Here is a 72089-nt window from a genome sequence, read left to right on the forward strand (position 1 = left end):
GATGGGAAAGGCCTATCACTCCACTCACACCTCCTTTTCCAGGGGCGTGAGTGTATTAATACATTGCGCACTGGACTACCAAGAATTGAGCACTGAAATTGATAGCGAGGGGAGATATGTCATTTTACACTGCCGTTTGTTTTCACTGGAATGTATACTTGGCTTTGTGTACATCCTGCCTCTATATAGTCATCGGGTCCCGAGGGCGATCTTGGATTTTCAGCTGGGTCGTCCGGAGGTGCCGATTTATATCATGGGAGACTTTAATTGTTTCCTCGATCCACAGCTGGACAAGCATCCCCGGTCCAGGCGGGGCGAGGTTTGTACCGCACGGCCCTGATGGAAATTGGTGGAGGAGGTGGGATAGATAGACTTATGGAGGAGTAGGAATCCTGGAAAATGCCAGTTCTCGTGTTTTCATATATATGTCCCTTTCCCATTTTGATTTATGTTTATGCTCTGAAACAGCAGCACGACCGGTTTCAGATATCACCTATGCTCTGAGGGGAATCTCGGACCATTCCCCTCTGATAATAGATTTGAAGGTGTGCCCCCTGTCCACTCTGAACAGAGCCCCATGGAAACTTAATGCCTTCTGGCTTAATTTAATAACATCAACACCTCAGTTTATACAAGACAATGCTAACTTTTGGGAAAAGCAGGTGGGTGACCAGGATGTAGGAATGAGATGGGAGATGTTCAAGGCCTACCTTAGAGGGCTATTCATAAGAGAAATAAATGTGTTCAAAAAGAAATCAAGTGCACAAAGCAAGGGAGTGGAACGCCTGGTTGACGACCTAGAGACCCAGTTTATAGCCGATCCTAATGAGGAATGTAGAGAGGCATGGCTGTTAGCGCAGGAGGCGTTGAATAGGCTCACCTCCTCTACGGTGGAGCGGAAGTGCTTCTTCAGCAAGCTTGCCTTCTACGAGGAAGGGGAACATACTGGTCGCCTCCTCGCAAAAATTTACCGAGCTCAACAAGCATCGCCATCCATTGATGCCCTGAGGGCTCCTGATGGCAAGACTACCAACTCGCCAGATAACATTATGGCGATCCATAAATCATTTTACTTAGACTTATACCGCTCCCGACAAGTCTATACCGAAATCACCCTGCTGGACTACCTCGAAGGTATAGAATTGCCCGTATTGTCAGAAACAGACTATCAACTGCTCGACGCCCCTTTGGCGGAGCTTCAATCAGCGACCGCTATGTTCCCTAACTCCAAGGCACCAGGAGAAGATGGCATACCTATAGAGGTGTATAGGAACTATGGGGAATACTTGCTACCTAGGTTATTGGAAGTATTTAACAAAGCAAAAATGTCAGGATGTCTCCCCCTATCTACAGTATGTCCAAAGCCATAATAATGCTACTCTTGAAACCCGGCAAAGACCCTTTAGACCCAGGCTCCTATAGGCCAATATCCCTGTTACAGGCAGACGTGAAAATACTGGCTAAATTACTAGCCCTTAGACTGAACAAAGCCATTTCATCCATAATTCACTCGGACCAGGCAGGGTTCATGCCCCAAAAATCTACGGCTATTAACGTACACCGACTGTTTCTTAATATACAATCTATGGCTGATAACATGGGGGATAGAGCACTACTATCTCTTGATGCCCATAAGGCCTTTGATAGTATAGAGTGGTCCTACTTATGGGCCGTAATGCAAGTTTGGGCTTGGGACACACTATATAGAATGGGTCCAACTTTTGTATAGCTCCCCGAAGGCAGCCATCCGGGAATCTGGGAGGGTGTATGACTATTTCCCTCTTTTTAGGGGGACAAGACAGGGCTGCCCTCTATCACCCCTATTGTTTGCCCTGGCTATTGAACCACTGGCTTCCTCTATACGAGCAAATGCAAACATTAGAGGTTTACAGTACGGAGAGTGCCAAGAAAAATGCATGTTATATGTAGATGACACCATGCTCTTGCTGGGCGACACGAATGCATCCCTACGAGAAGCTATGACGGTAATTCACAGGTTTGGCCACTATTCGGGATTGGTAATCAACTGGACTAATTCCGCGTTGATGCCGCTGGATAATATTCCCAGTTCACGAGAATCAGCCTTGATGGACATTCCTGTGACCAAGGAATTTAGATATTTGGGAGTTCAGATTACACCCAGTCCCCTAGACTATATCAGACTGAATCTGTCTCCCCTACTGAATCGCTGCAGAGACTGAGTGAAGGCATGGGCTAGACTGAAGATGTCCCCAATGGGTAGAATAAATTTGATCAAAATGATCTTGATGCCACAGATACTGTATATACTACACAAAACTCCCATGGTTGTTCCCCTAAAACAGTTCAGAGTCATCAACTCTATCTTCAGGTCACTTATCTGGCTAAACTCCACCGCTAGAATTAAACTAGAACAGCTGCAATGTCCAAAGGAGGCGGGGGGGGCTCCCTCTCCCAAAACCATGGATATACTATATGGCTTCCCAACTCCAACACATAGCTAGGGCCCTGAGACCCCCGGATACGCAAATACTTAATCTGATAGATCCGGTAACACACCTTCTAAAGGCAGAAACAGGTGGGGAGGTAGAGGAGGGCTTAGAGGCGCTGAGATTTGCCAAGTCAAATAAACTCATCCCTACTTACAATTTGATGCAAAAGGTGTGGAATAAGGTCAGAGCAATACAGCAGGTAGAGGGCTTTACTAGATATAGTCCCATTTGGGGGAACAAGTGATACTTGGAACTGGAGAAATTACAATATAGCAAAAGGTGTGCAGCAAGATGGCATGAACTACCTGACTCAAATATTCAGGGATGGGAAACTGCGTTCATTTACTGAACTACAGTCTGAATTCAACTTAATGGTCGCCATGCGATTCTATTATCTCCAGCTCCATCACGCAGTAGGGGCCCAAACAAATATATATATCAACACGGATAGTATGAGAAAGTTTGATAAAATTTGGTCACATTGGTTGAACGTTCCAGGGTTGGCTCCAGTTGATCTCATTATGGACCGGCTGTTGCTGTAAAGAACGAGGTATAGAGAGTGCACAGTATCAGGTTGTTACTGCACACTGTGTGATAAAGACTGTCCGGTACTACTACACGGTATACATGTCTGTGAGGTGCAAAACACGTTTTCTTTGCTTTATCTTACAGACTTCTGAATATAAATTCAATGGTAGAAAAAGAGATTGTATGACCGTACTGCTTGTAAACATTTTGTAAGCATTTTGTATGTAATCAATAAAACCCTTTTTGAGTAAAAAAAAAAGTCTGTGGATTCTATTCTGAACTTCGCTAGTACCTGCGGAATCAGCTGGAACGGGGGAAAAGCATAGGACAGGGAGAAGTCCCATCTCTGTGCCAATGCATCCAACCCCAAAGCTTGATCCTTTCTTTGCAGCGAAAAGAAGGCAGACGCCTTTGCGTTCCCTTAGTTCGCAAATAAGTCTATCTAGGGCAGTCCCCAACTCCCGGTAATCATCAGATATATTTCTTGGTTCAATGACCATTCGGACTCCCTTGCTTTGTTCCTGCCGAGCAAGTCTTTTTTTTTTTTTTTTTAATTTCTATTTCTTTATTCAAGATTTTCTTAGATCCAACAAAGTTAAAAAAAAAAAAAAAACATACTTCAAACTCATAGGGGTCTATTCTCTATTAAATTGTTTCTCACTCAATATTTTTACCGGATATCTAAGTTTCTATGTATCATTTTCTCTTGCATCCCACCAAGGTTTCCAGATCGAGTTGTATTTCCAGAGTGCGCTCTGCCTTATGTACACCGTTCTTTCTTTAAGAATAACGGTATTCATGATGTTAACCCATTCCTCACTGGAGGGGGTGTCACCGATTGCCACCTCCGGGCGATCAAATTCCTTGCTTGGAATAAGCATCTTGAGGCCGCTATCTGCCTGCTTCCTAATTTCCCCCCTCCCCCACCAAGCCCAGCAAGCAACATTTTGCCTCCCTCTCGATGGAGGTACCAAACACCCGGTCAATATATTCTATCACCCCCGTCCAGTAACGGAACAATTTTGGACATCTCCAGAACATATGGAGCATGTCTGCCTCTAAGTCCCCACATCTAGGGCAATTTGAGTCAGAGCGGCAGCTAAACTGGAAAAGTTTTAAAGGGGTATGGTAAGTTCTATAAAGCAGAAACAGATGTGACATCCTTTGAGAGGGAGACAAAGAAACCGATAGAGCCACTTCCAAGATTCTGCTCCACTAGGATACAGTGATATTTCCCACTTCTTTTTCCCATTTTTCCCTATATAAAGGGGGCTCCACCTCACTCAGTTTCTTCTTATTAATGTGTAGATATAGTTTTGATATTAGACCTTTCCTTGTCTCGCTGTTAACCAAATCTTTGAGTACTGGAATTGCACTCCACTCCATAGTCCTTTCTCTAAATTGTTCCTTCAGAGCACGCCTGATTTGTAGATAACTAAAGAAATATTTATTTGAAAGGGCATATTGATCTCTCAAGTCCTGAAAGGGATCCATTTATATATAGTTGGGAGACAAACTTTATTCCACGTCTCTTCCAGTCCCTTACTGTCTCAATCTTCTGCATTTCCCCCAATTTGCCATTTTCCCATAGTGGTGTATATTCAGTAAGGCCTTCATACTTCAAAGTTGTTTTTGCTGTATCCCATACTTTCATCATAAGGTTTAGGGTAGGTATTTTTGAGACGAAAGAGCCAGCCTCCAGAGCCTCAATTATCGAGTCATGTGGAGTGTTTTGTAAAAGCCTCTTTCTCCTTAGCTCTTGATCTACTAAATTACATCCTCCGATGTGCTGGAGTTGCGATGCTAGGAAGTAGCTAAATGGGTGTGGGAGGGCTACCCCTCCCTCCTGTTGCTGGAGTTGAAGGGTACTTAACTGAATTCTAGCGGTTCTGCCCTTCCAGATCAATGCCCTAAACAAACTGTCAATGTTTTGGAACCATTTTTTATACAACCATATCGGGGAATTATGTACCACATAAAGGAGTTGCGGCATCCAGATCATTTTGACTAAATTGCATCGTCCTGCCGCTGAAATTGTCAGACTTTTCCAGATTTTTATTTTATCTCTGAATTTAGTCAGTAATGGGACAATGTTATCTAAAACATAACTCCGAGGGTCTCTAGATATGGTTATACCTAGGTATTTAAATTTGTTCACTACTGGGATCTGGGCTACTTCTTCTGGCAAGGGGTCACGCAGCGGGTCAACCAGTAGCAAGGAAGATTTTGCCCAGTTTATTTTTAACCCTGAAATTAGTCCAAAATTATTAATAATCTTCATTGCTTCCCTGGGAGAGTCCTGCATAGCCCCCAAAACAACAGCAAATCATCTGCATACAATGCAAGTTTGTCTTCCCAGTCACCAACCCCAAACTCCCTCATCCATCTTGAAGTTCTAAGAGCGACGGCCAGGGGCTCTATTGCAATGGCAAAGAGGAGGGGGGACATGGGGCAACCCTGTCTCATCCCCCTCCCCAAGCCAAATCTTTCAGACAGTTCATTGTTTACCTTGACTCTGGCCCCAGGGGCACCATATAGCATTTTAACCCACCCAATAAATCTCGGCCCAAGCTGAGCTGCTTCCATGACCCTCCATAGGTACTGCCACTCCAAACAATCAAAGGTTGTTCTTCCGGGTATAAAACCCGATTGGTCAGGGTGGATAAGTTTTGCAATAACTTTATTCAGCTGCGCTGCCAAAGTTTTTGCAAAGATTTTTATATCTGTATTTAAAAGCACAATGGGCCTATATGAAGCCACATCAAGTGGATCCTTACCCTCTTTGTATATAGTTATAATTGTAGGAGTCCATCATTGATGGAGGTAGAGCGTCCTCTGCCATTGAGATATTCAATACCCTCAGCAGCTCAGGTAGCAAAACCCTCCCATACTGCCGATATATTTAAACCGGCAGACTATCTGGGTCCGGTGTTTTCTGATTTGCTATCTCACTGGTGACCAATTGAAGCTCTTCCAGCGTGATGGAGCGATCCAATTCAGCTCTGTCCCCATCAGTAAGGGACGGAGGACTCAAGTTATTGAAAAAACTCTCCAATGCATCCTTCATCCCCTCTTGAGGGACAAAACTGAGCACCAGTATAGTATCCGGACATAAAAAAGTATCCACCTTTTCAGACATGTTTTTCAACATTTCAAGTAGGCGCTCACTTATGTCAGGTTGCGATAGAGGTGGTCGCCTCCGTGGCACTTTAGCTGGCAGAACAATGTCTGCAGGAGCAGAGGAGGGCCCAGGGATAGCCTCTGCCACTGCAGATTGCTCATCTGGGTTGGTTTCCTACAGATTCGAGGAGCTTTGGATTTGTGACAAATCATCTGTGCCTTCTTCCAAACTAATCTGGGCTTGGGCCTCCGGTTGTGCCTCCAGTTGGTCATCCATAACATCTTGTTCCTCCCAACTAGCTTCTGTCCTGTTTTTTAAAAAAAAAGAGTGTAACTTAACTAGGCATAATCCAAGTTAAGAGGTTTGCAGATACATAGATGATATAGATGAAAACTTACTCCCTCATCTCCACAATGGGTTGCAGAAAATCTAAGTCCTTGGCAAACATATAGGGTACTCTAGGCGCTGCCCCCGAGCCCTTCCTTGCTTCTTTGAGATGGCGTATATATTTGTGGTAAGCATCACGCATGCTGCGCCACCTTGTCTGTAAGTAATGCACTGAAAAACAAAAAAATAAAATTAATTTTATTTATGCCTGCTTTTAGGTACCTAGCAACAGGAAATTCGTTTGGAAGTTTGCACTTTGAATTTAAGGTTGGGAAATCAACTATTAGTGGCATTGTTAATCAAACCTGCCTAGTCATATGGGAAGAACTTAAGTATTTGGTTATGAAGAAGCCAAACAAACACGAATGGTTGCAGGTAGCGGAGCTATTCTGGCAGCGTTGCAACTTCCCCAACTGTCTGGGAGCCATTGATGGGAAGCACATCCGCATCCTCAAGCCTCCAGCTAGTGGGAGCCAATATTTTAATTATAAGAAATATTTTTTGTTGGTATTATTGGCAGTGGCAGACGCAAATTATAATTTTATTTATATTGATGTGGGTTCTCATGGCAGCAGCTCGGATTCTAGTGTATTTTCACATTCCTCATTTGGCCGCATGCTGCGTGAGAATACACTAGACTTGCCCAGTCATTCTCCCCTGCCCAGAACAACAGATCCTTCCCTCCCACATGTATTTGTAGGAGATGAAGCGTTTGCACTTGCAGAGCACATGCTCAGGCCTTTTTCTAGTCGCTCTCTGACAACAGAAAAAAGAGTGTTCAATTATAGACGCACTAGGGCACGACGAGTAGTTGAATGTGCATTTGGTATACTATGCAATAAGTGGAGATTCATGCATACATCAATAAAGCTCAGTATTGACCATGCTATCAGTGCTGTTAAAGCAGCCTGTGCACTGCACAACTATGTGCATGAACGTGACGGATATCTATTTGGGGATTCCCTGAGCCATAACATGGAGGCGGCACAGTGGAATGTTACTAGGGGCACCACTAGTGGTACACATATTCGTGGTGAATTCCAAAACTTCTTTATGTCGCCAGCTGGAGAGGTGCCTTGGCAGATGAATTCTATCTAATCATAAAAAGTGTGGATTGGTTTGCATTATATTATTAGGGCCTTGACAAAGTGAAAAGTGTGCTGTAACAAATAATGCTTTTTTTCTTAATTTTTGTTTAAATAAAAATAATGTTGTTCACATTTGCATTGTATATTCTTTTGCTAGCCTAAGCGAATCTTAGCTTATGAACTAATTTAGGGACCCCTCCGTCGCTGTCTGACGCCGTTATGTGCACAGTGTTGAGGGCATGTGGCTTGGTATGGATTTGTGGGCAAACACACGCTGTTGTTTTTTCTAATATTAGAATAAAAATGGACAACATAACTAAACAATAGGACAGCATCTACAGGTAGTGAAAGGGAATAAAAAAAAAAAAAAAAAAAAAAAAAAAAAAAAACTTACATTTGGCAGCCTGAACTTGGGATGAGCACATGCTCCACTCTGGCAAGATGATTCTGGCAATTTCCAGCCATGCACGTTTTTTAGCAACGTTGTCCTTCTATTTAGGACGCCAGGCGTCTTAAATCATCGGTTTCTCCCTCACAAGTCTGATCAGCTCCTCACAATCCACGGATTCCTTGGCCTTTGATGCAACTTTTCTACCCCTTTTTGCCATGCTTGCTCAGCACACCAAAACAGACAGGGGAGGAACTGGAAGAGGGGGAGGTGTAGGAGGAGGGGAGATCATTTATGTTCACACCGCAACACAGCTGCGTGCCCATAGAAGATAATGGGCTTGTAATTCGCACCGCAATGACCAGAAAATGCACACTTTTTTGTTCAATGCGCAGTGCGAATGCAACGCACATATGTGAACCAGTCTCATTCAAATGAACCTAGTTTAAAATGTCCTGCGAATTGGATGCGTTGTAAGCCGCATCTAATTCGCATAGGTGTGAACCCGGGCTTAATGATGGTTCTAATTCCCCCAAGTTTGCCACGTTCTGAGGTAATGTTGTTTGCCCCTACACTTCCTCCAACCCTTCTACTGGTGGGTTTCCTGTAGACATATTCAGTCCTGTTACAGGAGTTGCATTTCCCTGACCCTGGTTTCTCCTGTGAGGGTTAACCCCTGACTGTAATTTTGACAACATGCTGGAGTGTGCAGGCTGTTGATTGCTTTTTGGAGGAGTCTGTCCGTGTGAAAATTCCTTTAATTTAGCAGCAGCGCCTTGACTCACTTTAGTGGTACGTTGTGATGGCATAATCATTTATTAGCATATATGTTAAAAAGGTAGGATATTAAGAACTATCTCCCACAGTTCAGAACTCAAGAGAGATATTACATGATCCAACCCCTGCTGTCCAGATGTGGGTCATAATAAATATAAATACTAAAGAATAAACGTAAGTCAAAATGGGTATTTCTCACCAAAGTCCAGCATCCCCTGTTCTAATGTTCTGAGCTGAGGTTCCGTTTGTGACCAGTTTCATCGGTCCAGCACATCAAGAGTGTTGCCAGTGATGGTCCCAGGTGGTCAGAGTGAAGAGAGTTCGGCAGGAGTCTCTCACACTACCGCCGTCACATCCAAGCTGAAATTCCGTTTCTTTTCTCTATGTGTCAGCTGAGTTCAGCATGTCGAGTCTCTGATGGGAAGTACACTCTGAGGCTGACACTCCCCCCGTGTCTAGGCAACGCTGCCGACAACAAATCGGCGTCCCAGAGACAAGGACAAGCCGGGATCCGAATATCGCCGAAGGCTCCTTCACGCAGCCGTCCGCCCGGCGCTGACAGGTCAGCAGCTCCCAGGGACATCCAGAGGGGTCTCCATGAGATGTATAAGGGATGGAGCTGGAGTGAGAACAGGCGAGGGGAGGGAGAGTGATGGCGTTCTCACATCTCATGCCACACCAACATCCGCATCCGGTCACGCCCCCATGCCGAACATGCTTACAAACTTAGTCATGTCTTGCCGAGTAGTCTGCTAGCACATTCTGCGTGCCCTTCATGTGAATTGCCGCTAGCGAAGCCAGATTGGATTCCGCCCAAGATAGGATCTGATGCGCCAGCTCCATAAGCCCTCTGCTCCTTGTTCCCCAGTTTTGTCAGATAGGACAGCTGTCATGTTGTCTTACAGAACTTGCACATGATGACCTCCTGAGGACCGCTGGAAGACCAGAAGACTCCAGTTTGAAGATCTCCTGGCCTCTGCCTTGGACTATTTGCCTTGGGCTGTATGTTCTCAGAGGTGGGCTCTACATCCCCATGCGCTTGAATCTGTTAAACGTTTGGTTACTGGAAAGAAACAAGGAAGACCCCTTGAGAGGTTCCTTTGATCCCCCCACCACCATAGGGACCATTTCGCTCTTGCCCCTAACTTAATCCTTTTCTCTAGCGACTCCTGATGCAACCACTTCTGAAGTATATGCCACTGAAAGCGGCGAGCATGTAGTCTGGCCCACTGCAACGCTGGCATTGCTGCTGTAAACAGGCCCAGTACTGATATGGCCCTTCGTACAGATACTTCCATGTTGGACTGGACTTTAAGGCTAACTTTAAGGCTAACTGAACCTTCTGTATTTTTTATGTTAGGAGAAAAATCCTTTGTAGTGTCAAATCTATCTCGTACCTTAGGAATCTTACTTACTGGGTCAGTATCAGATTTGATTTCTGATGGTTCAGTAGCCAGCACAAATTGTTCAGGTGCTTCTGGGATATTTGCAGGTTGGTCACTACTTTCTCCTTAGTCTCTGCAAAGAGTAGCAAGTCATCGAGGTAGAGTACTATGGTGATCCCTTTCAACCTCAGGGGTTCCAAGGCCTCCGCCAAGACTTTTGTAAACACTGTGGACGAGGAAGAAAGGCAGAGCCCTGAACTGGAGATGAGAAATTTCCCCTCTCAGGTTGACTGCCAGACATAGAAACCAGGCGTAGAAATCTGAGACGATTCTGCAATTGGTATGTGCAGATACATATACCTCAAATCAACTGACGCCATAAACCAATTGGGAACGAGTAGATTCCTTACTGAAAAGATAGTGTCCATCCGGAATCTTTTGTATCTTATTGACCTGTTCAAGATTTTCAAATTTAAGATTAGGCGGAATTTCCCCAAAGATTTCTTGACCAAAAATATCTGGGAAGATATCCCTCTCCCTCCTGCTCCTTGGGAACCTGGATGATATCAGCATCATCTCCCTCAAAAAGGGATGTCATAGCCAGAGCCTTTTCTTTATCTTTTTGGAGATTCGTTATATACAAACAATGAGGGGGAATCTGAGAGAACTCTAGGTCGTAACCTTGTCTGATGAGGTTTAATACAAAAGTACTCGTCGTTGCTTCTTTCCAGACTGGAAAGAAAGCCTGTAGCTTTCCACCCATCAGAAGGCAATCATTGCTTTTTTGTAACTCTCTCTGGGGGTCTGAAGAGCACTCCCCCCGCCTCTCCCCCTCTGGGAATTCCAAGGCCTCATGGCTCTGCTCTCTCTCTTTTCAGGGCTGATGAAAAGGACGAAAATCTTTCCTTGGTGGAATTCCTTTTTTCTTTGGTGGAAAGGCCAAAGAGTGAGTCCCCTGTAAAGGGGATCCGGCAGAGTTTCACCTTCGAAGCAGAGTCCCCCGACCAGGTCTTAAACCATAAGCCCCATCTTGCCGAATTGATAAGGGCGGAGGATCTTGCCAACATTCTGATGGACTCTGCTGAGGCGTAATCCATGTACTTAACTGCCTTCAGGAGCGTAGGGAAGGAATTTTTTCTGGAAGTGCTTGCTTCTACATGCCCCTTCAGCTGTTCTACCCAGCATTCAAGGTTTCTCGCCACTACAGTAGATGCCATAGCCGGCTTCAAATTACAGGGAGGAATCCCATCTCTTCTTAGGAGGGAATCTGTCCTCTTGTCCATTGCATCCTTAAAGAGGTTGTAAAACCTCCTGTAATGCTGCAGCACCCCCCGAGCCCCCATTTTACTTACCTGTACCCCCTCTATTTCACGCCGGGGATGAGCACACCAGCAAAAACCAGTGTCTCCCTGATTGGATGGATTGATAGCAGCGGGAGCCAATGGCTATGCTGCTATTAAACCCAATGACACGGGCGCCGGGGCTGAGTCCTGCTTTCTGTGTGAATAGACGCAGAAACAGGACACGGGAGCACACCCACACGGGTGTCCACGAAGGAGAGCTCTTCTCCGACGGGCACTCGAGAAGAGGAGGTGCGCCGTTGAGGGACCCCAGGACAGGAGGATTGGGCCACTCTGCAAAGCCAAATGCACAGCGGAGGGAAGTATGACATGTTTTTTTTTTTTTTTTTTTAAAACCCCTGAACCTTTACAACCCCTTTAAAGACCTCCATGCCCTCAAAAGCTAGATCAGTACGCCTTGAGGCCTGGGAGAAGGCCACATAAATTTTTGTTTTTTATTCCAAACAAGACTCATCTTTTTTCAAAAGGAAATCTCCCTTCTCCTGGTCCTTCCACTCCTTTTCACTGTCTCAGTACCTTACAGATTGGGAACACTATGTTTAGTCCCATCTAGCTCTTGATACATTTTATCGTGTAACGGTAATGGAGTCTTCTCTTCCTGTATATCCAGGGTGGTGTAAACTGCCTTTAATAGGTCCTCCACTTCCTCCAACGTAAGCTTGTAGCGAGAGGCCTGTCTTCCTCCTCTTCTGAATTCCATGTTGGGGGGGGGAAATACTGTCTCTGCTCCTCTGACTCACTTTCCACCTATTTTGAAGTAGAGGGCAGAGGATTGGAATGGGAGCTCTGGCTTTGAGCGGACCCCTGACCCTGCTTCTTCAAAAAGGAAATGTACTTTCCTTAAAGTTTCTGCAAGTTCCTTCCTTACAGAGAAGAGTTCCTTGCATTCTTGTTTGGACTCTTCTTTCACATGTCCTGCAATGCAAGACCTGCAGAGTGCTTTGGACCAGGAGTCTTAGTAGGTTTTAGCAAAAGAGGGGAACTTTCACCCTGAAGGGGCTCTTTCTGATTTGGCAGTGGCATTCTGAAAGACAAAAAAACCCTGCCTCACTAGGGTTAAGCCCTGTGCTACCACCACCGTACACCCTGAAGAGCGAAAGAAAGAGAAGGGAGAGACCCATGAGGAGAACCCAGCCTCACATGGCGCTCCCAATTCCTGCTGAACTGTAAAAGGGAATAATTATTCTTTAACATTCAGCTGCAGGCTTCCCTGAAAGAAGGCAAGACAATTGCAAAAAATACTGAGTGTAAAGATAAGAGGTACCACTGTACATCTCCTACCTGGGCCTGGCTGAGGTTCTGGGTGCCTGCATCTGCCATCCCTGCTAATGGCTTTATTGCAGCAGCTCTGATTCCTGAGCCTTTTAAAGTTTGAATCCTTCCGGCGTTCCCACACTCGAGGGGCGGAAGGAAGCCCCAGCCAGAAGACCCGCCTCTTCCTCTTGCGTTCCAGCGGCCGGAACTACTTGTCGTCACACGCCCCACCAGAAGTTACGCCCAGAAGCAAGGTCACCCACTGACTGGGACTCAGAGCCAACATGCTGAGAGCTTTAGCTTCTCTGCATGCACGCCAAGCACACCCACAGCCTCCGAGCACTTGGAGCAGGATCTTCCGACCGGCCATTACTCCCATGAGCTGGAGGAGAACGAGGACACCAGAGCAACCCCCTCCCATGCTGGGGGGGTGCTGGGCTGGTCACAGAGGACGGAGAAGCCAGAAGGTACTGCCCCTCCTCACCCACGGAGAGAATGCAACCCCCCCCCATCATCTGAGAGGAAAAACTGGTGCAGTAGCTTTACCAGGATGCAACTAGGAGCCAAAGTTTACATTACCAGTGCCTCACGCAACCAGAAAGTGGAAAAGCAGTAAATTGTAGGTAAAAGCAAAGAACAAAAAAAAAAAAAAAGGAAGAAAGCACATCTTACGCAATAAACACTTTATTGAAACATAAAAACACAGTAGTAATGCACTTACATATCACCACAAGATAGAGTGCCAGCATGCTGGGGGAAGGAGGAGCAATCACTGGAGCCAGCAGATAATGCAATATGTCACAGTTCTCTCCTCCATCTCCAGCTTGCTGAAATCTTTGCAGTCTGTGTATTGTGGTAACCCAAGCAACATGTTTCAGGAGCTGCATGCTGGCCATTTAAAAGCGATCTTTCCTGTGGTGACATGAGCACATTAATACGGTTACATACTTCCCAGATCCATTTCTCCTACATCTAAAAGTACTTATGGTGTCGTATGTTCTTTTCTGAGACAATTCTGCAAAAGATTCTTGGCACCTGATACGCGATATTGTTGCAAGTTGTGCCATTTTTTACACAAAGGTACAGTTGTGCTCATAAGTTTACATACCCTGATAGAATTTATGATTCCTTTGCCATTTTTCAGAGCATATGAATGGATAACACAAAACATTTTCCATTCATGGTTAGCGTTTGGCTGAATCCATTTATTATCAATCAACTGTGTTTACTTTTTTAAAATCATAATGACAACAGAAACTGCCCAAATGACTCTGATCAAAAGTTTACATACCCTGGTGATTTTGGCCTTATAACATGCACACAAGTTGACACAAAGGGGTTTGAATGGCTATTAAAAAGGTAACCATCCTCACCTGTGACCTGTTTGCTTGTAGAGTGTGTGTGTGTGTGTGTGTGTGTGTGTGTGTGTGTGTGTGTGTGTGTAATATATATAGTCAATGAGTTTCCGGACTCCTGAAAGACCCTTGCACCTTTCATCCAGTGCTGCACTGACATTTCTGGATTCTGAGTCATGGGGGAAAGCAAAAGAATTGTCAAAGGATCTGCGGAAAAAGGTAGTTGAGCTGTATAAAAAAAAAACAGGAAAGGGATATAAAAAAAGATATCCAAGGAATTGAGAATGCCAATCAGCAGTGTTCAAACTCTAATCAAGAAATGGAAAATGGGGGGTTCTGTTGAAACCAAACCACGGTCAGGTAGACCAACTAAAATTTCAGCCATAACTGCCAGGAAAATTGTTTGGGATGCAAAGAAAAACCCACAAATAACTTCAGGTAAAATACAGGACTCTCTGAAAACATGCGGTATGGCTGTTTCAAGATGCACAATGAGGCACTTGAAGAAAGATGGGCTGCATGGTCCCCAGAAGAAAGCCATTACTACGCAAATGCCACAAAGTATCCTGCTTACAATACGCCAAACAGCACAGAGACTAGCCTCAAACCTTCTGGCACAAAGTCATTTGGAGTGATGAGACCAAAATGGAGCTTTTTGGCCACAATCATAAATACTATATTTGGGGAGGAGTCAACAAGGCCTATGATGAAAAGGTACACCATTCCTACTGTGAAACACAAGAGGTGAAAACGCTGATGTTTTGAAGATGTGTGAGCTACAAAAGGCACAGGAAATTTGGTCAAAATCGATGGCAAGATGAATGAAGTATGTTATCACAAAATACTGGAGGAACATTTGCATTCATCAGCCAGGAAGCTGCGCATGGGATATACTTGGACATTCCAACAAGAACAAGACAATTATCCAAAACACAAGGCCAAGTCAACCTGTCATTGGCTACAACAGAAAAGTGACGGTTCTGGAGTGGCCACCTCAGTCTCCTGACCTCAATATTATTGAGCCACTCTGGAGAGATCTCAAAATGTGCAGTTCATGCAAGACAGCCCAAGAATTTACAGGAACTGGGAGGCTTTTTGCCAAGAGGAATGGGCAGCTTTACCATCTGAGAAGATAAAGATCCTCATCCACAAAAGACTTCAAGCTGTCATTGATGTTAAAAGGGGGCAATACACAGTAATAAGAACTGGGGTATGTAAACTTTTGATCAGGGTCATTTGGGTAGTTTCTGTTGTCATTATGATTTAAAAAGAGTAAACACAGTTGATTGATAATAAATGGCTTCAGACAAACACTAAACATGAGTGAAAGAAAAGTTTTCGCGTTATTCATATTATGGCCAAGAAATCATAAATTCTGCCAGGGTATGTAAACTTATGAGCACAACTGTATTTACAACACAATTTATGAATTTTACGGTGTTCGTCTGTTGTTGGTGCGGCGATCGCCCCTGCTGTGTCCATGTATTCTGATGGGGCTGGGGGGGGACTCCTTCCTGCCCCATCAGAATACACAGATTAGCGCTCGCAGCCATTAGCTGCAGATCAGATGTTTTTCCAGCATGTCTCTTGCACATAAGCCAGTCCTTAGACCAGCTTCTGTCAGACAGAGAGCTGTACACACCATGAAGAAAAGATGTCCGGTTCCTACTGAACTAGCCAATTTTATTTTAGTGTGTACCTAGCTAACTTTAAGCCTCATCGTAGCCCCTTTCAGTCTGCTTGCATAACATTGACTCAAACAGCTACTTATAGCCCTTATTGGAAGGCTGCATGGAAACACAGGGGCACAATTGACACCTTTAGAGCAGGATCACACAACGTGCAAAATCTGCATCATGGATGCAGTTTTCTGTACGGAAACAAGAAAAAAAGAAAATCAACATTGGTTTGAACAGGGCACATAACTGATGAGCATGAAAACTGATGTCAACGTGCATATAAAGTGACTGAAACGCGCAGGAAAACTGATGTGAAACTCATGTCTCTGCAAGTGAAATCTGCGCAGTTTTCCTATCAGTTCTTCGTGCACGTATGGTGTGAACGAGCCCTAAAGCAGTATTAAACCGAAAAGTATTATATTGCAGCTTACAAATTCCTAGATTCAACAGCTGCATTAGTTCTTTTTAGGCTCTCTTTTCTCACTCTTGTTTTCATCTGGTTAGGAAATCTGTTTTTCAAAAGAAGCTCTCTTCCAGATGTATCAGTTTACAGGGATGAGACCAACCACTTAAAAGGATAAGTTCACCCTTTTACAAAAAAAATGCACATTTTTTGCAGGTACAAAAAAAAAAAAAAAATCTGCATTATTTTTATGTTGTAGGAGCCTGTAAAGCATTGCACCAGTGATCAGCAGATCTCCAATGCCATGCAGGACTTCTGCAGACCTGTCAGTGTACCTGCTTGCTTATACCTCATACAGGCAGGGTGCTGCACTGTGACAGGAAGAATCAGTGCCCTACCACAGTGCTCACAGCACCATGGCAGCTCATTGAGAACTACAAGCCGACAACCGCTAAGGCGGGACTTGTACTTTTCAATTCACAGAACACTTTGAATGAGTGACACAGCTGGATGGGCAGAGCCCAGTGACAGCAGGCGCAGGGAGAAGATCCCAGCTAACTGTCGGAGCTGGCGATTGGGGGCTGATCCTTTCGTTATGAAAGATAAACTTGTCCTTTAACACTGGCAGAGATACCTACAAATGATCAGATTTTTTTATGCATATAAAACTTTTATCCCAAAAAATAAACAAAAACACAATGCACAATGGATAGTACAATTCTTATAGGCGGATTTTCCTTTACTGTAGTAGTATTTCCTTCCACACAGCAGTGCTCTCAGTACTGTAGGGTTTATATATATATATATATATATATATATATATATATACACATACACACACACACACACACACATATATATACACACACACACACACAGATGTTGTCTATTGATAGTTAATGTTGGTCTTCAAGACCCAATGGCTGGTTTAGATGTTGCAGCCTGTGGTCCGTGGCTGGATTCCCGAGTCGTTACTTGGATGTCCCTGCGGTCTACCTGTCGTGATGCTGTATTGCAGCCATCTCCTTGGAGAGCCAAGTAACGACTCCGGCATCCAGCCATGGACCACAGGCTGAAACACCTAAACCAGCCATTGGGTCTTGAAGACCAAGTTACTGAGAGCGCTGCAATGTGGAAGGAAATACTACTACAGTGAAGGAGAATCCGCCTATAAGAATGTACTATCCATCATGCGATATACCTTCCATCCAGTCGTCTCTCTCGATATAGACATGTCAAAAACATACAGACCAGTTTTGGCTGTTCAAGGCTATGATGAACAGGAAACCCCCTCAAAACACGTTAGCCATTTATTTATTTTATCCCATGTATGGGCCTCAATTTCTACTATTTTATCAAATGAGAACACTTATTTATTTATTCATGAATACGTATTTTTCTTTGTATATACTAATTTGTTTAGAATAAACATTTTTCTCGATTCATGAATAAGGCCACGCGCCTTTCTTCGCACATACCTGATGGCAGTGTGCCAATGTGACCAGCTTTTGGATAAGAGTGTTTATTTTATTTCCTCAATTACAAACATGCAGCTTGTTAGAACCCTAGAGATTGCACCCTTTCAAAAATTTGAGAAGTGTCTTCTAACACACCGCATGCTTGATTTCCCACATGATCCTAAAAGCTAGGATAGCCATTGCACGTTGTTGGAACCAGTCGATAGTCACATGTGACTATGTCAAACACCAATTAAACTGGCTCATCTAACAATAAGATAACCTGCAACCTCCATAACAGCCAGGATAAATTTGATAAAATCCTGGATACAATGCTTGTCTATGGATGCTTTAGGTCTAGGATGGACGTGGCCCTGACTGCCCTCAGCTCCCCCCCACAGCTCTCTTTTTTTTTTTAAATCACTTTCTGTATTGACCAGATTTTGAGAAGCCTAGTTATATGGTTCCCGCTTAAATATATTACAGTGCCCGTCTTTTATGATGGTTCACTTAATCTCACCTGGATGAGAAAACCGTCCCGTGTAGGGATATCCCTCATTATCAGTCATATCAATGTGCAATTTGACCCTGCTTGTATCATATCTTTGATGTGTTCTCTCACTTCATGTGCCTTAATAGTATGTTGTTTACATGTCATTCTGTACTGACAAGAAAACCAAATAGACAGATTGAAATAATACAAAAGCAAACAAATTGCAGCTTACTAATTCTTATATGTGATGGCTGCATTCATTTTTTAATTTCAGTTTTCTTCTGTTGATCGGACCAGCAAGTCTGCTGTTTTTCACAAGCTCTCTAGCAGTATGCATCAGTTTACAAGCATGAGAAAAAACAACATTTAACACTGGCAGGGATATATGAAGTGATCATATTTTATTAAATTCATGTAAAACTTATCCCAAAAAGGAAAGAAAACAAATTTGTTGTGACTGATTAAAGTGTGAGCTGGAGTTTGGCTTAAATATGTTTAGTGTATTTTACCACTTTAATACCGGGCACTTTCACTTCCTTCCCGCCCAGGCCAATTTTCAGCTATCAACACTGTTGCACTTTGCATGACAATAGCGTGATCCTGCAACACAGTACCTAAATGAAGGTTCTATAAGTTTGAGACCAAGCTTTTTTTTTGGTGGTATTGACTCAGCACCAGGTTTTTAATTTTTGCTAAATAGATGAAAAAAAGACTGCCAATTAAAAAAAAAAAAAAATATTGTTATAGAATTTTGCAAATAAGTCATTTTTCCCCTTCATGGATGGGCACTGATAAACTGCACTAATGATCAGTGTCCCAATTATCATTGTAAACAATGTACTCATTGTACCCTGTGAGATCAGCTTCTTTCCTAATACGCTGTCTCTGCGTCAGCAAAAAAAGAGCCTATAACCGTCACGCCTGGGATTGGCCATTTGCCCCGATCTGTGATCAGCTGTGCCCAACCCAAAGCACACAGGGGTCACAGAACATGCCCGATTCACGCCCCAGAGGGCACATGGAAGGACATGCATGGACGTCCTCCCAGAACAGGAGGCCTGCACTGTAATGATCTTTGGGCTATAGCACAGGCAGAAAGTGATTAGACACTACTCTTTCCCCAGAATGACAATGCTGCTGTGACTCCTATGCTCATTCATCCAGCATTGTTCCTCTCTAATACAGGAGGGGTGTTCCTGACCAGATGAAAACAGAGCCAAAAGAAAGGAAAACTGATGCAGCCACCACAGCTTAATGATTGGTGAGCTGCAATATAATACATTTTCTGCTTGGGCATAATATGGTTTTAAAAGACAATTTTGTCAAAGAGGTATGTGGAGTTGATGCTTTTCTCAGTCCCTATCTACAGTTACAAAGTAGACAGGATGAATGTAAAACAATGCAGTCAGTTACACTAGCCTTGGTCTGGTGATTACTACTTCTGAATCACAAATAAAGAAAACCAGATAGATTATATTTGTAAAGTTTCTTATGATCCTTGGATATGGTACAAGAGATTAAAAATCACATTATCCTCTTAGGGACCATATATATATATTTTTAATAAAGGGCACACAACAGAACTAGCTACTTTTACAAAAAGTAAGATGACGTGCATCTGTATTTAGTAAGACAGACAATGTAACCGAAACAAGGATACCATGTCTTCTATCAAAAAAAAAAAAAAAATCTGAATTAAAAAAAGGATAAGTTCACTTTTGGGAACATGTAACATGCTCCCAATTCTGCAGCCACTGCCTCTGTGTGGCAGCAGTTTGGGGAGGAGAAGTTCCCCATACTGTCACTGGTTGAAAACAGCACATCTGCATTAGAAGGGGGAAAGAAAACTGTAGTCAGTTGCAACTGTTTTTGCAGATCAAGCAGGGGGGAAAAAAAAAAAAAAAAAAAAAAAAAAAAAAAAAATGGAATTACTCAATTCTGAGGAAAATATTATGGAATCACCATGTACTTTGCAGTTCAAAAACAAAACATCTGCATCAGATTATATCCTGAAAAATGTCATCACCAAAGATCCTTTCAATTGATGGAATAAAAAGTGTCCAAAACCTCAATATAAACGTGTGCATTTATTGAAGAATTAATGACTGTCATCTCCCCCATAACTACCTGACATGCAACCCCATATCAATGATTGTGGAAATGTGCATGTTGTTTTCTTCAGGCAGTCGTCCTCATACATTTCATTGGAACGGCACCAAACACAAGTTCCAGCATCATCACCCTGCCCAATGCAGATTTGGAATTCATCCCTGAATACCCTGAATATCCAGTCATCCACAGTCCATGATTGCTCTTCTTTAGCCCACTGTAACCTTGTTTTTTTCTGTTTAGGTGTTAATGATGGATTTTCGTTTGGCTTCTCTGTATGTAAATCCCATTTCCTTTAGGCAATATCTTACAGTTCGGTCACAGACATTGACTCCAGTCTCTGACCATTTGTTTTGCATTTTCTGGTTTTAAAAGGCATATTGCTTTAAGTTTTCTAACTTGACGCTTTGAATTCTACCTTGATCAACCAGTAAGCTTCCCATCAACAACCTTCCCATTTGATTTGTACTAATGAAAACCATCATTAACCCCTACACAGGAAAAAAAAAAAAAAAAAAAAAAAAAAAGAGGTTACAGTGGGCTAAAGAAAAGCAATCATGGACTGTGGATGACTGGTTGAAAACGATATTCAGTGATGAATCAGGAATCTGCATTAGGCAGTGTGATAATGCTGGAATTTTTGGTGCAGTTCCACTGAAATGTATGAAGACAACTACCTGAAGAAAACATGCAAATTTCCACAATCATTGATGTTATGGGGAAGATGACAGTCATTAAATCTTCAATAAATGCAAAAGTTTATATTGAGATTTTGGACACTTTCCTCATTTCATCAATTGAAGGAATCTTTTCTGATGACATTTTTCAGGATATATTCTGATGCAGATGTTGGTTTTAGAACTGCAAAGTAAATAGCAATTCCATAAGAATTTCTTCAGAATTTAGTGATTCCATATTTTTTTCTCTCTGCTTGATCTGCAACAACCGACCAGTTTTTTTTTTTTTTTTTTTTTTTAACTGTTTCTTTAAGCCAGAAGGTTGTAAACTTAAATTAAAATAGTTTTGAGGCAGGTCTGTAATTCGTTTTTCTTACATAATTAAACTATTACATAAACATTTTCCATGAGTGGCGATGTTACACTTTTTGCCAGGGGTTGTAGTTCTCACGAAACTCAGTGAACCTATCCTTTTAAAGATGGCATTGAAAATTTTGACATCCACCTACTAAAAATACCACTCTTCATGGCAATCAAATACAGAATATACAGCAAATAAAAATCCTGGCAACTTGAAACTTTAGATCCTAGTATAAAAAGTTTTATTTCATACAGTTTATAATGTTAAAATATTTTTGTGAAAATAAATAGGCATGCAATAACGGTGTTTTCAGCTGTGAAACTAAAAAAATTATGTCAGAAGAAACCAAAAATTATGGCATTATATTGGAAATGTTTCCACTAGGAAGTGGGGTGGGGGGGCCATATCCAGCAGCAGGGTTCTCCCAAAATCAGGTGAACTGAACCCAAAGAGGACAGCAATTCATTACGCAGTCAAACACAAAAGCCACTGACTGCATTGGTTTTATGAAATGCTGGATCCCCAAGTCCAGTTTCCACAAGGTCAGTTCTCACGATCAGTTTTTTTTGACAAACTGGGACAGTTCACCCTGAGACATTTACTAAAGTTGGTCAGTCTAAAAGGGTCAGTGTTATGGTATTACAGGGAAGGGGGAAAAACCCTATTGCACACCCCTAGAAGTTATAAATAATGCATGCACTGTCACAACAGCACAGGTTGGGCTGCTTCATACATTTTTTTTTGCTTTTTTTTTTAAACTGTACCACTTTCGCATTATTAGGATTTAATAAACTACAGAACCCAGTTTACTCTTGACCAAGGATATATGCTAAACCAAATTAAAATTTTGTACAGAAACTACATAAGCCATTGCATTCAATTTACCAACTGTTTGGCCACTGTACACTAATAAGGACTTTATTTTACTTACAATAAAGAAATGTAGAGCTACCCTTGAGGCATAAACATCAATTTCAATTAATTATTTTTGCTTCTACTAAACAAAGTCATAGTATTTTCAACAATGGGTGTTTAAGACCCATTTACCTAGACCCCCCCACACCTAAGAGGAGGAAAAAAAAAAAAAAAAAAAAAAAAAAAAAAATCACACATCCAAAACATTTGCAGCGGTGCTAGTTTTCCTAACACTTTATGTGAAACTTTGGTTGACTAAAATCATTAGTAAAAAAAAAACATACTTCTAGCATTCATGTGGAATACTGCATACAGCTTCTGTAGATGGGTAAGGCATCTGTTAGCAATGACTGTCAAATTAGGTACTGCAAACATCTGTAAGATTCTTGCAAATAGAGCTAGTCTAAATTTAAAACTGAATAGGGTCCAAACATCGGTATCATCGATTTTATAACGTAAAGTTTTTAAATGGAATTGGAACAAGATGGAGAAAAAAAAAAAGTGGAATAAAATTACCATTTTCCAAAACTCCGTATCTCATCTACATGTTTGGTGCATGCATATACGTGACACCAAATTTGACTTTGATTAAAAATGTATTCACATCTCAAAAGAGGTTTCAACTATAAAGAAAAGCTCCTCCACTGAATGCTGTGCAAATGCTTTACCTTTACACAAGCATAAGATTTTCAGGTCATATTCATCATACCAGTTACAGAAAACCTAAAACTAATATCCATACTTTGAAAATAATTTATGGGAAAGCTTGGTTAAAAGGCATAACAATTTCCTACTGTTACAATGACATGAAGCTTAGTGTAGCTGTTAAAGCTATTATCATTTCCATAAGAAAATTATCTAACGTGCTACAATAGTTCATAATACAGCACTGTCTGATTTATACATTTTGTATAACAGTAAGTGTGTAAACAGGTTACGGTCTCACTCTTGAACATGATGAACAGATTTCATATGCCGCTTTACTCGACGCTTTTCCTGAAAGCTCTTTCCACAGAGTGGACAGTTGTGAGGACGTTCACCTGTGTGAACTCGCTTATGCTTAGAAAAGTTGGAAGAATTATTAAACCTTTTATAACATATGTCACACTGAAAAGGCTTTTCACCGGTGTGGATGCGTTGATGGCTAGACAGGGCCGATGACTGTGTGAAACCCTTACCACAAACTTGGCACACAAAAGGTCGTTCCCCTGTGTGGACCCGCAAATGTTCCTTTAAATCTGTAGCCCTTTTAAACCGTTTATCACATACAAAACAAATGTATGGTTTGGGATCCATTTCCAAAAACTGTAAGTCATCTTGGTCATCGAGAGAGTCATCAATCTGGGAATCCCAACACTGCATGGATCTTTCAAAAAACATTTCATCGGATTCTGCTAGGTCTGCAACACTGCAAATACCAGCTTTTAAATTATGAGCGTTTCTTACATTCGGTGTAGGGTCCTCAACACAAGCCATTTCCTCTTCTAGAGAGTGAGAATACTCTAATTTTACATCTGCTGGATTGATGAGACCTTGATTCTGGCACTGAAATAAACTTTTGGCAGGAACAACATTATCCTCATAATTATCATCATCTTCAGTAGTGCTATCATCTGATATTTCCACGTATATCTCATGCTCTTTTGAACCATGTTGCACTTTTTCAACTTTAAATGAAGTAGTGTTATATCCATAGTCCATAGCCTTTGTCAGTTTTGGCTGGATGCATTTTTCCAAATTATCTTTACATGCATTTCCTTTGGCTTCAGCATCATTATTGGAGACGGAGCTGTCTGAATCTAAAACTACATCATCCTCAATAAGCACCACCTCTTTTGTCTTGGTTTCTGTCATTTTGGAAAATGCTGCATCTTTGTCTTTCATGGCGCTAGACATTCCTGCACATGACAACTGCAAAACATCCACACCTAATACTTTGTTTCCATTCACTTCAATGGGGTCTTTTTCTAGTATGACCTTGCAGTCGTCGTCATCCAGCATCATTTTGGGTAATGTTCTTGGATGGTGGTTATTACTCAAGCTGTTGCTGCACAGGATGGCGCCAATGCCCTTTGGAAAGGCCATACCATTTTTACTTTGAAGTGGCTGCTTTTCGGGAGACAAGCCATTTTCTACTTTAACCTTTGCAAGGATGTCCTTCATGGAATGGGTACGCTGGTGCTTTTTAAAATTGGAAGAATTGTTAAAGGTTTTGCCACATACATTACAGTGAAATGGCCGTTCCCCAGTGTGTATGCGCATATGCCCAGTTAACACTGAAGACTGAGTAAAACACTTCTGACATATTCTACAACGGTAAGGTCTTTCCCCAGTGTGGACACGCTCATGGTCTTTTAAATCAGAAGTACGCTTAAACGCTTTATCACAGTACGTACAAGCATAGGGCTTTTCGTTCAGGAGTAGACCACCTGCTTGCATTTGTTGAGCTAAATCTAGTGTTTCGCCATGAAGACGCCTATGTTTTATAAAATTAGAAGCATCTTTAAAGAGTCTTCCACATACTTCGCACTTGTATGGCTTTTCCATTGTATGAGTACGTTTATGAGCCAATAAGGAGGAAGATTGTGTAAAGGCTTTGGCACATAACTCACACTTATAAGGTCGTTCACCTGTGTGGGCATTATAATGATCTTTCAGGTTGGAAGAACTCTGAAACTTCTGACCGCACAGCTGGCATTCAAAGCGACTGCTGCCATTATGGAGCTGTTCGTGGAACATCAGCTCTGAAACATAAGGAAATGTTTCAGAACAAATACTACATTTTAGTTCCATGCTAGACACCGGCTGCTCCTGATAATATTCAAGGTCATTAATCTCTTCTTTGACTGTTAATGTTGGGTTATCTGACCCTTCTAACTTTTGCAAGCTTCCGATTTTCATTGCCATTCCATCATGAAGGCTTTGTACAGAAGTACTCATCACCATTTGGCAATTGAATGGTGAAGACTTTGAGCAAACTTCAGTATTTGTAGAACACGACTTCACCTTCACACCGTCCTCACTCTCCAATCTGTTGAACAGTTCTACCTGTGTAGTAGAGTGATTATTCATAGTGCTCCCGCTTGGAAATTGGTCTCTCTCCAACATGAAACACCCTAAAATAGAAGTAAAAAAAAAAAATATAACATTAACCACTTGCCACCCAGGCCAATTCTGACATTTCTCTCCTACATGTAAAAATCATAATTTTTTGCTGGAAAATTACATAGAACCCCCAAACATTATATATGTTTTCTTAGCAAAGACCCTAGAAAATACAATGGCGGTTGTTGCAACTTTTTATCTCGCACAGTATTCGTGCAGCAATTTTTCATACGTTTTTTTTTTTTTTTTCCCAAAAAATAACACACAAAACAAAACAAACACTAAAGTTAGCCAAATGTTTTTGCATATTGTGAAAGATGAAGTTACGCCGAGTAAATAGATAGCTAACATGTCACACTTCAAAAAATAGCACACGGTTGCGGGATGGCGCCAAAGTTCGGTACTTAAAAATCCCCATAGGCGACGCTTGAAATTTTTTTTACTGGTTACATGCTTTGCGTTACAGAGGAGGTCTAGGGACAAAATTATTGCTCTCGCTCCAACGTTCGTGTCGATACCTAACATGCATGGTTGGAACACCATTTTCATATGTGGGCGGGACTTACATATGCATTCGCTTCTGCGTGCGAGCACACGGGGGACAGGGACGCTTTAAAAAAAATTTTTTTTTTTTTGTTTGACACTTTTTTGAAAAAAAAAAAAAAATGTGATCACTTTTATTACTATTAATCTGCCCAACAACCAATTGGCCAAAGAAAAAGAAAAAAAAAAAAAAAAAATGCAAATCGCAGCAAAATCACGTTTGCAAAAATCAAAAACGTACAGCAAAAAGCACTGCAGAAACAGATCAAAAGCAAACAGCATAGGTGTGTACCGAGCCTTATGCTGGCCACATAGATCAATTTTCAGACGAGAATATTCATACGAAAAAAATCTTTGTATAGTCGCTGAATTAAAAAATGTTTGAAATTTTCACTTGCTTTTAACATTGTTTTTAAAATGAATGTAATTTCTGAACAAAAACCACACACATTGTCTGAAAATTCCTGACCAAGAAGTTTTCTATCATTTCTAAATTTTCCCGTCACTGTGGTTGAAAACTAACGTCGATTTGACCAAACTAACAATTAGAAAAAAATCGAACGAACATTTAAAAAAATTTTTTTTTTTTTAACAAAAAAAAAAAAAAAAAAAAAAAAAAAAAAAAAAAAAAAGGGGGAAAGATAAAAATGTTCAAAAATAAAAATAAAAACTGCGCTGCAGAGCAAAAAAGGTCAAAGGTAAAAGCTGCACACAAAATACACCAATATCTGTGTACCATGAAAAATAAAAAATAAATAAAGTGCGCTAATTATATGAAAATACACACATAGATGTGAATACATGTGGGTAGTAGTAAAAACCACAATCTACTGAGAGCAAGTAAATGACTCCATGAGTGGTAAAAATATATAAGTGCAAAACATAAAAACTCAAATAAAAAGAAGAAACAAAAAATGTGTACATGTGAAATACAATGATATTAATAGCGTGAAAATCTGAAAATCAAACAAACTCAGTCCATGGGTTCAAATATAAAAAGTTCATCAGTGAAAAAAAGCTTCCATCCACTATACAGCTCAGCAGCAACTAATCCCCCTATGAGTGGATTGACAAAGGAGAGAGATGTGCAGGATAGTGCACATCCACTGGCGGTGACTCCAATAAGTGAGAAAGTGATAAAGGTGGACTCTTACCCTCCGTGTTGGACCCCCTCCTTGGCAGGGTCTATCAGGCATGCAGATTTTTGCCCTCTGCAGGGACCATGTAATGAGAAGATCTCCCCAGCAGCTGTTAGGAATGTTGTCTCCGATCCGGGCTGGTCCAAGTGAAACGCCTGGAGAGGGGACTTGGACCAGCCCGGATCGGAGACAACATTCCTAACAGCTGCTGGGGAGATCTTCTCATTACATGGTCCCTGCAGAGGGCAAAAATCTGCATGCCTGATAGACCCTGCCAAGGAGGGGGTCCAACACGCAGGGTAAGAGTCCACCTTTATCACTTTCTCACTTATTGGAGTCACCGCCAGTGGATTTGCACCATCCTGCACATCTCTCTCCTTTGTCAATCCACTCATAGGGGGATTAGTTGCTGCTGAGCTGTATAGTGGATGGAAGCTTTTTTTCACTGATGAACTTTTTATATTTGAACCCATGGACTGAGTTTGTTTGATTTTCAGATTTTCACGCTATTAATATCATTGTATTTCACATGTACACATTTTTCGTTTCTTCTTTTTATTTGAGTTTTTATGTTTTGCACTATTTTTTTACCACTCATGGAGTCATTTACTTGCTCTCAGTAGATTGTGGTTTTTACTACTACCCACATGTATTCACATCTATGTGTGTATTTTCATATAATTAGCGCACTTTATTTATTTTTTATTTTTAAAGATAAAAATGTACCCTCTGATGTTTTTCAGTTGCTAAGCTGCATTTCCTTGCATCATTTTGCAGCCAAATACTTCAGCCCCTCCATATTATGGAAACTGTGTTGATTGCAATTTTTACTATAGGGTTACATTTTAAAGCCCAATCTTTTTTTCTGAAATTAAAGCGACAGAAAAGTTTATTTTTTTAAATAGACGTTATACTTGCCTGTTGCGCAGTCCCTTTCCTCCTTTTCTGGGGTCCCCTACTGGCACTCCTGGCTCCTCCTCCCTTTTGAGTGCTCCCATAGCAATCAGCTTGCTATGGGGGCACTCTTGCAGGCTTGATCCTAAGCAAGGCTGTGTGCATCTATAAACACATACAACAACGCCTTAGGCTTCCGCCTCCGAGTCCTGTGAGGAGAGCGAAAGAGAAATGCTGCTGCTCTCAGGCACAGTGCTGGATCGAGACACAACTCCGGTAAGTATTTGGATGGGGGAGAAGAGCTGAGCATGGAAGGTTTTTGTACTTCATGCACAGAATGCATCAAGTTAAAAAAAAAACAAAAACCTTATGCCTTTACAAGCACTTGGAGCGGTCTCCTAGAGAGAGAGAGAGGAAAAAAAAAAAAAAAAAGGGAAGAAGAAAGTTCCCTTTGTATGACATGCAAATAATTCTGACAGTCCTTCTTTCCCATTTCAAGCTGACCATGCGAGGCATGAGAATTCATCCACCCCAGTGTGGTCAGTCTGCATCTCTGCATTCTACTTGGGATCACATATTGCCTGTATACCAATGGTTAAACTTTTGCCGACACACCCCTTGCACGGCCCCTCAGTGAAATTCTGCACTTTACACTGGACTGTCTGTGCTGCATTAAAGCTGCTGCAGCAACATGCCTCCCATCATCACAAGGGGGCTGATTTACGAAGCATTTGCGCCATGAGTTGCGGTGCACGCCGATGCGCAAAGGACATTTTCGTATTTACAAAACAATTGCACCATTTACTATTCTCTTCCCAGCGCACGGGAGGAGGCGATCGGTACGCCACTATAGACATGACGCACGGCATCTTTAACTTAAAATGTAAACAAGCTGGAAGTGCCAATATTTTGGGGGTGATGTGAGGAAGTATAGTAATAACTGCCCAAGTAACAAATATGCCCAAAATACAATGAGAAAGTAACTTTTTCTGAACAAGCCTGCTGCGCCGGCAAATCCATTTGAACTGCGGGAGGTCAATTTATGCACCGCGCATGCACAAACAGCATTTGCGCTTGTTCAAATGCGTTGGTTCACTGCGCCGGCAAAATCTTAGTAAATGTCAAGCAACGTAAATGCATTTGCATAGGTTGAAAGGGCACACCTCTAAATTTTTTTTTTTTTAAACGCTGGTTCACTTCGCGGCTATAATGAAATGTCGGTCCGGCAATACTCATAAAAGTTCATTGATAAAAACAGCATTAAGAAAAAAAAAAAAAAAAAAATATATGTCGTGGGGTCCCCCTAAAAATCCATACTGGACCCTTATCCGAGCACGCAACCTGGCAGGCCGCAGGAAAAGAAGGGGGTGGGGACGAGAGAGCGCACCCCCCCTGAACCGTACCACGCCACATGCCCTCAACATTGGGAGGGTGCTTTGGGGTCCCCCCCCAAAGCACCTTGTCCCCATGTTGATGACAAGGGCCTCATCCCCACAACCCTTGCCCGGTGGTTGTGGGGGTCTACGGGCAGGGGCTTATCGGAATCTGGAAGCCCCCTTTCACAAGGGAAACCCCAGATCCCACCCCCCCTGTGGGAAATGGTAAAGGGGTACAAAAAGTACCCCTACCATTTCAGAAAAAAAAAAAAAAAGGGTCAAAAATGACAAGAGACAGTTTTTGACAATTCTTTTATTTAAAGGCGAAGAAGATGGAAAGAAGGGTCTTCTTCCTCCGATCCTCTGCTTCTTGCTCCGGTGTTCTCGTCCGGCATCTTCTTCCCCGCTTCGTTCTTGGGCCGCTCCGCATCCATGGGAAGCTCCCGCTGTGTGACGCTTCTCTTCTTCTGACACTTCTTATATAAAACAGAGGGCAGGGCCACCCGGTGACCCCGCCCCTTCTGAAGCACGGTTCCGTTATATAAATGTCAGAAGAAAAGAAGCGCCACACAGCTGGAGCCTCCCATGGATGCGGAGCATCCCAAGAACGAAGCAGGGAAGACACCGGACGAGAACACTGGAGCAAGAAGCAGAGGATCGGAGGAAGAAGATGGAGGAAGAGAGGGAAGGAAGAGAAGAAGGAGACCCGAAGAAGATGGAAAGAAGAAGGCTTTAAAATAAAGGAATTGTCAAAAACGGTCTCTTGTCATTTTAACATTTGACACTTTTTTTAATGAAATTGTAGGGGTACTTTTGTACCCCATTACTATTTCACACGGGGGGGGGGCGGTATTCTGGGGGGTCCCCTTATTAAAGGGGGCTTCCAGATTCCAATAAGCACCCCACCCTCAGACCCCTACAACCACCGGGCAAGGGTTGTGGGGATGAGGCCCTTGTCCTCATCAACATGGGGACAAGGTGCTTTGGGGAGACCCCAAAGCACCCTCCCAATGTTGAGGACATGTGGCCTGGTACGGTTCGGGGGGGGGGGGCGTGCTCTCTCGTCCCCCCTCTTTTCCTGTGGCCTGCCAGGTCGCATGCTCGGATAAGGGTCCGGTATGGATTTTTGGGGGGACACCCACGCCATTTTTTTTTTTTTTTTTTTTTTAATTTTGGCGCAGGGTTCCCCTTAAAATCCATACCAGACCTGAAGGGCCTGGTATGGAATTTCGGGGGAACCCCCACGCATTTTTTTTTTCCTTAATTTTGTTTTTTCTTAATGCTGTTTTTATCAATGAACTTTTATGTGTATTGCCGGACCAACATTTCATTATAGCCGCGAGTAGTTTTAAATAACTTTTATTCCTTAAGGGCCAGTTCACACCACATGCAGTCCAGTGCATTTTTTGTCTGCAACAAAAACGCATGGAAAGTAGGTTATATGGTTTTCAATGGCATAGTTCACACCAGTGCTTGCAGTTCCAGTGCGTTTCCAGTTCCCAAAAAAAAAAAAAAAGTAGAACATGCTGCATTTTTTATGCACTGGACTGTACTGGAACGCTGTAAAATGCATCAAAAACGCACACTGCAACACACTTGTCCTTATTTAAGGTTAAGAAAAAAGAGGGGGGGGGGAGCACTGGACTGCATCAAAAACGTGCATGCAGAAAAGCACCTGGAACGCATCCGGACTGCCTTAGGGCCAGTGCATCCCAGTGAATCCCTTAGGGCAGTGCACACCATAGAAACGCAGTCCGGACACGTTCCAGGTGCTTTTTTGCATGCGCGTTTTTGATGCAGTCCAGTGCTTTTTTTCCCCCCTTTTTTCTTAACCTTAAATAAGGACAAGTGTGTTGCAGTGCGTTTTCGGTGCATTTTTTATGCGTTTTATAGCTTTCCAGTACAGTCCAGTGCAGAAAAAAAAATGCAGCATGTTCTACTTTTTGTGGAACTGGAACGCACTGGAACTGCAAGCACTGGTGTGAACTATGCCATCGAAAACCATATAACCAACATTCCATGCATTTTTGATGCATACAATATGCACTGGACTGCATTGGTGTGAACTGGCCCTTAAGCAGTTTGGCATATTTAAAGGCATTTCTCCTTGTTTCGTTTTTGGGGTTGTCCAATTGGTGACATTGAAATATGTCCCTTAGGGTGGGACCTGGGCCCCCATACCCATTTTACGGCCAATAACTAGAAGATAAGCCAGCCAAGTGGGGACTAGTAAAATTACCAAGTAAGTTCCCTTAGACTGCAATGGTATTTGTTGTATAACTTTTGCACATGTTAGGCTCTTTAGTTGTCCCCCTGGACTGGGGTGTGTTTTGTCCCATCTGTAATTTTGGTGCATGCTGGATGATGTGCTTAATTTTGGACAGGGGGGGTGGCTTATTTTGTGCTAGCTGCATTTGGGTTGTTCTGGGCATGCTCAGGGACTTTTTTTTTTTTTTTTTTTTTTTGTGCTTTTTGTGTGTGAACAGCACTTGGATGTTTCTGGGCATGCTCAGAGTGAGTTTTTTGGGTTAGTAATTTAAAGGACATCCTTAACAGGTGTGCCCACTTTGAAGTTCTCTCTACATTGGGTGAACTTGCATTTTGTGCGTTTCATGGTCTGTGCATGTGTTTGCAATTGCCTCAGTAGCACACAAATTATTGCTTGCCATACACTATACGAAAAATCGGCCGAAAAAACGTTCATATAGACACTTCGTTCGTTTTTCGGCAAGTTAATGGGCACAAATCGATAATAGTTTGTGACGTTTTTGTGGAAAAAAAAAACCAACAGCAAGTTTGGAAAATTTCTGCTGAACCTACGATAAATTGAACGGTCTGCACTAGGTATATGTAAAAAAAAAAAAAAAAAAAAAAGGAAGAACAAAAAATGATTTATCGGTCATTACATGATGGCACGATCGTTTGCGTTAGTTTTTGGAAAATGTGTTCGGCCAGCATAAGTTGTATAAAGCTTGCAGATAGCATTCTTTACTTTGCCCTGAAAAGAGGTGTGTGTGTGTGTGTGTGTGTGTGTGTGTGTCAGAGTACTTTTTGGGTGTCCTTATCAAGTTTCGAACACATGTATTTTCTCTTTGTATTTTGTTTGTTATGTTGTTGCAAAACAGATGTTTTTATGCAATTTATTTTGTTACTTTGGTTTGTTGTATTTTTTTGGGTGGTAGTTATTTTACCATTTTTATGTTGGCAATGTTTGTTGTTTTTACGTTGTTCACTTCGATTTAACTGTCTGTGCTGCATTATTTTTAAAATTCTTTCTCAAGATGTGCCTGATGTTGTTTTAATCCTTAATAGATGTCCATTTGTGGGTGCACTCCTTTTAACTCCTGGTAATTTACACTGCAAAAGGGTCAAACCTCAAACATTCTGTTAGTGTCTCAAATTAAACATACATGTGTGTATTTTGCCTTCCTTGCTTCTTTTCCAAGTCCTGTTTTTTTTTTTTTGACCAATAAAATTGTTTCAAATTTTTTATGTTTTATGTGTGTTCTTTTCATGCAACAGATTTCCCAACTGCAGCTTAACTAGGCTGATTGGCATGTCTTAGACAAATCCCTTTATTTTTTTTTTTAGTTTTAAGTTACTTTCCTGGTGCCTTCATGCTGCCATGGATAGTGACCAGGAAAGTAACATTTCAGAGTGGTAAGTATTCAATTTTCTTTTTGAGCAGTGGTTTTCAGCCTCAGTCCCCCCCCCCCCAAATCTAAAATAGCTGTCCAAAACACAAAGCCATTGACTTTGATTTAAAGCACCTGTGCAAGATGAAGGAAGGAAAACCTGCAAGCATGGACTGTTGGCGGGTACTTGAGGACAGGGTTGAGAAGCACTGATTTAGAGCACTGAACTAAAATCAATCTCAAGACAATCCTATTTTAATTGTGGACTTTGAGGGAAATCAATAATTTTTTTTTTTTTTTTTTTAGGTTGGGCTTTGTGTCCCTTTTCTTAAAATTGGCTTTGCTTCCTGTCACATAGCCAAACAGGAAGTGAGAGTAAAACCCTAACAATATTTTTCTTTGGGGACACAGGTCAATCTAACTAGTGTCCCCATTATGCAAAATTGCACTTCAGCACTTTGTTGTGTACACCCCAAATTGTTAGGTATTTTGGGGTTTATTAAAGGCAAATCCTTTCTGCAATACAAGTGTAGTTGATGCAAATCATAGGGGGAAGCACTGGTTATTTTATCATCCAATCATGTAGAGGCAAAGATGCTGTTTTTTTTTTTTTTCTTTTCCTTGCATGTCCCCCTCAGATCTCCAGCAACTGCACTTGTAGTGCAAAGTGGATTTACCTTTTAGTAAATAAACCCCAAGATACATAATAATTTGGGATGTACAAGGCAAAATGCTAGATTGGCCTGTGTGTCCCCAAGGACGTACATTGGTAGGGTTTTACACTCACTTCCTGCTTGGCTATGTGACAGGAGGTGAATAATTTTGAATGAGAAATTGCCAAAATTTGGGAGTTGTCTTCACCCTATCATGGGTGTAGACATCTGACAAAACTTCTAATCCCTCTGCAGTCCATCCCCAACCAAAAATAGGAAAGGATTTTAATTAGTTTAACTTTGCAAAGACACATTCCTAAGTTCAATTGTGATGCATGTTAATGGCCCATTTAGACCTTTAATAGAAAGTCATCAGTTGCCTTTGACTCTAAACATTCATTTTTTGGCCAGTCCTAGAAATCTGCATCTGTTTTTCTATTAACCACTTGGTGTCTGTGTTATAGCCAAATGGCCACAGCGTGGACCTGAATTTCTGGGAGGCTGTCATAGGACGGGCTCCCCGTGGGCTCCCTGCAGGGCACGCACTTGGGTGATCACAGATCGAAGTAAGGGCCAACCCCGGCCCCTTACCACGCAATTAGCTGTCAGCCAATGACAGCTGATCACATGATGTAAACTAAAGCTCAGTAATGGTTTATATTTTCTCCTCATGCTGACAGCATGAGGATAAAAATAAAAGCTGATCACCGGCTTAAGTGCAAGGGACACTGGTCCCGAAGAGGCAATTCGGCCTCATCTGTGCCCACCAGTACCACCTGCCAGTGCCACCTATCAATGCCCACCAGTGGTCGCAAGCAGTGCTGCCTATCAGTGTAACCAATCAGTGCCCATTTAATATCAAAATATACAAAATTATTTATAAAAATCTGTCTTTTTTTTTAACACAAAAAAAAAAAAAAAAAAACACACAGAGGTGATCAAATACCACCAAAAGAATGCTCTATTTGTGGGAAAATAAAAAAACATTTGGCTAAGTAAGACCGCGCAATTGTCATTCAAAGTGCCTCAGCGCTGAAAATTGATCTGGACAGCAGGGGGGTTTAAGTGCCCAGCAAGCAAGTGGTTAATTTCCATGCAAAATATGGATTTCTGTAATAAAGATGTGTGCCCGCTGTGTATACATGTGCGCATGGGCGTAAACAAGTCGCACACATATGAACATTACTCATTGTAAGTCATGGGGTACAACTTGTGACACAACATTTCAGTCCCAAGTGGCCTTAAGCTCTCTTTCCACTACTGCGAGTTGTGCGACTTGACACATGTGAAGTCGCAGGACAAGTCAAAACACATGTATTTCAATGTTCCCCCGTTCTAATTGGTGCAAATCCAAAAAAAGTTCTTGCACTACCTTGCACTACTTTGTTCCAACTTCAGTGCGACTTTTTCTCCGATGTTTTAAACCAGTCGCATGACATGGCATTAAGGCTCGGTTTCCACTATTGCAAGCCCAAAGTCGCGTGTTTTCTGCCGCGAGTTTCCTGCAACTTTTTGCCGAAACATGAAGCAATGCCTGTGTATTTTTGAGGTTATGGACCTCAAGTCGCATCAAAGTGGGACCAAAGTAGTGCAGGGACTACTTTGAAGTTGCTGCGACTTGAAGTCGCACACATATAAACGGTACTCGTAAATCATGGGGTAGAACTTGTGATGCAACTTTTCAGTCCCAAGTGGCATGACAAGTCGCAATAGTGGAAAACAAGCCGAAAAAGCACATTGTAAATCACGCAACTTTGGGGTGGAAACAGAGCATTAGGCTAAAGCAGTAATAGGAAGATGCACCGTTAAGGCCCGTACACACGATCTGACTTTTTGACAACAAACATGCAAATTAGCTGTTTTGAAGCAACATCCGACCGTGTGTACGCTCCATCGGACAAACTTTTTCTATCGGACTTTTGTTGGCTGTGCGAACGCACAAACTTTCCGGCAACAAAAGTCCGATCGTGTGTACACAAAACCAGACTTTTGTACAAACTACAGTACGCAGCCGCGAGAATGTTTCCAGCGCGAACCCATCGCGCTGGTTCTCGGCAATAGGGTAACTGTACATATCGTACTGGCTGCACTAAGAAAAACACATTTTCCTATTGCGGCGAGTGAGAGGGAATTCCCCTCTGGGGGCATACCAGGCCCTTAGGTCTGGTATGGATTTTAAGGGGAACCCCCTATGCCGAAAAAACGGCATGGGGGCACCCCCAAAATCCATACCAGACCCTTATCCAAGCACACAGCCCGGCCAGGAAAAGGGGAGGGGACGAGCGAGCCCCCCATGTTGATGAGGACAAGGGCCTCTTCCTGACAACCCTGGCCGTTGGTTGTCGGGGTCTGCGGGCGGGGGCTTATCGGAATCCGGGAGCTCCCTTTAATAAGGGGGCCCCCAGATCCCAGCCCCCCACCCTATGTGAATGAGTATGGGGTACATCATACCCCTACCCATTGACCTAGGGAAAAAAGTGTCAATAAAAACACTATTCAGGTTTTTAAAGTAATTTATTAAAGTAATTTATTAGGCAGCTCCGGGGGTCTTCTTCCGACTTCGGGGGGTCTTTTCGGCCTCTTCTCCCGGTGTCTGGTTCTTCTGCCGGCTTGCCGATATAGTCTGCCGCTCTTTTGCTAGCAGTGGCTCGGACTTCTGCGTCGTCTTCTCCCGATGTTGACATGATGCGCTCTCCCGCTGTAATGCTTTGAGGAGCGCTCCGCAATGACCCCCCCCACTAGTGGCCGAAAAGGGTGACCCCGCCCCTTATGACGTCACAGTCCAGCATGCCCCAGGACTGTGGCGTCATAAGGGGCTGAGTCACCTGGTGACATCACACAGTGACCACGCCCCATGCCTATATAAGTTGGCGCAGATGGCATTACAGCAGGAGAGATCTTTGTGTCAAACATCGAAAGAAGAGAAGAGGGGAGAAGACGAAGAAGACCGGGCCACCGCTAGCAAAAAAGCTGGAAGAAGATAGCGGGGGGAGTCCGGCAGAAGATACCGGAGAGCAGAAAAGAACCGGACAGCGGGAGAAGAGAACGGAGAAGACTGGGCCACCGCTAGCAAAAGAGCAGAAGATAGCGGAGGAGCCCGTCAGAAGAACCAGAGAGCGCGGAGAAGAACCGGACACCGGGAGAAGAGGCCGGAGAGTGGGGAGAAGATCCGGAGAGCGCGGAAGAGACCCCCGAAGTCGGAAGACCCCCGGAGCTGCCTAATAAAAATTACTTTAAAAACCTGTCTAGTGTGTTTTTTTTCTTGACACTTTTTCCCCCCCAGGTGAATGGGTAGTGGTACCATGTACCCCATACGCATTCACATAGGGTGGGGGGCCGGGATCTGGGGGCCCCCATATTAAAGGGGGCTCCAGGATTCTGATAAGCCCCCCGCCCGCAGACCCCATCAACCAATGGCCAGGGTTGTCGGGAAGAGGCCCTTGTCCTCATCAACATGGGGACAAGGTGCTTTGGGGTGGGGGGGTGCAGCACACCCCACTTCCCCAAAGCACCCATCCCCCATGTTGAGGGCATGTGTCCTGGTACGGTTCAGGAGGGGGGGGGGCGCTCGTCCCCACCCCCTTTCCTGACCGGCCGGGCTGCGTGCTCGGATAAGGGTCTGGTATCGTTTTTTCGCGTAGGGGGTTCCCCTTAAAATCCATTCCAGACCATAGGGCCTGGTATTCCCCTGGAGGGGGAACCCATGCCGGTTTTTCTCGTGCTGCTTTAATAGGAAGATGTGTTTTTTCCTATTGCAGCGAGCGCGAGATGTACCTCGCCGAGAACCAAAGCGATGGGATTGCGCTGGAAACATTCTCCCGATGTTGACATGATGCGCTCTCCCGCTGTAATGCTTTGAGGAGCGCTCCGCAATGACCCCCCCCACTAGTGGCCGAAAAGGGTGACCCCGCCCCTTATGACGTCACAGTCCCAGCATGCCCCAGGACTGTGGCGTCATAAGGGGCTGAGTCACCTGGTGACATCACACAGTGACCACGCCCCATGCCTATATAAGTTGGCGCAGATGGCATTACAGCAGGAGAGATCTTTGTGTCAAACATCGAAAGAAGAGAAGAGGGGAGAAGACGAAGAAGACCGGGCCACCGCTAGCAAAAAAGCTGGAAGAAGATAGCGGGGGGAGTCCGGCAGAAGATACCGGAGAGCAGAAAAGAACCGGACAGCGGGAGAAGAGAACGGAGAAGACTGGGCCACCGCTAGCAAAAGAGCAGAAGATAGCGGAGGAGCCCGTCAGAAGAACCAGAGAGCGCGGAGAAGAACCGGACACCGGGAGAAGAGGCCGGAGAGTGGGGAGAAGATCCGGAGAGCGCGGAAGAGACCCCCGAAGTCGGAAGACCCCCGGAGCTGCCTAATAAAAAATTACTTTAAAAACCTGTCTAGTGTGTTTTTTTTCTTGACACTTTTTCCCCCCCAGGTGAATGGGTAGTGGTACCATATTAAAGGGGGCTCCAGGATTCTGATAAGCCCCCCGCCCGCAGACCCCAACAACCAATGGCCAGGGTTGTCGGGAAGAGGCCCTTGTCCTCATCAACATGGGGACAAGGTGCTTTGGGGTGGGGGGGTGCAGCACACCCCACTTCCCCAAAGCACCCATCCCCCATGTTGAGGGCATGTGTCCTGGTACGGTTCAGGAGGGGGGGGGCGCTCGTCCCCACCCACTTTCCTGACCGGCCGGGCTGCGTGCTCGGATAAGGGTCTGGTATCGTTTTTTCGCGTAGGGGGTTCCCCTTAAAATCCATTCCAGACCATAGGGCCTGGTATTCCCCTGGAGGGGGAACCCATGCCGGTTTTTCTCGTGCTGCTTTAATAGGAAGATGTGTTTTTTCCTATTGCAGCGAGCGCGAGATGTACCTCGCCGAGAACCAAAGCGATGGGATTGCGCTGGAAACATTCTCGCGCGTAGGTACTGCTGTGTGTGCGCCGGTGCACACGCTCAATTAAGGATTTATCTGGCGCACCAATTGAGGTCTGAACCAGAGCAGTGCATTCATCTTAGTAAAATGACCCCCAAGGAGTCCTTATGCAGCTGGGTACAGAGGGCATATATTTTTTTTTTTTTTTTTTTAATGAAAGTATTTAGAAACTATAAACATGCACACAAACATTTAGATTTTTAACTGAATTAATTTTTTTACAAGGTAAAATATCCCCTAAATTGGTAACTATGTTTACTTTCTTCCTCCTCCCATTTTATATGCGCAATCTTTATTTTTTGCAAATATTTTATAACAAGGAAAATCTCTGATTACTAGGGAGCTTCTAAAGACAACATGCACCAGTACTTCGGTGTCTGGTTGAAGAAGGGAGAAGGGGGAATGAGTTAACGTACCAACCTAATTCACTTCTGTAAGATTCAGGTTTAGCTTTTGCGCTCTTTAACCACTTCAGCCCCGGAAGATTTGGCTGCTCAACGACCAGGCGAATTTCTTTGCAATACGGCACTGCGTCGCTTTAACTGGCAATTGCACGGTTGTGCAACGCTGTACCCAAACAAAATTGATGTCTTTTTTCCCCCCACAAATAGAGCTTTCTTTTGGTGGCATTTGATCACCTCTGCGTTTTTTTGCGCTATAAACAAAAAGTGACAATTTTGAAAAAAAAAAACAAAAAAAAAAACAAACACAAACAAACAACACATCTTTTACTTTACTATAATAAATATCCCAAATTAAAAAAAAAAAATAAATAAATATTCCCTCAGTTTAGGACAATTTGTATTCTACATTGTTTTTTTTTTTTTTTACCAAAAATATCGCAATAAGCGCATATTGATTGGTTTGCGCAAAAGTTATAGCGTCTACAAAATAGGGAATAGATTTATGGCATTTTTATTATTATAATTATTTTTTTTTTACTAGTAATGGCGGTGATCTTCTATTTTTATCGGGACTGCGATATTGCGGTGGACAAATTGGACACTTTTGACACATTTTTGGAACCATTGACAATTATACAGCGATCAGTGCAATAAAAATGCACTGATTACTGTATAAATGTCACTGGCAGGGAAGGGGTTAACACTAGGGGCGATCAAGGGGTTAACTGTGTTCCCTAGTGTGTGTTCTAACTGGGGGGGCACTGACTAGGGAAGGCTAGAGATCGGTGTTCATACTTGGTATGAGCACACGATCTGTCTCCTCTCCCCTGAGAGAAATTGGAATCTGTGTGTTTACATACACAGATCCCGGTTCTCCAGCGGTCATCGCGCCGCCGGCACTCACATCAGCTTCAGCGAGGCGCCGTGGGTGCGCGCCCCCCATAGGGGTCAAAAAGTGAACCGAGGAACAGTTACGTAGTTTCGCCCAGGGGAGCCAACCTTCCGCAGTACAACTGCGGTGGCTGGTCGGGAAAGGGTTAACTAGTTTATCTCTATAGACGTGTCTGGTACGTCCACAGTATAAAACAAACTCACAGGTGCTAGGTTGTTTTACCTTTTATCTGCAGGCTCCAGGCTTTAATGTAAAAGTGATCTGGGCAGCTGTCGAGCCACCTGATCACTTTCACATAACTGGCACATAGTGCCCCCGGAGCATGGGCAATTTACTGAAAACTGTGAACTCAGCACTTTACACTCATTTCTGTTTTTCCTCCTTTTATTTTATAGTGAATAACCAATCTCTGTATATCACGGTCTTTTTAACTTTGTACATCATTCTATGCACTGCTTGCAGCAAAATATTAAATATAAAAATGAATACATTCATTCTAAGCAAAGAACTTGCAACTCTTAGAGAGACTGTTCCATACTGTTACTAGTGCCTGAACGCCTGGTTGTGTGTTTACTGCTAATCTGCGCAAGACTGCATTTTGTAGTTGGGCCCTTGTGTTCTTTGTACTGCAGCAATTGGCTGACCGAAAGCGACAGCCAATTTGATTGCATGCAGAATAGTGTCAGTGCATGGAAATACTGTACTCACCAGAGCAGATTGGTGGGTATGGTAGACCAGTCCGCTGACAAACTGCAAGTGGTGGCACGACATTGTGAATAGTTTGAGGTGTGTGTGGGCAGTGAGAAAATTGATCACACAAGGATACTAGCATGCAGGATCCCAGAAACTCATGGGAATCACTAAGCTGCTACACAACCCTCATGGCCTGTGTGCATTGTGTTTAGTGCATTGCATTTTTACATGCACACTACTATTGAACTCTATTAGAATGCACATTTTGATGCTGCATCTTTGATGTTTTCATCAAAATACACATTATATTAGAGTTCAATGGTACTGCACCTAGAATCAGGTCTAAAACATGCATAAAGAAGTGACGTACCAAAAACACATTGCACAGATGTAAACCGACCCTTGGAGTACACCAGATTGTAGGATTGTACATCTTCCTGTGTCCAGCCAGCTTGGCATAATTCTGGTAAGTCTCCCTCTAGTGGTGGCACTGCAGGATATGATAACTAACCACTTCCAGCCCTATAGCCCAAAGACAGCTATAGCACGGGCTCGCATACCCCTGCAGCACAGATCTGCAATCGCCATGTCCTTTGGACACAGACGATCACAGGTCAGGGTAAAGAGCCAATCACAGAGCTCATTACCATGTGACCAGCTGTGTCCAATCACAGTGTAAAAAGGATTTGCTGGTTATCGGCAGTCCTCTCCTCACGCTGAGAATGTGTGAAGAGAGCCGATAACTGGCAAATCCACACAGGGGACATCTACACTGATAATCAGGGCACTGATCATCAGTGTCCCAATTACAAGTGCTGACAATCTGTGCCCATCAGGGCTGCAGAAAAAATACTTTAGAAAATTTCAGTGTTGCATGACCGCGCAATGCTCATGCAAAGCGTAACAGCACTGAAAGCTAAAAACTAGCCTGGGCAGGAAGGGGGTGAAAGTGCCCAGTAGGCAAGTGGTTAATGCGTGGTTTTCCACCGCTACCCAGGTCCAGATTGGATTCTCATGATAATCTACCAGCATGCAAGTTGATTTCCAGGGAAGACAACAGATGGCGATGCCTTGTCCACCCTTCCTCATCCCTGCACCCCGTCTGTGAGTTACTTTTTAGTCCTGGCCATAATAAATAGAGAATACATTTAGAAAACCTTAATACAAATCACAGAGATATTTAATGTCTGTTAAAGAAATAAAAAAAAAAAAAAAAAAAAAAAAAGGGAGGGGGGGGGGGGGGGGGGGGGGAAGAAGGTTCCCAACCTGTATAAATGTAATCAGCATTGTCACAACAATTTTACACTATCCTAAATCAAGGCTGAGATGTGTATCTTGTTGAACTAAATATTATCAACACTTACACTGCTGGCCATACATGCACAGAATTTCGGACGTTTGCAGACTGAATGATTATTTATCGGTCGAAAGCAAATTGGCCACTGACAGATTAAACTCGTTTCCATGATCAGAGTGATCGTTGGACAACAATAAAAACATACATAAGTCATAGAAGACAGAAGATTCTTTTCGATTACAACATACACATTATAGTTGAAACAGTAAACGTTTTCGCTTTGGATCCATCGACATTAGCCAGGCCCACTGTCGAAATCGTCAGTAACATTGGATCCACTAATGGCACGACTGTCAAAGGATCTTTCTGAAAACTACCAGTTTCAGACGAAATTCTGTGTGTGTATGGCAGCAGTTTTTTATTTAACACCCCTCCATACTAGTTTATTGTGTTTTCAAAAAGGTCAACAAAAGGCCACCCCATGTTTGTCCTATTTGTTGTACATAGGAAAAAAAAAAAAAATTTCTATGGACATATTTAATTGTGCTTTTTGAGGGGACAATTACCCTACCTTGTCTGGCGGCATCTTAGACCCAGCCATACCACTATGGTAAATCACATAATGGAGTATGGTGTTGTGCAAGGATTGAACTATCTACATTAAGTGCTACTCAGCACCAAACTTCCTTGCAATCATTCAAGCAAAAATCTCTGCATAGTTAGCGCAGCAAACTGTTACCAGGATAAGGAAGGCCAAGTCACAGCTTAAACTTGTTGCTACAATACGCCAACAAAAACAAGTTGCTTTAGGGCTCGTTCACATTGCGTGTGCAGAGACTTGCAAATTTCTGCCCCCGATTTCCACTGGGGCACATAAAAACATTCCATGTGTCCTGTTCACAACAGAGCAGAGAAGGGCAGAAAAATGTAGCATGTCTGCATTTTTTCTGCACATCACCTGAACTCTTCACTCGGCTCCACTGTGGTGCATTGAAATTAATGACATGCCACTTGGTGGCATTTCAATAAAGTAAAAAGAAAAAGCCTTGCGCTGTAAGGATGCAAGGCACCTCCCCTCAGTGCCATTCAAAACAGATGTTTCAATGTGTGGGCCACTGTGAAAAAGTCCAAAGTACAGGACCTACAAGTAAACGATCACCATTCCAGTCTAAACTATTATGCCAACTGGATTTGATGCAGCATCTCTCAATTAATATTTCCCATTACAGGACACACCATGCATGTTCTGCTGGCTCCAACCATAGGAGCTGTAGTGCTCCTAGACTACTGGCATTGACATCATCAAAAACCATACTAGCAGTTCCTAGGGTAACATGCTCCACAGGTCCAGCCAGATGCTCTGTACATTACTGACCTTCCCCACAAGCCACACCACCCCTCCCTGCCAGCACAGAAAACTGCCACACTGCCCGCCAACTCCTGCCACACCACCCCTCCCGGCAAGCGCCAACTCCTGCCACACCACCCCTCCCGGCAAGCGCCAACTCCTGCCACACCACCCCTCCCTTCCCATGCACTGCTCCTAGTACACCACACAGGATGTTTTCTGCTTCTTCCACACAAGCCACACTGGCCACGTGCTTCCCATCCCACACAAGCCACATTGCCCATGCTTTGCATTTCACAAATACCCATACACTGCTGCTTCTACCACAACCCATGCCCCCCCCCCCCCCATCTGCTTTTTCTATCATGACCTAGGCACTGCTCCCCCAAACTATGTCCCCGTGTGCTACAGTTTCTGCCATGAGCCATGCACTGCTCCCAACCCCCCCACCCACCCCCAAAATGCACTGCTCCCACCTTCCATGCCCTCTGCCCCATGCACTGCTCCCACCTTCCATGCCCTCTGCCCCATGCACTGCTCCCACCTTCCATGCCCTCTGCCCCATGCACTGCTCCCACCTTCCATGCCCTGCTCCCCCATGCACTGCTCCCACCTTCCATGCCCTGCTCCCCCATGCACTGCTCCCACCCTCCATGCCCTGCTCCCCCATGCACTGCTCCCACCCTCCATGCCCTCTGCCCCATGCACTGCTCCCACCCTCCATGCCCTCTGCCCCATGCACTGCTCCCACCTTCCATGCCCTCTGCCCCATGCACTGCTCCCACCTTCCATGCCCTCTGCCCCATGCACTGCTCCCACCTTCCATGCCCTCTGCCCCATGCACTGCTCCCACCTTCCATGCCCTGCTCCCCCATGCACTGCTCCCACCTTCCATGCCCTGCTCCCCCATGCACTGCTCCCACCTTCCATGCCCTGCTCCCCCATGCACTGCTCCCACCTTCCATGCCCTGCTCCCACCCTCCATGCCCTCTCCCCCATGCACTGCTCCCACCTTCCATGCCCTGCTCCCCCATGCACTGCTCCCACCTTCCATGCCCTGCTCCCACCCTCCATGCCCTCTCCCCCATGCACTGCTCCCACCCTCCATGCCCTCTGCCCCATGCACTGCTCCCACCTTCCATGCCCTCTGCCCCATGCACTGCTCCCACCTTCCATGCCCTGCTCCCCCATGCACTGCTCCCACCTTCCATGCCCTGCTCCCCCATGCACTGCTCCCACCCTTCATGCCCTCTCCCCCATGCACTGCTCCCACCTTCCATGCCCTCTCCCCCATGCACTGCTCCCACCTTCCATGCCCTCTCCCCCATGCACTGCTCCCACCTTCCATGCCCTGCTCCCACCCTCCATGCCCTCTCCCCCATGCACTGCTCCCACCTTCCATGCCCTGCTCCCCCATGCACTGCTCCCACCTTCCATGCCCTGCTCCCACCCTCCATGCCCTCTCCCCCATGCACTGCTCCCACCTTCCATGCCCTGCTCCCCCATGCCCTCTCCCCCATGCACTGCTCCCACCTTCCATGCCCTCTCCCCCATGCACTGCTCCCACCTTCCATGCCCTGCTCCCCCATGCACTGCTCCCACCCTTCATGCCCTGCTCCCCCATGCACTGCTCCCACCCTTCATGCCCTCTCCCCCATGCACTGCTCCCACCTTCCATGCCCGCCCCCCCCCCATGCAGTGCTGCCCCCTCTCCCCGGTCCGCCCCATACGTCCCCGGGTCGGTGCCCCCCATGCACAGCACACCCCTCATAGCCCTCAGCCATGTCCCCGGCCCCTCCATCCTCCTCTGCACATGTCCGGCCTAGAGCCCCGTGTCCAGTCATTGTTGTCCCCGGGCTCCCTTTGTCCCCCGGCGCCGTGCCCGGGCTTTCCCGCTCCCCCGCCTTGCCCGGAACACTTTACCTTCCCCCGCCGCACAGAACACCGAGGCCGGGCCGCCCCCTCCGGTCCAGTCAGCTCCGGCAAACTTTCAGCCAACTGAAGTACACCTCGCTTCTAGCAGCTCAGCCATCTTTAGCTCCTTCCCATCCCCCATAGCGCCTCATTCCAGCGGCCTTATCATCCCTTTAAGTGGAGAGCCTTAAAGGGGATGGCGGGGGCTTTGTTATCTGCAGACAGGAACTCCTCCTGGCCGTCCTTAAAGAGGCCGCTCACATTCCTCCAGCGACAGATGGTCCTTGAGGGAGACAGACGACTCCCACTCAGCACGCCGGGCCCGAGACAAAGGCCTGTGCTCAGTCCACACACATAGAGGCGCATTCTTCCCGGTCCATTCCCTGCCAGGGGACAGGGAGCCAGTCAACCTTTATAGGAAGTTTAAGTGAAGTGATCTCAGTTCTCCCCTATAGATAATATGGGGCAATAAATATTACCTCCACTCCACTGACCACCCATTTGCAGCCAAAGCTCCCTGCTCCTCTCCTTTCTCAGAGGTCCCACTCACATGAAAAACAAACAATTGCAGTGCCATGAATTCCAAACACAGCCAGGAAACCCGCTTTGCCACGCCAAAAAATGTGAAAAAAGCAATGCTCACCACCACAAATGGCGCATAGGGCAGCCTATTCAGGTGAATGGGCTGCTGTATGCCGTTGCACGAAAAACATGACAAAAAAAGCGCAAAAAAAAAAATACACAGATGGTAATAGGGCCTAGGCCCCATTCACACCTAACATAGCTGCAATGTGCATTTTTGCACCCTTACTTTGGCAAATTTTCCACGCAGTGTCATTTCAATGGGGTGCCTACGCACAACAAGCACACCACAGAAGCTCATGGAGCATTTTGCCGTGTTCTCGATTGTGCATTTTTACCACAATTGTTGCATATTTTTGCACTCAGCTAAAGTAAACACGCATTTGTTTCCTGCATTTGGGGTGTCAATAACAATTAATGACATCACAAGCATGACACTTGTTTTTCACACATTCTGGAAATGCACATTTCTGCACGTATTCCCAGAATACACAGATGGGAACGGAGCCTTAAAACATACCCTTATACCCTGGGTGCCCACTCTCCTCAACCCTCCCCTCCCCAGAATCTAAATGTCCCAACATTCATGCCTAGGCAGGAATGGTGTCCTCTCTACTCTGAAGCCCTTGGGATCAGTACGTCATATTTCCCTGGACCCATCACTTTCCATGCACAGTGGTTCTGGCACACGTCATAAAGGGGTTGCGGCCCTGGCACACATCATTAGGGGGCTGTGGCCCTGGCACACTTCATTAGGGAGCTGTGGCCCTGGCACACCTCATTAGGGGGCTGCGGGCCTTGCACACGTTATTAAGGAGCCACGGGCTTGGTACACATCATTAAAGGGCTGTAGGCCAGGCAAACATCACTAAGGGGCCTGGCACATGTCATTTAGGGGCTCCGGGCCTGTCACATGTCATCAGGGGGCTGCAGGCCTGGCAGACATCATTAAGGTGCTGCAGCCGTGGCAGATGTCATTAAGGGGCTGCAGGCATGGCAGACGCCATTAAGGGGCTGCGGACCTGGCACACGTCATTAAGGGGCTGTGGGCATGGTAGAGGTCAATGAGGGGCTACGGGCACGGCAGACATCATTAAGGGGCTGTGGGCATTGCAGACTTTATTAGGGGCTGTGAGTATGGCAGACATCATTAAGGGGCTGCGGACATGGCAGACGGCATTAAGGGGCTGCAGGCCCGGCCCACATCATTAGGGGGCTGCAGGCCCGGCACACATCATTAGGGGGCTGCGGGCCCGGCACAGATCATTAGGGGGCTGCGGGCCTGGCACACGTCATTAGGGGGCTGGGGGCCTGGCACACGTCATTAGGGGGCTGCGGGCCTGGCACACGTCATTAGGGGGCTGCGGGCCTGGCACATGTCATTAAGGAGCTGTGGACATAGTAGAGGTCATTGAAGGGCTGTGGCATGGCAGACATCTTTAAGGGGTTGGGCTGCATAGACCAGAAAGAGACAGCCAGTGCCCATGACTTGAACAAAGATGGCGGTATGGGACAAGGCATGTGGCAATGACACCACACATCGCCTCACCCCCTCACCGCTCAGCAAAATAGACACCAGCCTGCACGTGACGGGTCCATAGACTTCTGAGGCTAGGTTCACACCTATGCACTTTCCACCCTGATGAGTTTTCCACTGGAATAAATAGAAACTTATCAAAATGTCAACTGGTGTTGCAATGCACTTCGCACAGCATTCCTCAATGCACTCTGATGTGTTATAATACATACTGACATTCAGTACAAAATTTCAGCATGCTTTGCATCACACTTTGCATTGAATGTCTGCACTTGCCATAACACACATCAACATATGTTCACATGTGTCAGGATGCACATCCTTTAAAGTGATTCTAAAATAAAGTTTTTTTTTTTAAATAACAAACATACTTACCTGCTCTGTGCAATGGTTTTGCACAGAGCAGCCCCAATCCTCTTCTTTTCCCCCACTGGCAGTCCTGGTCCTTCCCATCTGCCAAGTGCCCCCAATAGCAAGTCTGGGGCCCGTCCTCCACTCTCTCCTCATTGTCTCACTGGCTGTGATTGACAGCAGCAGGAGCCAATCAGGAGAGAGACCCGTGAGAGCCGCTGCTCTCATGCACATCGCTGGATCGAGATGGGACTCGGGTAAGTACAAGGGGGTCGTGGGGCAGGGGGATTACAAACAAAAGGTTGTAGTATAATGGGAAAATTCATCAATTGCATAGACATTCCTAAAACATATTGTAAGCCTCTAAAAAGCCTGTTAGTAAATAACATCTGCAGTTTCTCAGCTATCTGTCTATTTTATCAGCTACCAAGCTGCTGTGCTTTCTGGCTTCATATGAAAAAAGAAGGTGAGGAAGGGGGGTTAGATGCAAGCGTTTGGAATTTCTTAACTATCTGTTCATCACACGTACATGCCTAAAATCTTACTTAGAACTTTTTACAAATAAGAACATTTTATCAGAAGCAACCATTTTGTTCAAATTCAGCCATCTTCGCCCACTGCCACATTCCCCCCTTTGCATTGGTAATGAAAATGCTATAGTAACATTTTGGTGGTCATTAGGGATGAGCCCGTGGTTCGAGTCAAACGTCTGTTCGACTCGAACATCGGGTGTTCGTTTGTTCTAGAATGAACCGAACATATGGGGCATTTGCGGGAAATTCTAACGCCGCGGAATGCCCCGTAATGCACTGCGAGTTTGCAGTGCATTGCTGTATGATGATTGGCCAAAGCATGCACCTGACCTGCATGCTTTGGCCAATTACAGTGTGCTCTGCTGAGAGAGCCATAATTGGTCAAAGGCAGGGTGCCTTTGGCCAATCATGGCTCAGGGGGCTAAGTCCACGCCCCACACTATATAAGGCTGCTGCTTACATGGCGGCCATATAATGTAATGAATGAAGAGAGATTAGTCAGCTTAGTGGCATGCAGGCAGTGTATTTGATATATATATATATATATATATATATATATATGATATGATATTTGATATATATACTCTGCATTTAGCGTAGATTAGATATTCAGTGTAGAATCTATATGCAGTCAGTACAGGCAGTGTATTTGATATATATATATATATATATATATATATATATATATACAGCCTAGTACAGTGATGGCGAACCTTGGCACTCCAGATGTTTTGGAACTACATTTCCCATGATGCTCAACTACACTGCAGAGTGTAAGAGCATCATGGGAAATGTAGTTCAAAAACATCTGGAGTGCCAAGGTTCACCATCACTGGCCTAGTATATACTCTGCATTTAGTGTAGATTAGAGATTCAGTGTAGAATCTATAGTCAGGCAGTATATATAGTATATATAATATAGTGTATTGAAGTGGTTAAGGCAAACTCTGCGCCATTTTTTTAAAAAATGATGCGGGTTTCCCCCTAAAATCCATACCAGGCCTTTTAGGTCTGGTATGGATTTTAAGGGGAACCCCGCACCAAAATTTAAAAAAAAAATGGCGTGGGGGTTTGTCAGGGCTGGGCTCAACCCTTCCTTCTCTGAGCTGGCCGATCAGCTGTCAGCTAATTGCCAGCTCCATCAACAGACTCACCTGTTGATGATATCCTGCTCGTCAGTCCTGACTACTTACGCCACCCAGATGATCTCTGCCTTCCCCTTGGTCACATCTCTAGAGAAGCTCTCCTGTGTTCCTGTTAAAGACTTGCTTGGCTGACATTCCTTCTGTCTCTAGTTCCTGCTTGTTGTTCTACTACGCTGTTCTCCGGCTCCCTGATGTTTTGGCTTGTCTGACTATCCGTTCCGGTTCCTGCACTCTGGCTATGTTTTGACTATGTTTACTCTGTTTACCTTTCTTATTAATGTTAAACAAGTGTGATTTTTTTTTCTTTTTTCCTTTATATCTTTATTACATTTCTTTAAAAACTGATAAATACATAAATAATCAAGAACATTTCTCTAATATACATTACTTCTTGTATATATATATATATATATATATATATATATATATATATATATATATATCAGTATAAATCCCCCCTCCCTCCCCCACCCCTACCAACCCCCCCCTCTCAATCCTCTCTGGGCTTACTTTTCCAGTGCGCCTAACCACTCCCTTTCTCACCCCTTCATTGTGTCCCCATCTTTTCAGCAAAGCTTAGTGTCTGCCTAAAGTTTACCAAGTCTCTTCATTTCTCTTCAAACCCTTCCCATCCCTCTTCACCGCTAAACCTTAGGTACTCTGAATGGTAGGTATCATTTACTTTAATACACCAGCTCCTCATCGTAGGGCTTTCTAGTTCTTGCCACTGTTTGGGAATTAGACTTTTGGCTGCGTTTAATAAGTGTGGAACCAGTGTTCTCATGTAAAGTTTAGTTGGCATTTGGATTCCATGAAACAAACACCCCCACGGGTCCTCCAATATTTCTTTGTTATATTTTTTATTATTTGCAGTACCTCTCTCTAGTATTTTTTTATTTTTGGGCAGGTCAAATGTGGGACATAGTACCTAATTCCTTACACCCCCTCCAACATAGTTGTGAAACTTCCCTTTGAAATTTATGTGCCTTATCTGGGGTTATGTACCACTGTGCCAAACATTTATAATTCATTTCTATATCATTATAGTCTATTGATGAAGTATGCGCCATCCTCATTATTTTTCCTATTTCTGCATGATTCACTCATGATCCCAATTCTTCTTCCCATTTTCTGATAAATGGCAGCATTCCCAGCCCCTTCACATCCATCAATATTTTATATATCCTTGATATCCCCCTCTTTTTACCTGTTCCTATACACAGCTCTCCAGCTGGAGTAAGTTCTCTTCAGATCTAATTGGTTGGGGTAATGTCTCTATGAGCTGGGAATACCGCCACCCATCTATCACTATTAAGTTCTTTTTATATTTTAAATCTTCAAAAGTGCGAATTTTCGCCTTCTCCATTACATCCTTTAATTGTGCATTATTATCCTCAATCCAGTTTCCAAACAATCTTCCTATTCCAGGTGTAAAATAATATGTCTTTTAATGGTATCAGTGGTGAATTAAATCCCCATTTTTCCCTTTTGTGGATCATGTCCCAAATTGCAAGTGCTTTATGTGTCATACTGTGTGTGTCCTCGTTCAATTCTCTGTTGTGCGGGTATCCATATTATTTTCCCTAGTGAAACTTTACTACATGTACTTTCTAAATTAACCCATCTTTTTTCTTTATTATTTTTTGCCCATTCTATCACCCGTGAAGGTCGGGTACCCCCAGGCCCCCCTGCCCCTTTTCCCTGGTCAGTACTGTCATGCTAATACGCGGCTTCTTCTTCTGCCAAATAAACTTTGAGAGTAATGTTTTTAATGTTTTAAAGTATACCTGTGGGAGAGGGCTCGGTAGCCTTTGCATCTTATACGTTATTTTTGGCAATATCCCCATTTTAAAGATGTTAACCCTACCGATCCAAGATACATGTCTTGATGCTATTTTGTTTAATTCTAATTTAATATTGTTCAATAACATGATGTAGTTCGTTTGATATGTTTCAATGGATGGTGTTATCTTTACCCCTAAGTATTTTAACTCTTTTCTATTCCAAATAAAAGAGAACTCCATTTGGATTACCTGTTCCTTCTGCTTTCGTATGTTAATATTAAGGATCTCGGATTTGGATGGGTTCATCTTAAAGTTTGATAACTCTCCATATGTTTTTAGAGCTTTCATTAAGTTAGGGAGGGTTATCCTGGGGTTGGATATGATAAATAAAATATCGGCATAGGCCGCCAGTTTGTGTTCCTCCTCTTAATACCCATGATGTCTGAATTCTGTCTAATGCAAGCCAATAATGGTTCAAGTGACAGAACAAACAGCAGCAGGGACAGGGGGGCACCCATGCCTAGTGTGTTTGTGCATCTCAAAGGGTCCTGAGGCTACTCCATTTACTTTCTTTCACTCTCGCTGTCAGACCTCTACTTACCAAACCGGTGAGGCCACTTGGGCAGAGGGTAGTCTCCCTTCCGCGTCTGACTTGCGGCCCCTGGTAGAGTATACATGAAGCACAGGAGTGCGGAGTGGTATGGGAGCCTGGTGCAGGAGTCCAGATGCCGGAAGAGAAGTGAACTTCAAACAGCAGGCAGAAATCGAGAACACTGGCAACAGGTGCTGAGCAGGAGCAGAGCAGGGAAGTCCGGGTGCAAGCTGGGTTCGGCAACAGGCAGGCAACAAGGTACAATGGAGCAGGCAGAAGAGTGGTCAAAACAGGCAGAGGTCAGGTGCGGGCAGAGTTCAGAGGAATCCAGGAAACAAGCCGGGTTGTCAGGAGATCAAAGCACAGATACAGGAAACAGGAACAAGGCAGGGAAGAGCTGTTGATCAGGCAGCACCGAGCAGAGTGTGAAGCAGGCCTACATAGGCCGATTGGCGCCAAATGCCGCACCCGCACGCCCCCGTACACCGGCACACGCACCAGCACCCACAGGAGTACGCAAACCAGTGCCCACAGGCACAAGCGCGCACAACCGGGCACCACCGCGCACACCAGGGTCAGCCGGAACATGCACACCAGTGCCCACAGGAGCGCGCACAGGAACGCGCGCGCTAACGTGCACCGGAGCCCAACCAGGTAACATCTCTGACAGTGCCCCCTCCTCAAGGGCAGACTCCGGATGCCCAGTTGAGCTAATTTGGTGGCATGCGAGTCCTTGAAAGCCTGTAAGAGTTCTCTGGCATGAAGGTTACTCTCGGGCTCCCACGAGTTGTCTTCGGGACTGTACTCTCTCCATTTGATGAGGTATTGGGTTTGATTGCGTCTCCTCCTGCAATCTAGAATTGCTTCCACTTCAAATTCCTCCTCGTTGTTAACTATAATGGGCTTGGGTGGGCTGGTACTGCGGTCAGCAAAGGAATTTGGAGTAACGGGTTTCAGGAGAGACACGTGAAAGACTGGATGCACCTTCAGAGAGTTAGGCAGGTCAAGTTCGTATGCGACATTATTCATTTTTCTTTTCACCAAGAAGGGACCCAAGAATTTAGGAACCAGCTTTTTTGAAGGACAGGCTAATTTCAGGTTGGTGGTGGACAACCACACTTGGTTGCCAGGTTCCAAAACAAGTTCCCCGCGCCTCTTCTTGTCAAACATTCTTTTATAGTATTCCTGGGCCTTGGCCGTGGTATCCTGTAGTAGTTTATTGTTGACTGAGAAGAAATCCAAGGTTTTGGAGACTGCAGGAACGGTACATTCGGGTATTGACCCAGGCAGAAAGGACGGGTGGAAGCCATAGTTGGCGTAGAATGGTGTCTGATTGGTGGATGAATGCAGGGAGTTGTTGTATGAGAACTCTGCAACAGGGAGCAAGGAAGCCCAATCATCTTGAGAAAAAGCAGAAAAACAATAGAGATATTGTTCCAGAGTCTGATTGGTTCTTTCAGTTTGCCCATTTGACTGGGGATGATATGCTGAAGAAAATGCCAACTAAATTTCCAAGGAGCCACAGAGGGCTTTCCAGAACCTAGAGGTAAACCGGACACCTCTGTCGGATACTATATTCATTGGGACTCCGTGCAGTCTTATTATTTCTTTAATGAAGATAGTAGCTGTCTCCATGGCTGAGGGAGTGCCCTTCATGGGAAGAAAATGGGCCATCTTAGACAGCCTATCTACCACAACAAAGATGGAGGAAAAGCCTTCTCATGGGGAAGTTCAACGATGAAGTCCATCGAGATCATACTCCATGGTCTCTCTGGGACCGGTAGGGGTTTTAATAGGCCCCAGGCTCTTGTCCGGCTGTTCTTGCTTCTGGCGCAAGTATTGCATGACTCGACATAGTCCTTGCAGTCCTTAATGAGATGAGGCCACCAAAAGGTACATTGTATCAGGTCAATTGTTTTTCGTGCACCAAAATGCCCAGCCAACTTATGGTCATGGCAAAGTTTCAACACATGTACCCTTAGGTCCTCAGGGACCACAGTCTTGTCTTCGTGCCAGAACAGGCCGTCCTTAACACAAGTCTCAGCAGGAGGGGTCATCCCCATAGAGGCCCATCTAATTCGGGAGACAAGGTCCTCTTGAAGAAGCAGGAAGTTACCAGAGGGAAGAAAGGTGTCCGGAGGTAGGGTTTTCTCAGAGTCATGGAACATACGGGAGAGCGCATCTGGCTTGACATTTTTGGACCCAGGTCTGTAGGTAATGTGGAACTGGAATCAGGAAAAAAAAAGTGCCCATCTGGCCTGCCGCGGTCTTAGTCTCTTAGCTGTTCTCAGGTACTCCAAGTTCTTATGGTCCGTATAGACCAGAATGGGATGTGCAGCACCCTCCAGTAACGCCACTCCTCCAAAGCCGTCTTAATGGCCAGCAGTTCCAGATCCCCCACATCATAATTCCTTTCGGATGATGAAAGTTTACGTGAGAAGAACCCCACTGGATACAGGAGCGCCTTGGCGCCTTGCCACTGGGAGAGCACTGCTCCTACCGCAACTTCAGATGCGTCAACCTCCAAAACGAAAGGTAACGCCGGATTAGGGTGTTTGAGGATAGTGGCTGAAGTGAACAGTGCTTTGAGTTCTTCGAATGCCAGCTGTGCTTTGGGAGTCCAGCAGAATCGGGTTCCTTGTCTGGTAAGCTCGGTAATCGGAGCTATTATTGAAGAGAATCCTTTGATGAATTTCCTATAGAAATTGGCAAAACCAATGAAGCGCTGTACCCCTTTTCTGTCTGCAGGTGCAGGCCAATCCAGGATGGCAGATACTTTTTGAGGGTCCATCTTAATGCCCTCGGCCGAGATGACTAGGCCCAGAAACTGAACACATTGGAGCTCAAACTCGCATTTCTCGAGTTTGGCGTAAAGCCCATGTTGCCTAAGTTGAGTGAGAACATCCTGGACATGCCTGCAGTGATCGACCAGTGAAGCAGAGAAAATCAGGATATCGTACAAGTAAACTATGACTATGTCAAGGTATTCGCAGAAGACGTCATTAACAAAGTGCTGGAATGTCGCTGGAGCATTACACAGCCCGAAGGGCATGACGAGGTACTCGAAGTGCCCGAATCGAGTACGAAAGGCCGTCTTCCATTTGCCACCTTTTCTGATGCGGATTAAATTGTAAGCTCCGCGGAGGTCCAACTTTGTGAAAATTGTTGCGGTTCCTAGCCTTTGCAAGAGTTCGGGTACCAGGGGTAGCGGGTATCTGTTTTTAATAGTAATTTTATTCAACTCCCGGTAGTCGATGCAGGGACATCCAGGTCATCCAGGGTCTGAGGTATTCCTATGCGTGCCAACTCGTCCTTAAGAGGGTCGGACAACCCCATCCGAAATTGGTGACACAGGGCAGCGTTGATCCACTCTGTATCAGAGCTCCAGCGTCTGAACTCAACTGCATAATCTTCAGCCGCTCTGCGACCTTGTTGCAGGGAGTACAATGGGGCTTCAGCGGTAGCCATTAGTTGGGGGTCCTCATACAATTGTAACATGGCTAGGAAGAAAGCATCCAGAGAATCTAGGGAACCAGATTTCTGCTCCAGAAGGCGGTGAGCCCAGGTTTGAGGCTCGCCGGCCAGTAAGGAGATGACAAAACCCACCTTAGTAGCTTCTAAGGAAAAGGTGCGAGGCTGTAGAGCAAAATAGAGTTTTCAGGCATTGCGAAAGGCCCGATACTTCTCCTGTGAACCTTTCGGGGGTGGGCACCCTAGGCTCAGGAGGAAGCATTACTACGGAGGGTGCTTGGGAGAGTCCAGCATCAGATGCTCCCTGGGAGTGAGGAGGTGCAGAGAGGGCTTGAACTTGTTCCTCTAATCTGGAGTAGCCTTCCTGTAGGCTCTTTACAGCTTGAGTAAGGCCCGCTAGGTGCCCACAAAGGCCCCCTGCCCAGACTCGGTCATGGCTGCCTGATACTGTCAGACCTCTACTTACCAGACCAGTGAGTCCGCTTGGGCAGAGGGTAGGCTCCCTTACGCATCCGACTCACGGCCCCTGGTAGAGTATACAGGAAGCACAGGATTGCTGAGTGGTATGGGAGCCTGGTGCAGGAGTCCAGATGCCGGAAGAGAAGTGAACTTCAAACAGCAGGCAGAAATTGGGAACACTGGCAACAGGTGCTGAGCAGGAGCAGAACAGGGAAGTCCGGGTACAAGCTGGGTTCGGCAACAGGCAGGCAACCAGGTACAATGGAGCAGGCAGAAGAGTGGTCAAAACAGGCAGAGGTCAGGTGCGGGCAGAGTTCAGAGGAATCGAGGAAACAAGCCGGGTTGTCAGGATATCAAAGCACAGATACAGGAAACAGGAACAAGGCACAGAAGAGCTGTTGATCAGGCAGCACCGAGCAGAGTGTGAAGCAGCCCTAAATAGGCCGAATGGCGCCAAACGCCATGCACAGGCGCTTGCACACCCGCACGTGCATGCCCCCGAACACCGGTGCGCGCACCAGCACCCACAGGACTACGCAGACCAGTGCCCACAGGCACACCCGCGCGCAACCACCGCGCACACCAGGGTCAGTCGGAACATGCACTCCAGTGCCCACAGGACCACGCACACCAACGCTCACTGGTGCGCACTGGCGCCCAACCAGGTAACCTCTCTGACACTCGCTGTCGGCTGATAATAGAGTGCTTTGATCCAGTGGAACATTTTTGGGCCCAGTCCCATTGCCTCCAGTGTACTCTGCATAAATCCCCAGTCTACCCTGTCAAAAGCCTTTTCGGCGTTGATTGACAGCAGCAGTCCTGGGGATTTACTTTTTTTTTTCTGCACCTCTAGAAGCATTCCCGGCATTCTCTTCCTGGAATAAAGCCCACTTGGTCGGTATGGACTAGGTCGTTCATTATTAATTTCATCCTAGTTGCCAGTACCTTCGCGAATAGCTTAGTATCAGCATTTAGCAATTAAATAGGTCGATAGCTTAAACATAGTGTAGCGCCCTTTGCTTCCTGTGGTATAATCGTAATTGCGGCCTCTAAGGCTTCCCTAACAGCAGTAATCTTTATTGGAATAATAAGTCCGTTACATGTTATACATTTCAGGTGTCACAAGGTATAGTGGTGAACAATAAACAGTATAATTCCCCGTAAGGGTTATGCAGCAGGACAAAGGTGAAAAAGCTATTTTTTTTTTGTTTTCCTGGCATAAAATGCAGTATAAAAAATAAACAATTTCTTGTGGGTGGTTGTGGGCAAATTGTCTGTGATACCCAGCAATAGAATCAAGGGATCAAGCCCCACAGATATTCCACTTATTGAGGTCATGTCAGCAGCCACAGTCTGCCAAAACTCCTGTACTCGTGGGCAAAGCCACACCATATGTATATAGTTGCTAATGTCTCTATTGCATTTAGGACACTTATCATCTGATGTATGGTATATTAATGCCAGCCTTTGGGGAGTGTAATGTACTCTATGGAGGAATTTCAACTGCACAAATCTATCTTTTGCAGAGATCATAAGAGGGATAAACTGTTGTAGGCCCTCAGACCAGTCCTCCTCAGTCAATGTCGGAAGGTCTCGCTGCCATGCCGCAAAGGCCCTGGCAGCCCCAGATCCGCCCATGCATGTTAGTCTAAGATAGATGGAGGATAGTGTTCTGTCTATAATGCGGGATGTAAGCAGCCTCTCCACCAAGTGGGGTTCGACCTTAATGGAGCCAGGGAACTGTGCCCTGAGGGCATGTCTCAGCTGTAGAAAAAGCTCTCCAAAAGGGAGCAAGCGTCCCTCAGGCAAGACGTCTTTCAGAGTTTTCACCCCGTACCTGGCCCAAACCTGTGGGTCAGGCACCGTCCGCATATGGGGCAGTGACGGATTGCTCCATACAGGCAGATGGGGAGAGAACGTCTGTGGTTCCTCTATATGTTTTGAAACTTGTTTCCACACCCGTATCGTAGTCCTCATAGTAGTTTGCAAGGTGGATCTACGCCCTCTGTATACTATATTACTTAGTTCAGATTAGAAACCCAGTATAGCTACTTCTAGGTTAACCGATGGGTTAGATTGATCTTGTGTAAACCACCACCTTATGGACACTAGGACCGCAGCCTAGTAGTATTTCCTGAAGTTAGGAAGGGCAAGGCCCCCTTCAGACAATCTGTCACGTACCTGGTGGTTTTGAGCCTGAACTGCAGAGAGAGGCCTCCCCTACGGCTCCCACTCATGGCCCCCTGGAATGGAGACAGAGGGCACAGGAGTAAGGAGCGGTATGAGTGCCTGGCAGGATCAGACAGTTCAGAAGTCCAGGAATCACTACGAGCCAGGACACTGGAACTGAAGAGTAGACTGGAGTCTGGAATGCTGGACTGGAACCAGGAACAACAGCAGACAAGTAGACTGGAGACTGGAGTGCTGGACTGGAACCAGGAACAACAGCAGGCAAGTAGCCTGGAGACTGGAGTGCTGGACTGGAACCAGGAACAACAGCAGGCAAGTAGACTAGAGACTGGAGTGCTGGACTGGAACCAGTCACAACAGCAGGCAAGTAGACTGGAGACTGGAGTGCTGGACTGGAACCAGGAACAACAGCAGACACAGAGAGGTCAGGCAGGCCGGGTAGGATATCAGGCAGGCAGAGGAGGTACCAGAGGGTCAGGCAGAAGAATCGTCAGGCAGGCCGGTGGTTAAGTATCAGGCGGACAGCAGAGGTACCAGGGGACAAACAGAAGAATAGTCGTAGGCAAGCCGGAGGTCAGATGCAGGCAGACAGCTGGGTTGGTCACAAACAGATAGCCGGGTCTTAACAGGTAGTCTCAGATCAGATCAGATAAAGCACACAGAACGCTGTAGAGCAGACAGCGGGGACTGGGAGCAACAGACTTAAATAGCTCACCTGGCGCACGCCAGGGATGCGCGTGCACACGTGCAATGGTGCACGCAAATGCGCACCAGTGAGCCTGGGGTGCTGATTACTGCCAGGATCTTCCTGACACAATCCAAGCTGAAGCGTGGCTCTAGCTATTCTCCGCACTGACCCCTGCCATATAAATGACGTGACTGTTTGTTCCAATTTAGTAAAAAAGGAGTTGGGTATATCTACGGGAGTATTTCTAAAGATGTACAGAAATTTGGGGAGAAAGGACATTTTGAGTAGATTAACTCAGCCTACAGGGGTGAGTGGAAGGTTTTTCCAGACAGAGCTCTTCTGTATAAGCTTCTGGAGGACCCGGTGTACATTGGATATCTAGATATTTTGGCAGGTGTCTATAAATCTGAATACCCAGATATTTAAAGCTTTCAACCCATTGAAGAGGGGCGGGGAGACCCGGGGGGGGGGGGGAGGCCCACTTTGATTTAAAGGGAAAAGAACTGATTTTCCCCAATTAATTCTAATACCCGAGAACCTGCCAAAACGTATCAACCTGTTCCAGGGCTGCTGTGAGGGAATGGTGGTGGTCTTTAAGGTAGAGAAGGGTATCGTCGGCATACATAGACACTTTCGCTACAAAAGGGTGCACAGATATGGCAGCGATCGTCAATGAGGAGCGGAGGAGGATAGCCAGAGGTTCAATGGCGAGAGCAAATAAGGCCGGGCAGAGAGGGCATCCCTGCCTAGTGCCTCGGTGGAGGGGGAACAGTGCAGAAAGCAGGCCATTTGTCCGGACTCTAGCCATCTGATCTGAATATAGCATCCTCAGCCAAGATATAAAAGTAGGACCTATACCAAACCTCTGGAGTACATTCCACAGGTAGTCCCACTTCACCGAGTCAAAGGCCTTTTCAGCATCCAGCGATGCTATCACCTCCTCTCCTCCCCTCCCTCTATCACTGTGAACAGCCTCCTTAGATTAATATCTGTGCCTTTTCCTGGCATGAAGCCAGTCTGGTCCCCACGTACCAAGGAAAGTATCACTGCATTGAGACGAGTGGCAAGCACTTTACTCAGGACTTTTGCATCAACGTTTAACAGTGATATTGGTCTGTAGGACTGGCAGAGCTCTGGGTCCTTCCCTAGTTTGGGGATGACCACAATCACAGCTCTCATCATAGAGGGTGGCAGCTTATTAACTCTAAAGGATTTTAAGAGGACCCCTCTATGTCTTGCAGCCAGTGAGGCACAATGTGTCTTGAAGAACTCGGCAGGGAGGCCGTCATCCCCTGGGGTCTTACCGGTCTGCATAGAGGACACCGCCGTCTGAACCTCCTTTAGAGTGATTGGTGCATCTAATTGCAGGCGTGCCTCCTCTGATAGAGTAGGAAAGTGTAGACCATCCAGAAAGGAGTTCTACAAGTGTATAGTCAACTCTGGAGGAGTACAAACCCCTATAATAGGAAGCAAAGCATGCGTTTATGTTGCCTGGGTCTGATAACAGCCTTCCAGGGTCATCTTTGACATTAGCTATGTGGGTGGTATCCATAGGCTCTCTAGAGAGCCAGGCCAGCATGCGTCCCGATCTTTCGCCCTGCTCAAACACCCTTTGTGATTGATAGAGTAACTGCTTGTTTGCTGCAGATAATCTGATAAGATGAACCTCCCTCAGGGCCACAAGCAGGTCCTTTCTCCGATCCTCGCCTCCCCCCAGAGATAATCAGCCTCTAGCCTCTGAGCAGTGGCCTCAGCCTGGGCAAGGAAGGCCTGGGAAGACGAATGTGATGATTCCACGGCCGATTTGTACTGCTGTTTTATGTGGAGTTTAAATTCTTCCCACCTGGCCGGAGTCTCCATACCACCAGGGTCAGGAGCCTAATACTGTGTAATGGCTGACTCCACCACAGGCTCGACACGCTCGTCAGAAATCCAATATCTGGACAGACGCCACCAGCGGTCACCCGGGGCCACCTTTGTGTGTAGCTTCAGGAGAATAGGCAAGTGATCTGAGATCCCTCTAGGGAAAGCAGAAATTTCATGTACCTTAGCTAAGACCGGGCTGCTGACATAAATGAGGTCAATATGTGACATAGCCGTGTATGTGGCAGAGCTACAGGTGTAACCTCTTTTTCCTAGGTATTTCCATCTCCAAACGTCCGTGAGGCCTAATGTCGCCACCCAACAGGAGAGTGGAGAGTCTGTGGCAGGGTCAGGGGACATTCTATCCATATTGGGGCACGGAGCCATATTGAAGTCCCCCGCTAGAATCACAGCGGCGACCAAATGGGACGCCAGTATCTGTGCTATCTTATGAAGGAGTCCAATGGAGGCAGGGGGAGGATTGTACAATCCCACCAATATTAAAAGGCATACCATGGAGAACCACGTATTTACCCTCGGGATCCAGGTGCAGGTCCAGGAGTGTGAATGGGAGGGATTTATGGAGTAGAATACTAACTTCCCTGGCGTGGGTTGAGAGGTAGCATGGTAGGAATGGCCTACCCAGGGTTTCTTAAGACTGAGGATCCTGCCGCCCACCAGGTGTCTTTCCTGCAGAATGCAGATATCAGGGGAGTATTGTTTGAGTAATTTAAAGGCCAGGGCATGTTTAATTTTGGAATTCATCCCCCGTACATTCCATGATATCATTGTCAGAGGGGCAATAAGGGAGGGTATAGGGATAGATTGGAGGACCTCGGTCCCGCATGCGGATCACCAGGGACAGCCCTCAAAGGGGGCAAGCACCCCCAGCCTTGCGTTGGCCATTGGAGATGTACCTGCGGCATCAGTATAACATAGAAACAGCAGTCCTTCATTAGCTTGTATGTAACTTAGCAAATTAAAAATAAGAAAAACTGCAAAAAAAAAAAAAAAACGAACAGAAACCCCAACTCCCCCCCACCCAGGGCATCCATTCCAACTTGGGTGCACCTGGATCGCCCCAACATAAATGGTTAACAAACACATGGGGTCATGTACATGTAACAAGTAGGCAATGCACACCCGGGCACCAGCTGCATAGAGGGGCAGCAGAGATACCGCCAACGGAGCAGAATATTTAAAACTCTTGGGTCTCCTGGCTGAGCTGAGGGGCTGCTCGTGTAAGAAGTCAGAGTAATGAAATAAACAGGGTAGACTCCCCCCTGGGGACTAAGTAGCAATTGTGTTCTCATGGATTCGACAGCACGGCTAGGCTGTGCGATCACAGAGTTTAAGTTAGTGAAATTAGTGAGGCTGGGGAGATGTTATCTTGTCCAGGGCAGCGGCACATAAAGTGATGTAGAACAAAAGAAAGTCACCTCTGAGCTACAAGAACAAGCGGCAGTTTGTCGTCTGTCTCTGCAAAGTTCCAGGATAACAACCACTCATGCCCCACAACCCATCCCCTGCCCTGGCAGAACCAAAGATGGGGGTGTGCTTAGAGACATCCAACAGCCCAGTGGCGCCAGCAGCATTCAGTGTGTCAAGCACTAACCAGGGTGTAGGGTATGTTGTTCAGTAGAGAGTCACCAAGCCCCCAGGGATAAAGAAAACAGGCAAAAGGTCATAAAACAGGGTGTAACTCATGTGGTCCAGACCCGATCCACAGTCGTGGGATCCCGGGATCCCCCACGCGGGAGGGTAATCACCCATTGTGCTGCATCCTCAGGCGTGGTAAAGAACGGGATCGTTTCGCCATCAGCCACCCTCAAACGTGCCGGGAACATCATGCTGTATTTGATGTTATGGGATCTGAGGGATTGCTTGACCGCGTCAAATTATTTCCTCTGTTTTTGGGTGTCGACCGAGAAGTCCAGGAAAATCATGAGGCGGGCAGCCTCATGGCGGATGTTATCGATCTTCCTAGCCTCCCTGAGTACGAGGTCCCGGTCCCTGAAGTTCATCAGCTTGAAGATGAAGGCACGCGGGTGCGCTCCTGGGGGTCATCGGATGGGGGCATCCTATGGGCGCTTTCCATTAAAAGTGTGAGGAGAATGGCGCTTGGGGGAAAAGCATACTGAGTAGGCGTTCGGTGAAAGCCGGCGTATCAGGACTCTCTGTCCCTTCCGGGAGACCTATTATCCGCAAATTATTACGCCGGCTACGGTTCTTGGCGTCTTCCGCCTTGGCTTCTAGGTGTTTCAGTGGGATCTGGACAGTGTGGAGGGTAGCCTTGTGGTCTCTCACCGCGTCCTCTGTGTCTCCCATGCGGTTCTCAACCTCATCCATCCGCCAATGGAGCTTTTTATAATCTTTCCTCATGAGTCCCATCTCTAGCTGCAGGGAGTCAATCTTGTTGGTAAGTACTGATTGACAACCGTTAATAGCCTGCATGAGTGCCGATAATCTGTCATCCTCCGTGAGAGCTGGTTCGGTCTCAGAAGTTTGCGTTGGCCATATTGGAAGTTTTCTCCATCGGGCCGGGGCTCCCCCTTGTTGCGGTTTACAAGCTCCCACTTTGCTTTTCCGAGAGAGGACCATCTACCTGAGCCTATGGGTGAGGTTAGAGGAGTGTCAGTCAGGTCAGGATAAGACAGCAAGATGTATTCCCCTTCGTTGGCGCAGAGCTCCGCTCCTAGACGTCTGACCCGGTCGCCATCTTGGACACGCCCCCCCGCATCTCCCATTTAATTCCTATCCCATACATATAGGAATACAATATGGAGATTAAAATATCCTCAACCCACTTGTAATAGAGTGACGTCAGCCTGTCTGGGCCAGGACTTTTAGGGGGTTTTTTTTAATTTCTTCCACTGTGATGGGGACCTCTAGGATGCTAAGTTTTTCTTCCGATATTTTGTTTAGGCCTAATTCATGTAAAAAAGCTTTTGTTTTTTCTGTCCTATCTTTAGCTTTTTCAGGTGTTCCCTTTTGATTAATCGCATATAGCCTACCATAATATTCCTGAAAAGCCCTTGCTATATCTGGTGTTATATGTGCCATTTCTCCCGTGCCTGTTTGTATTTTCTCTATATAATTAGCCATTATTTTCTTTTTTAACAGTTTAGCCAAGTATTTCCCAGTCTTATTTCCTCCTAGGTACCTCTCTTTTTTCATTCTGTTATACATCGTTCTGGTATCCTGTTCGGTTAGTTCTTTCATCTCTTCCCTTTTTTTTTTCTTAATCTCCTCTTTTTTCTTTCCGAACCCATCAAAATCAGGACCCCTCTAATATAAGCCTTATGGGCTTCCCAAACTATAGCTTCCGATATTTCTCCAGTGTTATTAATTTTGAAGAACTGCTCTATTTCATTCTTAATCCTACCTTCTACTTCTTTGTCCTGTAGTAGTTCTTTGTTTAATAATGGACATATTCTGCACCCCCTCTGACTTCATTTTTAGTTGCACTGGAGCGTGATCTGAGACGGTCGTGATTTTGATGTTCGTACAAATTACTGACTCCGGCAACCTATGTTCAATAAAAAAAAAATCGATTCTTGAGTATGTCCCGTGTGCAGAGGAGTGGAATGTATAATCTTGTAGTTTGAGATGTTGTATTCTCCATATGCCTATTAGTTGATGTTGGTGAAGTTTCTTCAACAACATCTTCCTCTGTACATTTCCAGTCCACTGCACTCGGGACGTACTATCGATCTTTGGATCCAAACAGGGATTGAAATCCCCAGCCATGATGGCTCTCCCTTTCTTAAACTCCATAAAGTTCCCAATTACCCCTTTTAGATATCTAATTGGATTTTTATTTGGGATATAGATTTGCCAGGAAGTACTCCACTCCATTTATTCTTCCCCTCAGAAACAAATAGCGCCCTTCTGGGTCCGCCATTCTCTCCTCCAGGGTGAACCTTACTCTCCTGGCAAATCCAATGGTGACTCCCTTTGCCCATTTCGTTGAGGAATCCCCATAATACCATACTGGGTAATCTTTTGAGAATATTTTAGAATTTGATTTGAGAAATGGGCCTCCTGTAAAAAGATTACCTCGGCTTTAAGATATTTTATTTCTCCAATTATATTACATCTCTTAACAGGAGAATTTAACCCACAAACGTTATACGACAAGAATTTTAATGTCATCATCTTTGTTAATTACGCCCCCCCCCCCACCAGTACCCATCTTTTAATCTCCACCCAGCCATTGATCCGAGTGGTGATGTTCCATTTCTATATATATTTGCCTTCCAGAGGGCCCCTTGTATCCCAGAGTGTTGGCGCTATTTCTATTAGTCTTGAAATACTTCAGTGAGGATTCCCTACCTTCCCTTGACCTCGATCTCCCAATGATCAGTGAACTCAAGGCACTCCTCCTCCTTCAAGCCTATAGTTCCCCCCCCTGAGGTGGTTCTCTTATACTGTGCCCCAGGCCAAGCCGCTGTTCCCCCAGTGGGGGATACCCCCGTGTCCGCTCCACTCCACAATTCAAATATTTACCTCTTCCCGTCCCCACTCCACCCCCCCCCCAGAGCCCCCTCCCCTAGTCCTCCCCTCCCTTTTCATTTCTTTTCCCTCTCCCCTCCTCATCTGCTTCTTCGTCAAGTCTTCTTCTCTTTTGCCTTCTTTCTGAGGATAGGGATCCATTGTTGCTGTTCCTCTGTGTTTGATATTATGTCCTTCGTTTCCCACAACCTGGAATTTCCATTAATGCCATGTCCAGTTCATTGCAAAATTTGGGCGTATCTTCTGGGTATCTAAACGTTGCTGATCTCCCCTCCTTTCTCCCGATCAGGCAGACCGGAAAACCCCAGGAATATTGAATTGAGTGTGCTTTCATTTGTTCCAGAAGAGGTTATAAAGTTCTTCTCTTAATCAGAGTCTCTGAGGTCAGATCAGGGAATATTTGTAGTTGAAATTCTTCATATTTAAGGGGCTGGGTGGATTTAAGGTCATCCAGATCTGTTCTTTGTCTTTGTGATTATGAAATCGCACAACCATGTCTCTCGGCACTTCTCCTGCCATCTCTGCCGGTTCTCTGATCCCGTGGACTCTTTCGAGCTCTATTTTTTTTTGTTTGTGAGAATCTCAACAAGGGGCCAAATATTTTATCCATCATTTCCTCTTCACGCTGTATTTCAGGGAGACCTCTAGTTCTTAAATTTTTTCTCCTGATGCGATTTTCAGGTACTATTTTTCTCTCAAAACCCCATTCATCTGTTCTTTGAGATCCTTTATTTCAGCCGCTTGTGAATCCAATTTTTCTTCTGCTTCTTCCACTCTTCTTAAAATCTGATTCAGATCATTGTGTATTGTTGCCATTTCCCCCTTAATAGACTGCTCCAGCCTGGCAAACATCTCCGCCATTTCACTTTAAGTTGGTAATTGCTTTTTTTGTCTAGGCTCTGCCCATTTCTCAGGGATCCCTCTGTTAGTTTGCTCTTGGCACCAGTCGATTTCCCAGGGCTGTCTTTTGTTCCCTCTTGTGTCATATATTTCTTAATGGTTCCTGGGCTAGTGGTCACCTTAGGTGGATTTACTCCTGCACCCCTCACTGGTTTACCCCTCATTCTGTTCAATGGGTTAAAAAAATATTTCACTGTATTTTATTGATCCCCCAATCATGCGATTATTGTCGCTTATTTTTTGTGAGTTTTGGTGATCAACTTCCCAGGGGACCTGTTCCTTGGAACCCGTGTTCTAGGTAGGCTGTCCGTTTGAAAGTCTTTTTAACTCTGGTTCCCCTTAAACTGGTGTACCAGATCACCCATTTGCTAATTTTAAATAAACGTCCTGTTTTAACTCGGGGAGTTCCAGGCTTTCCTCTTTTTTTTTCTCTTCTTTTTCCTTCCTGCCCTTCTCCTTTCCGGCCAAGAATTTTGCCTTTTATTGGATCTTAATCTTAATCTTAGTCCCAGCCAGTAGCTTTCCCTCTGATAACTCAGGTGATTGAGAGCACTACAGGTCTAGATATATTAGGAGTGCAACGGATCGTCACCGATCCGTGATCCGAACGGGTCAACCTATTCGGATCGGCACACCCGCGATCCTTGGGCTCGGATCTTAGGAAAGGCCGCGGCTTTGGCCTAGCTCTGGAGCCACGGCCATCTTGGTACACCCGGCGGCGCTGAGCTGCGCGCTGACGTCATCACCCTGCCCTCAACTCGTGGGTCCGGCGGCTGGCTTGGAGGCTTCTATTCTTAACTGTATGGTAAGACTAACAGCACTAGTCTTACTAATACTCATCTCATAATATATACAGTGGGGAGTCTGTGGGAGTCTGTGGATATTACAGCACTGCAGTGGGGGAGATTTTGGATATAACAGTGGGGATATGTGGCTATATTACAGTGGGGGACATGTGGACTGGATATATTACAGTGGGGGACATGTGGATATATTACAGTGGGGGACATGTGGATATATTACAGGGGGAGACATGTGGATATATTACAGGGGGGAGATGTGGATATATTACAGTGGGGGACATGTGGATATATTACAGGGGGAGACATGTGGATATATTACGGGGGGAGATGTGGATATATTACAGTGGGGGACATTTGGATATATTACAGGGGGGGGATGTGGATATATTACAGTGGGGGACATGTGGATATATTACAGTGGGGGAGATGTGGATATATTACAGTGGGGGATATGTGGATATATTACAGTGGGGGAGATGTGGATATATTACAGTGGGGGACATGTGGATATATTACAGTGGGGGACATGTGGATATATTACAGTGGGGGAGATCTGGATATATTATAGTGGGGGAGATTGTAGATATATTACAGTGGGGGAGATTGTGAATATTTTACAGTGGGGAGATGACGTGGATATTACAGGGGGGGAGATTTTGGATATTACAGTGGGGGAGATTTTGGATATTACAGTGGGGGAGATGATGTGGATATTACAGTGGGGGAGATGATGTGGATATTACAGTGGGGGAGATGACGTGGATATTACAGTGGGGAGATGACGTGGATATTACAGTGGGGGAGATTGTGGATATTACAGTGGGGGAGATGACATGGATATTACAGTGGGGGAGATGACGTGGATTTTACAGTGGGAGAGATGACGTGGATATTACAGTGGGGGGAGATGACGTGGATATTACAGTGGGGGGAGATGACGTGGATATTACAGTGGGGGAGATGACGTGGATATTACAGTGGGGGAGATTTTTTTTTGTTGATCCGAAAATGATCAGAACCGTGACTCCTGATCCGAGGAACGATCCGAACCGTGAGTTTTTTAATTTGTTGCACCCCTAATATATATATATTTTTTCTCGCCTACCCCTTTCACAGAACAAAGGGGAGACCAGAGGAGAAAAGGACAGGGGCAGGCATAACACCTGAGGCCGAACAGAGTCCGCAGTCCGCACACAATGCGGTATATTCCTATCCATTACCCCCTCGTTCAATACAACTAGGGGGACTTAGACATCGGGGCAAAGGAAAGACACGAAAAGAGAAGAAAAGGTGCTGCTCACCCCTAAAGGTAAAAAGAAAGGAGAAGAGTTCCCCCAAGGTGGGGTTTTTAGGCAGCAGGGTGAAAAGATTGAGTCAATGATGTATGAAAAAATTGATGTTTTTATTTTTACAAAAATGGCATGACATGATAAATTAAATGAGCTCCAGTAGGAAGTTCTTTAAAACGTATTAAACCAAACATACATTTACAGACATAGTTCCATAGCAACATTAAAGAAAAAATGTCGACAATATGAAAAGTGAGTCTGACGTGTTTCAACCCATATACCAAGGGTCTTCTTCAGAGGGTCAGTCTGCTAAGAGATATATAATATAGGTACACATGTCAAAATTATTTACGCACAATAAAAATAATATACGGTGCAGACATGTGATATAGTTACCAAATAATGTATATCCAGCAAGGAAAAGGCTTCCTACATGGAGATTCTTTTAAAAACTATTTTTTCTCTCTCCCCAAAGGGTCCCAAAGCACCTCCACTGTTACAACAACCAAAACGGGGCAGTAATCCAGCGATGTGGCTTATGAGAAGTCACACTAAAAATAACCCCCCACCAAGACGATCAGGTGGGGAATGGGTCACACCTGTGGTAAAGATCCAGAAACAGACTGAGTAACACGCCCACAATATACATGAACAGTCAAAAAATTAATCAATTAAATAATCAACTAGCTAACAATCAGCACCCAATCATTAAAAATGGACGATGCGATAACCAGGAGGCACAAATCTCCATGCATGCAATATATGCAGATAGAGACCTCTAGATATTCTAAAGGTATATATATATATATAGAAATAGGTAAAATAGAAAAAACTAATTGGATAAAGTGGTTAATTGGAGGGTCAAAGTAATAGTAGACACCAGCTCTATCTATAATGTTATGTGAAGATAATATTGGATTGTGTGTAGTATGATAGTGAGAAAAAAAAGTGAAGATAAGAAAAAGAAAGAGATTGTGGTTAAAAGGAAGAAGCAAAGTGAAAAGGTGAAATGAAATAAAAGTGGTGAAAGACACATGCAGTGTACACAGGAACGCACACCATGTGAGATAAGTGACAAACACAAGTGTTAGAAACCAGCAACAACACACAAAATAAATATATAAAAAAAAAGACCAAGATAAAGAAAAAACATAAGAGAAACAAAGTGAACCCAAAATTACCTTAAAAGGTATTAAGACACATATGAGACTGCACCATGCAGCCCTATATGAACAGACTGCGATTTGTGACCTAACCCGGGATTGGCTGCAAGCACTGTCAGGCTCTGTGGATCAAAGTCCAAAAAGAGTCGACCAGTCTGAAATAAATGAATATAAGGATATCACTATAAATAATTAAACAGAAATACATGGTTGGTTTTGTGGAAAACCACAAATATGTTAACACATCGCTGGATTACTGCCCCGTTTTGGTTGTTGTAACAGTGGAGGTGCTTTGGGACCCTTTGGGGAGAGAGAAAAAATAGTTTTTAAAAGAATCTCCATGTAGGAAGCCTTTTCCTTGCTGGATATACATTATTTGGTAACTATATCACATGTCTGCACCGTATATTATTTTTATTGTGCGTAAATAATTTTGACATGTGTACCTATATTATATATCTCTTAGCAGACTGACCCTCTGAAGAAGACCCTTGGTATATGGGTTGAAACACGTCAGACTCACTTTTCATATTGTCGACATTTTTTCTTTAATGTTGCTATGGAACTATGTCTGTAAATGTATGTTTGGTTTAATACGTTTTAAAGAACTTCCTACTGGAGCTCATTTAATTTATCATGTCATGCCATTTTTGTAAAAATAAAAACATCAATTTTTTCATACATCATTGACTCAATCTTTTCACCCTGCTGCCTAAAAACCCCACCTTGGGGGAACTCTTCTCCTTTCTTTTTACCTTTAGGGGTGAGCAGCACCTTTTCTTCTCTTTTCGTGTCTTTCCTTTGCCCCGATGTCTAAGTCCCCCTAGTTGTATTGAACGAGGGGGTAATGGATAGGAATATACCGCATTGTGTGCGGACTGCGGACTCTGTCCACTGGGCACTTAAACCCTCTTAATAACCAGACCAATTTTCAGCTTTCAGTGCTCTCACATTTTGAATGACAATTACTCATGCAACACTGTACCTATATGAAATTTTTGTCCTTTTTTTCACACAAATAGAGCTTTCTTTTGGTGGTATTTAATCACTGCTGGGTTTTTTATTTGTTGCGCTATAAAAGAAAAAAAAAGACTGAAAATTCTGTAAAAAAATGAATTTTTCTTTGTTCCTGTTATAAAATTTAGCAAATGAGTAATTTTTCTTCATAAATTTTGGCCAAAATTTATACTGCTACATATCTTTGGTAAAAATAAGTACAAATTGGTGTATATTATTTGGTCTTTGTGAAAGTTATAGAGTCCAAAAGCTATGGTGCCAATATCTGAAAATTGATCACACCTGAATTACTGACGGCCTATCTAATTTCTTGAGACCCTAACATGCCAGAAAATTACAAATACCCCCAAATGACCCCTTTTTGGAAAGAAGACATTCCAAGGTATTTACAAAGATGCATGGTGAGTTTTTTGAAGTTGTAATTTTTCCCCACAATTCTTTGCAAAATCAAGATTTTTTTTTCTTTCTTTTTTTTTTTTTCACAAAATTGTCTTATTAGCAGGTTATTTCTCACACACCGCATATGCATACAACAAATTACACCCCAAAACACATTCTGCTATTACTCCCGAGTACGGCGATACCACATGTGTGAGACTTTTACACAGCATGGCCACATACAGAGGCCCAACATGCACGGAGCACCTTCAGGCATTCTGGAGCACCCAGGCTAATTCTGACATTTCTCTCCTACATGTAAAAATCATCATTTATTTGCTAGAAAATTACATAGAACCCCAAAACATTATATATATATATATATATATATATATATATATATATATATATATATATATTTTTTTTTTAGCAAAGACCCTAGAGAATACAATGGCGGTCGTTGCAACTTTTTATCTTGCACGGTATTTGCGCAAAAAACAGTTTTGTGCCTTAAAAAAAAAAAAGCAGTAAAGTTAGCCCAATGTTTTTGCATATTGTGAAAAATGAAGTTATGCCGAGTAAATAGATACCTAACATGTCACCCTTCAAAACTGCACACGCTCGTGGAATGGCGCCAAACTTCGCTACTTAAAAATCACCATAGGCGACCCTTTAAATTTTTTACTGGTTACATGTTTTGAGTTACAGAGGAGGTCTAGGGCCAACATTATTGCTCTCGCTCTAACGTTCGCAGCGATACCTCACATGTGTGGTTTGAACACCGTTTTCATATGTGGGCGGGACTTACGTACGCGTACGCTTCTGCATGCGAGCACACGGGGACAGGGGCGCTTTCAACTTTTTTTTTTTTTTTTATTGTTCATTTTACTTTATTTATTTTAGTTTGACACTTTTTTCCAAAAAATGAATTTTTTGATCACTTTTATTCCTATTACAAGGAATGTAAACATCCCTTGTAATAGGAACATGGCATGACAGGTCCTCTTTACAGTGAGATATGGGGTCAATAAGACCCCACATCTCACCTCTAGGCTGGGAAGCCTGAAATAATTAAAAAAAAACAATCCTGGTAGTCGGTAGAAGCACCGGAGGGTGGCGGGGGGGGGGGGATGTTCCCTCTCGCCTCCCGTAAGAATGATCAAGCAGTGGAACAGCCACTATGATCATTCTTATGGTGTAGGGAATCGCCGGCTGAAAAAGCTGATATCTGAATGATGCCTTTGGCTGCAGGCATCATTCAGATATCCCCGCACAAAGTCAAGGACGTCATATGACGGCGGGCAGGAAGTGGTTAAAACGCTTTTTTTTTTTTTAACACAAAGTTGTCCATTTATACAATATTTCTAACACATAGCATGTACATACCAAAAATGACACCCCAAAATAGATTCTCCTACTCCTCCTGAGTACGGTGATACCACATGTGTGAGACTTCCACAGCCTGGCCACATACAGAGGCCGAGTACAGCCGAGTATGGCTGAGCATGGCAGAGTATGGCTGCGCATGGCTGAGTATGGCAGGGTATTGCAGGGTATTGCCGAGTATGGCAGAGTATGGCTGGCTATGGCAGAGTATTGCGGGGTATTGAGGAGTATTGCAGGGTATTGCATAGTATTGCGGGGTATTGCATAGTATTGTGGGGTATTGCAGAGTATTGCAGGGTATTGCAGAGTATTGCAGAGTATTGCGGGTTATTGCGGAGTATTGCGGGGTATTGCAGAGCATTGCAGGGTATTGCAAAGTATTGCAGGCTATTACAGGGTATTGCGGGGTA

The 72089-nt window shown here is 44.7% G+C and overlaps 1 protein-coding gene across 3 annotated transcripts; it reads right to left on the minus strand.

Moving 5' to 3' along the window:
* Window positions 1–21512: 21512 nt before the first annotated feature.
* Window positions 21513–45636, minus strand: LOC141110894 (uncharacterized). Of its 3 annotated transcripts, none has more exons than XM_073602657.1 (2): window positions 45513–45636; window positions 21513–25325 (listed from the first exon to the last, which is right to left on the minus strand). In XM_073602657.1, exons 1-2 carry the CDS (start codon window positions 45532–45534, stop codon window positions 23152–23154), a joined length of 2196 nt encoding a protein of 731 aa, XP_073458758.1. In that variant the 5' UTR covers window positions 45535–45636; the 3' UTR covers window positions 21513–23151. The 3 variants fall into 3 exon arrangements, with proteins under 3 accessions (XP_073458758.1, XP_073458759.1, XP_073458760.1); XM_073602658.1 differs by lacking the exon at window positions 45513–45636 and adding an exon at window positions 45043–45365; XM_073602659.1 differs by lacking the exon at window positions 45513–45636 and adding an exon at window positions 38906–39136.
* Between the last annotated feature and the right edge of the window lie 26453 nt (window positions 45637–72089).

The sequence above is a fragment of the Aquarana catesbeiana genome, linkage group LG10, assembly GCF_042186555.1.
Source record: "Aquarana catesbeiana isolate 2022-GZ linkage group LG10, ASM4218655v1, whole genome shotgun sequence".
Lineage (NCBI taxonomy): Eukaryota > Metazoa > Chordata > Amphibia > Anura > Ranidae > Aquarana > Aquarana catesbeiana.

Excerpts from the sequence above, each read along its gene's own strand:
- LOC141110894 (XM_073602657.1), bottom strand. The coding sequence starts at position 45,534 with ATGGGTGGTCAGTGGAGTGGAG. Across the intron at positions 25,326-45,512 it reads GGGTGGTCAGTGGAGTGGAG|GGTGTTTCATGTTGGAGAGA; the intron begins GTAATATTTATT and ends CTTCTATTTTAG.